This window comes from Trachurus japonicus, chromosome 6, assembly GCF_045865225.1.
Source record: "Trachurus japonicus isolate A0001 chromosome 6, Traja_1.0".
NCBI classification, from domain to species: domain Eukaryota; kingdom Metazoa; phylum Chordata; class Actinopteri; order Carangiformes; family Carangidae; genus Trachurus; species Trachurus japonicus.
Window position 1 is genome coordinate 5,391,131 of NC_140912.1, and position 70,558 is coordinate 5,461,688.

General features: G+C 40.9%; 7 protein-coding genes across 7 annotated transcripts in view; 2 read left to right on the forward strand and 5 right to left on the reverse strand.

Annotated features, from left to right (window-relative positions):
* The window catches only part of ric3b (RIC3 acetylcholine receptor chaperone b), a 5,929-nt gene extending 4,202 nt beyond the window's left edge, over positions 1-1,727 (reverse strand). Inside the window, exons 1-2 of the mRNA XM_085780557.1 lie at positions 1,468-1,727; positions 183-403 (exon numbers count right to left, since the gene is read on the reverse strand). Of these exons, the coding sequence (XP_085636683.1) occupies positions 183-403; positions 1,468-1,588 (342 nt within the window). The 5' untranslated portion in view covers positions 1,589-1,727. The remainder of the gene's footprint in view (positions 1-182; positions 404-1,467) is intronic.
* A 7,506-nt stretch (positions 1,728-9,233) lies between these two features.
* On the reverse strand, positions 9,234-14,139 carry LOC146985443 (rhombotin-1-like). Its single transcript, XM_085778430.1, has 4 exons — positions 13,694-14,139; positions 12,667-12,880; positions 9,666-9,791; positions 9,234-9,342 (listed from the first exon to the last, which is right to left on the reverse strand). Exons 1-4 carry the CDS (start codon positions 13,713-13,715, stop codon positions 9,237-9,239), a joined length of 468 nt encoding a protein of 155 aa, XP_085634556.1. The 5' UTR covers positions 13,716-14,139; the 3' UTR covers positions 9,234-9,236.
* Positions 14,140-27,132: 12,993 nt separating this feature from the next.
* Positions 27,133-37,465, reverse strand: LOC146985444 (ras-related and estrogen-regulated growth inhibitor-like protein A). The gene is made up of 5 exons (XM_085778431.1): positions 37,155-37,465; positions 33,274-33,330; positions 32,595-32,668; positions 28,633-28,781; positions 27,133-27,442 (listed from the first exon to the last, which is right to left on the reverse strand). The coding sequence occupies exons 1-5, from the start codon at positions 37,204-37,206 to the stop codon at positions 27,157-27,159; spliced, it is 618 nt and encodes a 205-aa protein (XP_085634557.1). The 5' UTR covers positions 37,207-37,465; the 3' UTR covers positions 27,133-27,156.
* A 10,562-nt stretch (positions 37,466-48,027) lies between these two features.
* Positions 48,028-54,030, reverse strand: LOC146985445 (uncharacterized). The gene is made up of 8 exons (XM_085780431.1): positions 54,025-54,030; positions 53,856-53,953; positions 53,260-53,440; positions 52,461-53,152; positions 51,929-52,052; positions 51,585-51,659; positions 50,151-50,303; positions 48,028-48,234 (listed from the first exon to the last, which is right to left on the reverse strand). Exons 1-8 carry the CDS (start codon positions 54,028-54,030, stop codon positions 48,031-48,033), a joined length of 1,533 nt encoding a protein of 510 aa, XP_085636557.1. The 3' UTR covers positions 48,028-48,030.
* A 2,134-nt stretch (positions 54,031-56,164) lies between these two features.
* On the forward strand, positions 56,165-60,698 carry rpl27a (ribosomal protein L27a). The gene is made up of 5 exons (XM_085780432.1): positions 56,165-56,218; positions 56,321-56,384; positions 56,487-56,562; positions 57,255-57,429; positions 60,525-60,698. The coding sequence occupies exons 1-5, from the start codon at positions 56,165-56,167 to the stop codon at positions 60,651-60,653; spliced, it is 498 nt and encodes a 165-aa protein (XP_085636558.1). The 3' UTR covers positions 60,654-60,698.
* Positions 60,699-61,458: 760 nt separating this feature from the next.
* akip1 (A kinase (PRKA) interacting protein 1) lies at positions 61,459-65,732 on the forward strand. The gene is made up of 5 exons (XM_085780558.1): positions 61,459-61,595; positions 62,953-63,142; positions 63,240-63,314; positions 63,411-63,530; positions 65,332-65,732. Exons 2-5 carry the CDS (start codon positions 62,984-62,986, stop codon positions 65,479-65,481), a joined length of 504 nt encoding a protein of 167 aa, XP_085636684.1. The 5' UTR covers positions 61,459-61,595; positions 62,953-62,983; the 3' UTR covers positions 65,482-65,732.
* A 2,003-nt stretch (positions 65,733-67,735) lies between these two features.
* The window catches only part of LOC146985448 (nuclear receptor-interacting protein 3-like), a 4,449-nt gene continuing 1,626 nt past the window's right edge, over positions 67,736-70,558 (reverse strand). The window contains exons 6-7 of the mRNA XM_085778446.1: positions 70,191-70,279; positions 67,736-68,311 (exon numbers count right to left, since the gene is read on the reverse strand). Coding sequence (XP_085634572.1) covers positions 68,281-68,311; positions 70,191-70,279 — 120 coding nt within the window. The 3' untranslated portion in view covers positions 67,736-68,280. The remainder of the gene's footprint in view (positions 68,312-70,190; positions 70,280-70,558) is intronic.

Here is a 70,558-nt window from a genome sequence, read left to right on the forward strand (position 1 = left end):
GATCAGACCAAACCCTGATAAGTATTAAGATAAATATATTTCCATATAATAGTTTCCATTTTCCATACTTTTCCAGACCTGGAAATGTATAAAATCAAATTCCAGACTTTTCCAGACATGCGTAGGAACCCTGTGACAACATCTCTACTCAACAAGTGTTGCATAGCTTCCTCCTGCGTCACCTTGAACAGGATGTAGAGGATGTAGAGTAAGATCCCGAAGCCGTACACAGGGATGATCTGCCCTGCCAGGTTGGATTTGCCTCCAGCTCCTGCCCCGGTTCCTGCTCCCTTTGCCTTGGCTACGGCCTCCACGTTGTGGGCTCTGGAGAAGCTGCTGCTCGCGGCCCTCTGGCCTCGGCCCTCGGGGGCCGCCTGACGGTGCATCATTGGAGGGAAACGACCTGAACCGGCAGACAGAGGCGAAGACGGATGAGGAGGAAACACAACTAACATCTGATCAATTTTTGACGTGCTTCAAAGGCTCATGCCTGAAAATAGGACATGACTGAGCGAATGAGCAGCATCACTGTTTCTGATGTACATGAATGGTTTCTGTCATTTGAGCAGGGAGCTGGGATACAGGGCTGAGACTGTAAAAAGGGAAGTCTGCAGCATCTGTTGAGCATGGGACCTGAAAGTGAACACACTGATTTTATAAACAGAACAGAAGTTGAGTATTTTACAAATTCTGAAGTGGTTTTTGGGTGGTTCGACTCAACATAAAAAGACATGCACAAAGATTTAAAACTCAAGTACAGGGATAAATTCTTATAGTTATCCTTCCAGTTTTTAAAACTGAAAGAGGGAGGGAAGAAAGAAACTAACTGTTTCTGTTCCAGTCTTGTTTCATTTCCCTGCAGAATGCATTTTAAGTCAACCTACAATAAAACCTACCAACTGGGTTTATAAATAAATAATGTCACAATTCAGAAACAGACCAGTTTGTGATTTTTTCATGCAAATCGCTGTCTGGTTCCAGCTTCTAACTTGTGATGATATGTAACATGTCGCTGTGTAAATGTAACATATTGTGGCTATGGCTGTTCAAACAAAAAAGGAGTCAGAGAGCACTTTGGGATTTTTGTTTGATCAATACCCAAAAGAAAAGAAATTAGGCCTACATAGCCTGCATACAACAACAGCATGTAGCCTACAACAACCTTTAAATGTTATTTCAAGATATTAATATAAGAACAAATGTAAAGAGTCTGAGTTGTACCCTATACTATCTCTATTTCATACGTATTTGAAACGGGAAAGAAAAATAAAGGTGTCACAGATTTACCGCTCTCTTCAGGGAGGAAAGTGGAACTGCAACAAGGAGAGCATTTTTCTAGAGGCGCAGAATAAACAGACATTACATCCGTCCTATCAGTAAATTAAACGCCTCCATCCTCTAACCTAAAACCCCTGGACTCGACCTGGAGGCGGTTCAGCGCCCAGGAGAAAGATAACGGTGACGCACCCTCCGGCCGCTCCGCAGCATCCTTCTTCCCCCGGGACAGCAGCAGCTTGGGCAGCAGCAGCGCGACGCACAGCACGAGACACGTCGCGAGGGTCACCTTCTGGAACGTGGACATCGCCATCACGACAGGTGCGCGTGTCCCCCCCTCCCTGACACCGGAGGACAGATGATTTGAGACGGGTCCGCGCTGAGGAGACGGAGGAGACGGGGCAGGTTGACGTCGTTCAGCTGGACTTCCTTGTGTGGACTGAAGGAACGGAAGTGGAGCGCGGCTGTACGCACCGCGCTGCACCGCTGGGCGGCGCCACGGCCCCGTCTGGAGGCTACTGCCTTATATACAGTCTATAGCTACTGCCCTACGAAGGCAAAGTGCAGTAGGTATCTGTAAAAATACCAAACTGAGAAAAACAGCTTTTTGTGTTTTTTATTGTCAGGTTTAAGCATCAAATTATGAATAACTACCAAGTCTATAATTGATTAGATAAAGGTGGACTGAACAGGGCCGTTGCTAGGAATCCTGGGCCCCCTGAAAGTATACTAAAGTGGGCCCCTGCCCCCTGACTTTTCCACTTTTTTTCATAGACTATATATCTATTATAATTTCTTATTTAGCCTACTTTGTTTTGATGCTAATGCAGCATTACTATGAGTATCAGTCAGGGTCTTATGCAGAATAATTCAGTCATACAAAGATTAGACTACTGGGGTTTTTGTGGGCCCTACTGGGCGCTGGGCCCCTAGAGTTATCATCACCTTTCTCCCCTATACACCGGCCCTGGGACTGAATTAAATGTATTTTGTAGTTTGTCTTTCTGACCAATTTTGAGCATTTTATATCATATTTTGTGACCAATATTGACAGTTTTATGGCAGATACTGCACTTTTGCCTTGGTTTTGGTGCAGATACTGCACTTTGGCTTGGTATTAGCTACAGATACGGCACTGTGCCTTGGTTTCACAGTGCTTTTTTGGATGGACAGCAAAATAAAAAGCCCAATAACTCTTAAATCTTAGCAGTACCAATATCAAATTCTACCAGATTGAAGAGAATATGCCACACTTTTGATTGGTCAAAATTATTATTATTTTTTTGTCTTGGTATTAGCTACAGATACTGCACTTTGCCTTGGTTTTACTCCAATGGAATTATAGAGTAAATTATAGGATGTAGGGAGTACAGTTCTTTGCAGATAGTACTGCACTTTGCCTTGGTTTCACAGTGCTTTTTTGGATGGACAGCAAAATAAAAAGCCCAATAACTAAAAATTTTAGCACTAGGCCTACCAATATCAAATTCTACCAGATTGAAGAGAATATGCCACACTTTTGATGGGTCCAATTTTTTTTTTTTTTTAAATGCAGATACTGCACTTTGCCTTTGTAGGAGGTCAAGAATACGACTTGGTGAGCGATCAAGGAGAACAATTAATTTACGTAAAATTATAAAGATTTTCTTTCACAATTATTTATTTTTCATGGCCTATATACTGTAGATGCATGCAACGCTTTGGGCAACATTACATATCCAATCATCATTTTCCACAGCCCTACAGCAGACATACAGGCCTCTGTTCAGATGTTCATGTGATAAAACTTTTTATCTCATGAAAAAAAGAAAGAAAAGAGAGGTTCTGCACATTTCTGTTTAAATACATTTATATCCACTATAACTATTAATACGACTAATTGATGTGCATAGTCTTGTATAACTGCTGAGCTGAGATAAGTAAACACATTAACCCAGACTGAATATGTTTTGCATTTGCCGTTCAAAGATTCATTTTTATTTGCAACAGTAAGTGGCATTTTTGATTTGCTGACGCTGTTTAGGTTTTTCCATATTAATCTTTATTCTGTGCATTTTTTCCTGATTATGTCCCACAGCATCCTATTTTCTCCACAGGAGTGATAAATATTTGACCTAAACTTTTACCTAAAGCAGTAATAAGTCCAATCAAGCCGCCACCATCTCATCTGAAATGGCAGCATGTGGTTAGGCAGGGGTTTTTTTGTGAAAGCAAAATAAGGACCAAATGTCTGTTTTATGTGCTGAAAGAGAATTAAACTTGATCCTATAGACGTGTGATGTGCTCATGCAGTTCATTAACACTAATGTTTTATCCAAGGAATTCTTTTTTTATTATTTTATGTCACACAAATTCCTCTCAAATGCAAAATGCAAATCATTAATCCATTTCATGGTTGACACTTTAGGATTGTGGGAGGGGACATGTTATCTTAGGAATTTGTGAGTATTGAACGTTCTTCATCGGACAGATTATTACTGATTTTCTCCCTCTGGTGTCATGCCCCTCCCTCGCTAATTGTCGTCTTGGCACATAAATAATGAGCAGCATGTAAACGGAAATTAAAATTCAGTTTAATCAGTTGAGAAAAAAACAACAACTTGAGATCAGAGAGTAAACAAAGCTATTTGGGGTTCAATCTGAAGTCCCACTCGGGCTTCCAGATTCAAGAGGCCAGGAGAGACAAACAGTTGATCTTCGTCAGTTGGTGAGTTGAACCAAACTGTATTTTCAAATATGTTTCAGTTTGTTTGGGACGTCCTTTATGCCAGATGGGAGGAGTTCACCACAAAAAGACAGTTCACCCACTGCCAGCATGATTTCACAATCACTGAGAACTTAGTACTTTTCTCTGATGGATGAATTGGTTGATGGTAGTGTGGCTCGACTGGCTCCACTCTGTCCGTCTCGTATTTCATTTTTTCGTTTAGTCAAACTGACTCTAGAAATTATTTGCAAACACTAGTTCACTCTATTTTGTTGAATGCAAAAAAAAGAGAGAGAGAGAGAGAAGTAAGGCCAAAGCATCACTGTCCTCTCCTTAGTTTCATTGCTCCACCTCGGTGGTCGATCTCTGGCATCATCTGATCAGAAACAGCAGTTTTCAAGATAGTTACTGTGCAGCTCCGGAGTGGAGAGTTCAAACATGAGCTGCTGGAAATGTGTCCACACATGGTTCAGTCTGACACAGGAAGCTGCTGTGAGTCCCACAGTCCAACTGGCTCACAGTCATCCTGCTCTGATCTGCAGACAGAGAGAGAGAGAGAGTAAAATGTGAAACCACTCCAGGTCTCTCTGTGTGGGTTCAGTGGAAACATATGATCAGATCATGTACACTTCCAGTAACTGTGGTGTGAAAACAGAAATGTATTTGTCGTATTGTAAATTGTGGTGTAGGAGGCTCCATTATGAATAAATGGTTGTGATTTGCTACAAGGATGGTGTCATTAAAAAATAACCATTTTCTCTTTTGAAAAAACACTTGATACAATGTTCGAAGACAAAGACAACACTCAATACTCAGAACACACCATGAGTGGTTATTCATAACAGGTCTTCTCTTTGTAGTTAAAGGGATAGTTCACCCAAAATTCAAATTTCACTCATTATCTACTCACCCTCATGTCGACTAAGGGCTGGGAGAAGTTTCAGAGTCCTCTGTACCTTCTCGGAGTTACGGGGGGGTCCGCGCAGCAGTATTTGTCCATATGACGGTTGCGAACGGAGCTCACTTTTTCTTCGTCCAAAAAAGACACACCAAAAAACATCCTAATACCTCCATGCTGCTCGTCTGTAATGTCTTGTATTGAAGCCCCGACATGAGAAATTGTTCCGAAAAAAAATAAATAAGTCTATATTTCAAGCTTGTTTGTAGCAGAAGCTCCCAGTGTCTCGGTTCACTGCTCTTCCTGTGTTGCACTGACCGACGGAACAATTTCTCATGCCGGGGCTTCAATACAAGAGAGACATTACAGACGAGCAGCATGGAGGTATTTGGATGTTTTTTTGTGTGTCTTTTTGAACAAAGAAAAGTGAGCACCATTCACAACCATTATATGGACAAATACTGCTGCGCGGACCCCCCCGTAACTCAGAGAAGGCACAGAGGACTCTGAAAATTCTCCCAGCCCTTAGTCGACATGAGGGTGAGTAGATAATGAGTGAAATTTGAATTTTGGGTGAACTATCCCTTTAAAGCCGGATGTTTTTCCTCTGAGCCTCACAGCTCCACTGCTGTCCTGAAATAGTTGTGAGTATGTAATAGAGTGATCCACACTGTTGTAGTGGGTGATATGCTCCTTCACTGTCATCATCACTCACCCATCACATACCATCCTGCTGCTGCTTTAAATACTAACTAAGTATTAATCTGCCACTGGAAATAGTCCTAGACCCTTATTCCTAAAATCTTTATCAAGATCTACATTATGATTATTGTTTTCCACTCAATTTATGTCTTGTGTTTTTTAATGGGCTAAATACTGGATATTGTTGCTGTAACAATATGCACAGCGAGTGAGAACATCACACCTAAGGACTTGAGCATTAGCCAGCTGGCTAACACTGGCTAACATCTACAGAAATGTTGGTTGATTGCCATTGTTCCTAAAAAAAATTGCATTTTGTTTTAGTTAGGGTTAGAATAACACCTCTTACATCTGAAGAAGAGCCTGCAGCTCGAAACATTATGAGATTTGAATACATTTTCTGCACTGGAGCCACATGATGTTGCAGACCTTTTTTCTTTTTCATAGAATAACACCTCTAACATCTTCTCGTAACAGGCCAAGATATGTATGTGAAAGGAAACCTCATTTCCCAAACTGTAATAATCTCCCAGAGGAATTGAACTCTTTATTTGGCCCAAAAGGCTTTAAATTCCCTGAGGTTTATGCATTGAATGCATTGTAGCACAGCATAAGGTAGAGAAGAATTAACTTTCTGTTTTGTAATGCCTTAAAAGCAAGAAACAAAAATGTCTAACCCATGAAGTTGGAGGAAAAAACACCAGAAACCCGTAAATGATTAGTTAAACATTATCTACTCAGCACCACTTTATCTATCAACCAATAAGCAAATTAGATTTCATTGTTATTTATCTCGTTCTTACCTCCATCAACACGTTTCCAGGAGGAACCCATTTGATTTTGAGCCAGATCCTGTTCATATTCATATTGGTAATAATGATTAAATTTTCTCTGAGGTCTGGTGTTTGACATGTATTTGATTGCCAGTCTAGTTTCATTCTGTGCCGTGCCTTTTAAATGTAGGGTTGCCTGTTGTATATAGGTACAGTTGTATTACCAGCAGGCAATATGAGTGTTTAATAGGAGACATTTCTGTTAAAAACTATTTATTTTTAGATGATGCTTCACTATTTTCACAATAAATACAAAAATCACTGCTATTGTGGTCATACACAATAGCAGTGATTCATCATTTAAAAACCTGCTTTTATCATCCAGATGTGAAGTAGTGGTATTAAGGTTGTGTTGGATGTGTAATCCAAGTATGGATGAGAACCAAGAAAACAACATTAATGTCAAGTCTTAAATTTACTCCCATTTGAATCCACTCCAAACAAACTATACATCCAACAAACACATGTATAAGGGAAACATCACCTCTTACCTCTGTTCATAATATTTTGTCCTATCGATCCCATCACAAGTACCAAGATTTTTATTTTGAAAAGAGAAATTGAAGAAGTATAAAGCTGTTTTACCATGAACTCTTAGTGTTGTACAGTTGTATTGTAATGATACGTTGGCCTCTTGGTGGCTTCAGGGAATGTTTTTGAACTGGACCAAACCCTGAAATCTTCATAGCTGTGGAGACTGTGGTATTTGCTGCACTTGCTTTCAACCTTACTCCAACAATCTGGTCTCACAGCGGACCACTGCGCCCACACCCATCAAGACGCTCAATGAAGGAAGAGCTCTGTTCCCACAGGATTTATTTGTCTGCCGTTTAAAGCTTTAAAAAGATTTGCTTGAACCTGCAGGGTCACATACTGCACCAGCTGCAAACTGTGATTTCAGCTAAACCATGTATCTGTATCTGCTGCATACATGTCACTGCAACATGTTGACAAGCTCAGCTTCCTCTGGACGGACAGGTCGCTCCCAAAAACACACATTGTTCAGTTCATATTCAGTAAACATGGCATTGCATTGGAACGACATATTGCCTGTTTTCTTAGTAGTGACATTGTCGTGCAGAGGTGGCTGAATCATTTACAGCTCTTTCCTGTAAATCCAGTTACTGCCAAAGTATTGAGACCCCGTGTAACAGTCTTCGCTTCCTTTAACAATGCTTTCACACATGTTGGTACAGTGATTAGCACTGTTGCCTCATAGCAACAAGGCATGTTTTGCATGTTTTCTCTGGGTCATCCAGCCTCCTCCCTCAGCCCAAACACATGCAGGCACAAAGGCAAAGTGCAGTATCTGCATTTAAAAAAAAGAAAGAAATCTGATATTGGTACCGCTAAAATTTCCAGAGTTATTGGGCTTTTTATTTTACTGTCCATCCAAAAAAGCACTGTGAAACCAAGTGCCATATCTGTAGCTAATACCAAGTCAAAGTGCAGTATCTGCACCAAAACCAAGGCAAAAGTGCAGTATCTGCCATAAAACTGTCAATATTGGTCACAGAATATGCCATAAAACACTAAAAATTGGTCAGAAAGACAAACTAAATACATTTAATTCAGTCCACCTTTATCTAATCAATTATAGACTTGGTAGTTATTCATAATTTGATGCTTAAACCTGACAATGAAAAACACAAAAAGCAGTTTTTCTCAGTTCTGCATTTTTACAGATACTGCATTTTGCCTTTGTAAGTGTCTCTAAATGGATCAAAGACGTCAAAGTCAGCGTGGTTGTTGTCTATATGCCATCCTGACTGTAGACTGGCGACCGGTCCAGGGTGAACCCCTCTTCACACACAGGTGGGACTGGGAGTTGAGCCTTTAGTTTTGATGTATCATTTCATGTTTGAATAGAAATCTCATGTGTCTGGAGAGAGATGCTCTCACACTGTGATTTAGTGTACGGCTGCATGACTTTACTGCTGTGAAACATTATGTTGTGGTTGACTTGACTAAGACCCACCAGTCTCATCAGATGCAGAACAGTAAAAGTTACTTGTTTGTTCATAATTCATGAAAATAATAATAATAAAAAAAACAATATTAGCATTTAGAATGTATGCTGCGATCCTCTGGACCACTGACCAGGGACCAGTGAGTCCGGAGTTAGAGTTGCACTAATTATTTTCTGTAAGACACAAACATCTGACATCAAACAGTTGTCTATTTACATATCCAGCAGACATGGAGCAGTATCATGAATGCGGAGGTTGTTTTTTTTCTTTTACCACCTGATGAATCTACATCCAAACATCCACTCTGTTTTTTATGTGCGTATGAAGCTGCTGAAACAGCTTTATGTTTTCAATAAAAGGCTGAAGGAGCACGGTTCAGTTAGTTTGGTTTGTTGAGATTAAGTGTAAATTATTAGACATTGATTGAGCGGTTATGTTGGGGACTTTAAGGACAGAGTTCAATTTATTGCAGTAATGAGGACACATCTGGCTCTCAGCCTGTTTAATACATGTGTCAGATATTCACAAGCCTGACACACACCATGAGTTCAATTATCAGACTTCAATCCATTTTCATAACCTGCCCTTAAACTGAACATATGTATGTGAATCCATAATAAATGTCATATAATGCAGTTTTTTTTTTCTTTTTAATACCGCAACATATCTTGGCATGGATTCTCTCATGTCAGCAGCCTCTGGTCTGAAGCCTCATGTCTACATATGGTCATACTTGGGATGAGCTTGTGAATCCACTTGTATACCTTCCAGATATCTCAGTGCATGGTTTAGTTCAAACTGTCAGACCAGCTGTCTGGGACTGTAATTTATCGTCATCAGAATATTACCTCTTATTGAGGCTGCCTCTCAGCGCTGCCATTAAGATGGCCTCCCTCATAGTCCAGCTGGCACAGGATCATGTTGTTCTTGAGGAAAAACTTGTCTCCCACGCAAAATCTGCAGAGGGGAATAAAAAATATGGAACTAGGTCTCAGTTCTTACTGGAGCTGAAGTGAATCATGAGGTCCCCGAGGAGCATTTCAGGCATATTTTCAGAACACATCCACCGCTATGATAATCAGAAATTAATCTTGCATGATTGCTGCTTGATTAACTACCCAAGATATATACAGAGTTGTTAACCCCTTGAGGTTTTAAACTGCACAGTGAATTTCATCACCTCTTGATTGCTGTGCATTGGTGATATGCTCATGATGACCAGTGAGCTACACAGCTCAACTGAATTTGATCTCCCCGGCTAATTGCTCCCCCAGTCTTACCTCTGGCGGCAGAGCTGACAGGCGAAGCAGTCTAAATGGTAGACGTTGTCTCTGGCTCTCATCACCATCTCAAAGGCAGGTATCATCTTACTGCAGGCTGCACAGTTCCCCGTCACCCCGAAGAGCCTGAGAGGCAGAGAGGGCGACAAGCAGACCTGTAGTCTGGACACACTCAGACGTATCAGCCAGCAAAAAATGAAACAAGGGAGCCTTAAAGAGGAACTATGCAGGATTTTTCCCGTGGCTATGCTACATTTTTACCTCGATTAAAAAGCTTCGGAGTAATTGTGAGAGTTAACTACATGACTTGTAACATTTCTACAAACAGTTTGTCTCAAAGGGCTTTACATCGCATCATAACAACATCCTATGCCCTTAGACCCTCACGTCCAGTGAGGAAAAACTCCCGGGAAAACCCTTTTAACGGGGAAAAAATGGAGAAACCTCAGAGTGAGCAACAGAGGAGGGATCCCTCACCCAGGACGGACAGACGTGCAATAGATGTTGTATATAGACAAGAAAACAGTTTATAACACAGAATATGGAAAACATAGAAATGTTAACATTTGTTCCTGCGCTCCATAACCTGCAATGTTTTGTTTATGACAGTTAAGATTACACAAAATGCATGCGTCGTAATATCCTATAAAATGTTATCCACCGCTCCATGGATTGCTTTTTAATTGGCTTTGTTAAAAACAAAGCCACATGACTGAGAGGAGGGTTAGCAAACAGCGAAAAAGAGACCAGACTTGCATAGTTCCTCTTTATGCGTTCAGTCGTTAGTAGTTAGAAAGTTGAGTAGTTATGTTGCTGTGAAAGCAGTTCCACTAAAAACACCAACTTTGCTCCTGCTATTAACAAGCAGAGCATTACAGTAGATATAAAATCTCTCCTGAACTGGACATGACTCAGGTCACTACTGCATTGTAGCAGGTGCTGAGAGTGGAGATTTACTGATATGAAAATGTCATTAATTATATGAAGATATCACTTTATCTTCAGAACCAGTTTAAGGACATTTTTCTGACTTCACAAAGTACAAAAGTCACTTTCTGCTGAAACTCTGAATTTATGCAACAGAAGTTGAACTTTGTCCTCAAACTACCTGCAAACCCCTTGTTATTTTTAATAGCCAGTGACTCGGTGCTGACCAGCTGCAGACCGCCTCACCTCTCATTCACCTCGAACAGAGCGAACAAACGGCTCCCTGAGAGCCTGACACACATGAAGGTAAGTGGCCGCAGCTGATTTCCATACTCCATTAGAGGCCAAATAGAAAAAGGAGGCTTTGGGAGGAACCACTCTGAAAAAACCAGGGGAGGAGAGAGGAAAAGCGTCTAGTATGTGTATGCCAGAGCCTCCAATGACAGATGAAAAACGTCATCAAACGGGTGACCAACACGGGAACAAAAGAGAGTCCTAATTAACAGAATGTTCTGATCTAACGAGCCTGAGTCCTGAACCGGCACCTGGTGGGTTTTTTCCTTCTCCTTAACAAGGCTGCGAAGCTCAATGCTAATTCTCTACTAATGGTCCAATTAAAAGAAATCACATGGTTTTAATCCCGCTCTTCAAAGGCTTTTGGTCTGCACCCTTGCAATGATGAGGAAAACAGGAGGCAATCTAGCCAATTTAACTGTCAAAAGGGGTTTTGGTCTCTTAAGTGCAGTGCAGCTAATGAGAGACTTAGCTCAAACCAAATCCAGCTGGATTGTACATGAGACTAACACATGAGTTTAGCAATGTGGCTGAGATATCAGGAGTTCTCCTGCTGACCTGACACCAGACCTCGTTATTCCAGGCAAGAAATTAAGGGTATATAACTCCCAGAGGAGCTATTTGAACCAGATTTAGGTCTGTGTAGAAGTGGTGCCATCAAGATTCATGGTCAAGAGTTGTTTAAGGTGGAATGCTGTTATATATATGTTCATTGTATCACAGCCACACACGGTGTAGTGACAAACACTCTCACCACAGGAATTTTCAGGAGATCTACAAACATTATTTTTTATCTGAGGGGCTCATGAAGATCGTTTGAAGTGTCATAAAAGTTACAAACTTTGCATGACAGATCCATACAACCATAAGCACACTTTATTATAGAGTCTCCATGATTAGGTAGTAGTTTGACATGTGGGAAATACTCTAATCATTATACTCACTAATTCATCTGATAGCACTAAATGTACTTCTGTTTAACATGAAGTCAGCTGTTCTGTTTGTCTCTCATGTTCTTTTCCTTGTTTACTGTCTGATGAATAAGTCCAATTGGTTTAAAGGTTCAATAAAAAAAGGGGAGCAGAGGAACAAGAGGAAGCTGAGCAGTCATAAACCACACACTGCTCTGTTGTGGCTTCGTTAAAGTCTTTTAACAGACACTTGAAACATGCAAAAAGGTCAACAGTCTGCTGATCCTGTTACTGTTCACTAAAGCTGGTTTTAGTCCAGACTGTGGGAGATCACTCTACACTGCTGCTGTTGTTATCAACTCTCCTGAGCCCATAGCCTTCAAAGTGGATCAGCTTTTTATAAATCAAATATTTGTTTTAATGCGTGGACCCATCAGCCAACAGCATGTCCCTCGCAGGGACCCAAACTGTTCAGACTCAGCTGACTCCAGTCAAATCTGACTTGAGTAAACAGCTAAACATGGCTCAACATGACTGGAGAGATTCTTCTCCTGTACGGTTTCTCCAAGTGTGGGGTGAACATATGAAAATAATGAATATAAATAGATACAAATGTGTTTATCATGGTAATTTTGTGGAGTTTGCATGCATTATCGTGTCTACATGTATCTGTTCCACAGGGCTGTCAATGGCAAGTTGAAATGTGTGCTCCAGCACCTTTTCATTATCACCTCAGCAGCTCTTTCACCTTTTACTTTCAACTACACACTCTGCCCTAGACCTCCAAGATGATCTGTTTTGAAGCTGCATGATGCAACTAATTAAACTCTATATCATCCTGTAACGCTCTGTGGAAGGATTCTGGTTACCTCAGATAGTCTCTGCGGCAGAGGATGAGGTTGGCACGGGTGTACAGCGTGGAGCCCATCCGGCCCAGGTGGCAGTCACAGCAGGCACACTTCAGACAGTCCTCGTGCCAGTACCTGTCCAGCGCCTGCAGCATGAAGCGGTCCCGGATCTTGCCGTTGCAGCCGGCGCAGCCTCTCGGCTTCTCTCTGGACTGGAGAGACACGAGAGACACACCTGGCAGGAGACAGACCAACAGGTTGACAGGAGATCGAAAACAGAGACAGAGAGAGATGGATTTCATTTGAAGACTGAGAAACATGTCAAAAAATAATCACTTAAATCAAATAATTTAAGAAGTAACATTCACGCAGTGCAGGAGATGCTAAAAAATAATAATAATAACTGTCACCGTCTCTACACCAGAAGTCTCTACAGTAAATGTCACTGAATTGTAACTACAAACAACCAGTTAGGTCACTTAGATATATCAGACAGTCCCCTGCAAGAATATACTGTGGGCAAACTCACTGTAACAATCATTGGGAAGACAACAAGGGTCGAAAGTTCCTTAAAGTTCCTCTGAGAATTTACTGGTGGTTTTCTGTACATCTCATCATTAATCTTGACTATAAAAACATTTGCAGACTAGCATCTGTTTTTTTCAATCCACTCTAACACCATCTTCTCAACCCTCAAAACCTCTCATGCTGGTTTATTTATGGCAATGAATACAGTACAATATATATATATATATATATATATATATATATATATACAGCCAGCAACCAATTTATCATGTACACCTGTGCAGTCTGTTGCAATTAATTAAATGGGACACTGCCAGAAATCCAATCATTCATTCTCAATGTAAAAATTCAAAGTCACCACAAACAATGACATCAGTATTAGTGCATACAGTTACATCAACACATGAGCATGAAAGTAGACTTAATGGCAGAGCAGCAGCATTAGATAGTTCAGGTGTACCTAACAAATTGACCACTGAGTGTATGTAATACTACTAGTTCAGATCATTACTGTACTCACTCTCCTCCTTGTCCAAAACCATCCCTCTGGAAACGACAACAATCCAACAGCAGGAGAGATGACAGCTTTTCTTTTCTCCTCGTGCCTCCAGGACACCACAACCACCACCACCACGAGGAGAGGTAATCAACACAGAGGGCTTTGACTCTGTGGAAATTACAAAGCCGGAGTCGTTCAAACTCCAGCTCCGCTCCTCATAGTCCCCGAAAGAAAAGCCACAAGAAACAGCGAGAGTCGCTTTCTGTGCGTAAAAATAGCCCCGAGGATGCAGGAGAGGAGAGGAGAGGAGAGGAGAGGAGAGCCGAGCCGCGGCCCCGACCGGGTATCACCTTGCCGGCAGGAGAGCCGTCCTCAAAACAAGAGTGGCTGTGGCTTTATCTTGGCTGATGTCAGTGCATAAGCATTTCTGTATCTACTCAGGCTGCGGCTGTTCCCCCTAAATGAGCTCCACTGCACAGACCGAGGCTCCACTCAGCTCCCCCCTCCCTCTCCTCTCCCTCTCCTCTCCCTCTCTCCCTCTGTCTCTCCCTCTCGACAAAAAACTCCCACAGTCAAATGGTTTTTTCAACGCTGCGTGCTAATTATATAAAGTCATTATGCTCAGATCTGATAGTAACCGCCCCCTCCCTCTCTCTGAATCAATTATTCAATAGACAGTCACACACCAGGACAGCTCGGGCCTGAGGTGTTTTAGAATGAGCTTATTCAACTCCAAGGACACCAATTATCTCCAGGGCGCCCTGTAGTCAAAGCTGTGGCTTTTCAGCACAGCAGATGCAGCGCCTTTTCCGTGTGTGTGTGTGTGTGTGTGTGTGTGTGTGTGTGTGTGTGTGTGTGTGTGTGTGTGTGTGTGTGTGTGTGTGTGTGTGTGTGTGACATATATTCAGTGTGTCCATCCCTTCATGTGTGTGTTTGTGTGCTTCATCTGTAAGAAACAGGTAATAACAGCTTAAATGAGGGTAAAGACTCTAAAGTGTTGCAGCATCACTTTGGAATAAAGCATCCAGCTTTTAAGCATAGCCTTTGTAATTTTAAAGCAGCATCCCATAATGTCCCAAAGGTCACTGACCTCAGGTCCTTCACAGAATTATAAGAATATTATTGGAATTAAAATAAATGTACTAAAAACGAGTTCGTTTAAAGAGCTTGAGCAATATTTTACAGGGAATTAAAGGTTTATAAAGTGGCTATGAATAAGACAGACTGAACAACAGAATGCTAGTGCTTCATTGAAGGGTTGTTTTAGGAAATATCATAACATTCCACAATGAAGTAACAGGGCAAGATAAGCACAGGTCACTGTAGGAATATTTAAGCCTTTAATTATGGGAATTTACAAACAATATACCGATAATAGACCATTGGAGACAAAGTCCTTGAGTGTTGAAGGAACACGAAGGATAACAACAAGATAACAATAAACACAACATCTTGTAGGAATATTGTGGTGATATACTGTATATGTGATAAAAAACATTGTAAATCTACGGTCTTCACTCGATTGGACCTGCCATATGTTGTTGGAATGCAATTTGGAATTTTTACCCCATAGGAATAATATTGGTTAAAAGAAATAATACATTAACAAAGGTAAAGGTCGTCTTTTTTGTCCACTCAAAAATCCAAAAGCCAAGGATGAAAATAAACAGACATTCCAGATAAAACCACTTAATAGTATATATAGTACAGCTACTGTATAGATCTATGAGCAACCACCACAGTTATAGTAACAGTAGCTGTACTTAATGAGCCTACCACACACTGTGAGGCCTCATGAGATTATAAAAGATATAACACTGTTGAAATCCAAATAGCTTTGGAGCTCACTGTTGACTCAGAGCTCATGTGAGTCACTGTACAGAAGATTTAGGAATAAAGACACCACAAAGTATGGGAAGGTCATTATTTAAAGTTAATATTGAGAACCTCAGAGACATTATGAGTCCCTATGGATAGATTATCGGAGAATCATAATGATTTTCATTGGGGTTTTCAAGGCCAGCACTGACCCCAGTCCATAAACAACATTGCAGCCTGCTTCTAAATAGATCATCCAGCCCTAAATCCTCCTCATTAGAAGTTGTGGCATAAACAACTGTTCTAACATGGCCCCTGGATCAGGTCACACTAATTAACCAGCACCATCGACCGACTATTCCCTCATTATCCGCCTTCTCATCTGATCGCATATAGACCGTCAAGACAGCTAACGATCAACAGACTAATTAATCAGCTGATTAGGTGCAAGTGAAGCTCCAGGTTCCCTCTTCATTTGTGAGACACATGGGAGCTAATTAGTTCAATTATTAATGTATCTAATTAAATAGTTTCTCTGGGTAATCATGGTTACAGTCTTGTCCTCCACGGGCTGCGGTGATAAATGGATCCTCTGTGCATTAGACCCCTCTTGTCCTCTATTTTGACATACATCAACTCCAATGCAACGTCTGGCCCGGTCTAAACATTACAGGCTATTCACAGGCCCAGACCCCATTAGACTAATTGCGCTAAAAGCAGTCCGTGGCCGACATTAAAGGTGAGCTGTGGTTAGAGCTCTAATTAGCAGTCTGTGAAAATAGGAAGCCTTTTTGGCCATCTGCTGCGGCTTGCCTTGCTGTCAGGTCCTCAGTGTGAAAAGGGCAGGGACAAATTTAGAAGATGCTTTGTGGAAGAGCTGTTTGTCAGACATAATGCCATGAGAGGCCGGGTCAGCAGGAGCATATTTTATACAGTAACAGCTGAAATTGTCAGAGGGAAGACGAGAAAACTGCTGCAATTTGCGACTGGTTACACGTGGTTTCGCATGTGAAACCACAACCAGCTGTTTCTTGTCAAAACACTGGTGTTTTGACTTGGAGACAGTTTTTCATCATTCACTTTACATTTCTATACTTCACATGTCTTCATTTGATTTTTCTCCCTTTCAAAATGCAAAATGTAGTTTCTTTAAACTGTTGAATGAGGTAAAAGTCAATAGACATGGATGTGAGACTACAATTGGAACATCATTAAGTATTTTCTGGAACTTCCTCTGTTGAGTGGCCACGGTTTTGGTCAGTGCACCACTTCAGTCCAGACTACAGACTGAAATATCTCAACAACTGCAAATATTGCCATGAAATTTTTACCTTTATTGATCGTCTCAAGAAATGAAACCTAGTGATTTCAGTGATCCCTTCCAGTACCACGATAAAGATTTGACCTTGTTCAATAATTTAATTTATGACCAGATGCTAAAGTAATAACCTTCCCATCAGCCTCAGCTGTACTAAAAGATAGTGACGTTTGCATCATCAGGTGCGACACTAACATAGTGTTAGTTCATGCTGTTGTTTACTCAAAGCACCACTGTTAATGCAGATTCTTGGTTTTACTTTGAATAAAACAACTCTTATACTTTTCTTTTCTTTTTTATTTTCTTTTAATATAGGGGTCAAAAGTTTTCCACTTCCTCATTAATTTGAGTTGAGACTGTTTTATCAACTGCTGTTTGTTTCCATGGTCAATAATGAAGTGTCAAGCTCAGATTTTCTATTATTTTCTCCATCAGTTAATTGACAGAAGACAATATATTACATAACACCGCAATTTAGCTTTTGCAGAGTTAGATAACGATCAAGCCAAATTAAAACATCACATTTCACTCACATAAATGTGTTTTCCCCAAGGACCAAGAGGCCCAGTGGAAGGGAGATAAACAAAGTCTGACATTCACAAACCTTTCATTTATGATGAATGGAAAGAAGCTTCAGAGGCAAAGTGCTTAACAAGACAAGTTCAACTGACACTGAGCTGCACCTGCACTCCCAGGAGGTTAAACCACCGAGGGGAGGGAGGTTTGTTCTAATCCCAGGACCGGGCGGGGAAAGCAAGTGACAACATAACATACAGCAGATCTGACACTCAGGCTGTTGTGAGGCATCTATGTCTGTTTGGTGCTCGTGATGCAAGTCTATTTAGGTATCAGAGACAGGTGAATATGGTACTGCTAGACCACTAAACCACCACAACCTTGAGCAAGGCACCAAGGCAACTTTCTTAAAACAGCGTGTGTGTGCATTAACACTTTTGCCTGGTGATAAAGTTGTACAGCAGATCACACAGACAGACAGTCTGTGTGATCAACTGTTCTACTGCTGAAGCTTTCAAGTGTGAATGTGTGAGTCAGAAGGATGCTGCTGGTTTACGTCATAGGTATCATTGGGTTGTATTGTGCTTCAGGACAAGCTGTGTGATTGTGGCTGCATTATGTGTTTTGCCTTTCCATTTAGGGAGATAAATTGTTGTTCACTCCTGGAACAGAAACATGCCTCCAAGGGCAGTAAACACACCGAGCTTAGGTGATCCTTGTCCATTTCAATGCAGATTTCCGGTGGTAAGTCATTCTTTAGCACAATGCAATGTCATATAGCTATTCAAAATGAAGACTGAAAGATATAGTATTTGTGCTCTGATGCTGTTTGTCCAAAACCTGTAAACCTGTGAAAGATGGCATGATTGCAAGGAAGACATTGTTCCATAAAGAGGCTTATTCAATTTTCCAATCCTTGACTTTACAAGTTTGTTCATTTCTTTAGGTTGTGAGCTATAAGACTGAAAAAGCAACCACAGCCACTAGTGACTGCTCTTCTCAGCAGCACAAGTTCTTTGATGGTCTTCCTCTGGATCTGCCCTCTGATGCCAACTTCCTTCAGGAGCCTTGCTGTGGAATCGTCCGGCAGCCCACCTCCACTGGGCTTCACACTCCAGCCCCGTTCTTCTGCTTCAGCTGCCAGGTTGGCATAGCGTATAGCTTTTTCCTTTCATATGCCTAATGCATGGCGTCTTCCCAAGGAACCGCCAGCTCAACGATGAAGACACGCCGCCGGCACGAGTTGGACCAGACGACAAGATATAGGCACAGGTTGATCACAACGATCTCTGAAGGGAAAGTGAGGTTTAGGTCGACACGCATTTCCCAGTTCCTGGCTGCTTTTGGTTATGACCCCTTATCCACATGTCAGACACCTTCTATCATACCTCATCTGTCTGTGTATACAGTAACTGGGTCATGGAGACTCAAGAAACTGTTCTGAAGTTCAAACCAGCATAGTAACATTAATGCATCATATCTTGGAAAGCACCGTTTTGGTTGATGTTCCTCTGCTACAAATGCAGTCTGTCACACTTGAAGGAGATTTCTTTGATCTGTCAGAGTAAAACTGCCAGAAAACTTTAAATACAGTTGTGCAAGCAGGAAGTGAAGCATAATGTACTGTAGTATGGCTCTTCACACCTTCTATACCCAAATGAGCCAAGCCTCTAAGGTTTCTATGAGGTAATGGTAAATGGTGAATGGATTGCACTTATTTAGCACTTTTCTGGTCGTATCGACCACTCAAAGCACTTTACACTACAATCCACATTCAGCCATTCAATTACACATGCATACAGCACATTTTCTATGCATACAGCGCTTTTCCATTACATACTGGGAGGCATGCATCATGGGTAATTCAGCCTTCAATAACTGTGCTCAAGGACACTTCAACATGCAGACTGGAGGAGCCAGGAATCAAACCACCGACCCATCAAATAGTGGACAATCCACTCTACCTCCTGAGCCACAACTATATGAGAATGTAAAATGTTTGAGTTTATGGTGAAATGTATAGTTTGCAACAATGCTGGCTCTTCTGTTGGGCAACAGATTCTCTGTGGCTGATATTTCCAAACATGTGAATCATATCAAAACCGAACGGCATTCACACAATCTCAGGCTCAGGAAGGATGGTGGGATTAAAAAGTGGTTGTTGAATTTATATCATGTTACTGTTCCACTTTACACTTCTCAACAGCCACTCTATGTCCTCTAACACATACACCTTTTGAATGTGATGACCACAATTTTTACACATGCTTACTCATGTTGAAAAAAATATATCACATTCGCTTGTTCCATTTTAGGTGTGTCACTGCATCAAAGTGAAAGAATCAACAGAATACATTATTAATAATAATAATATTCTGTTTTCTCTTATATTTATGCAGATAACAATGCCATGCAGCGCTGCATGGCATGTTATCGGTTTTATAACTGCTGCTAGTACTCTGTCCCCTCTTATATTGATGCAGGTTGCTATCTGTTTTCTTATTGTTGTAACTGCTGTTAATACTATGTTTTTTCATACATTTACGCAGGTAGCTTCCTATTGTTACCCTTTTGTATGGTATGTCTGTCCGTCTGTGAGGACTACGGATGGAAATTAGCTTTGAGCTAAATCCGGCATATTTACACAATGTGATTTGCGCGTCACAATGTGTGCATTGTCCTCGTCAAATAAACAATAAAATAAAATAAAAAAGTAGATATATTGTGTTGTGCTTTGTTCTTGTTCTTGTCCTTGTCTAAGGTTGTTTTAGTGTGAACTGCAGAACTGTAGATGGAAATTAGCGTTAGAGCTAAATCTGCCATATTTACATATTGTATGTCCATGAATATGCAGAGTCCCGTTACAAATAAACCAATAAAAATAAATAAATAAATAAAAACTCACACCCATGGACATATTACTGAACAGACCTACCAGCCACTGGCCTGGGGCCCAGGGCTTCACGGAGGTCCTGGCCCAGAGCCAGGTAACATTTGGTAACATTTCCATCAAACAACAACAAAAGGACTATAGTTTGGAGTTCAGTGTTTTGTGCTGCATCAGTGTCTTTATTGTCCTTTTAGCTGTTTGCGCCAATAAACAACTTTCTAAGAACAGCAAAGAGAGAATATAAACATATTTTAAAAAGCATTGGGGCGCAGAGTGGCGCAGTAGGTATATGTGTAGAGGCTACAGCCGGCCCCAGTTTGAATCCAGCATCAGGCGGCCCTTTCCTGCATGTCATTCCCCCTCTCTCTGCCTCCCCATTTCCTATCTCTCAACTGTACTATCTAATAAAGGAATAAAACTATACTTTCAACAAAAAAAGCATATGTCACTGAAAATAATAGTCAGAAGTGATTTAAATGATGCATTTACTTTGATTATGTTAGACTCAGAAGTTCCACTTGACACATCAGAGTATGCAGTGTGTGTATGTGTGTTGTACTTAGTGTGGCTGCTGTGATTAAAATATTAATAACCACATAGAGGTAGGACAACCCTCTGCAGTCAGGCCTCTCTGCAGGCGCCTGGTAGGTGGAGTCTGGTTGGCCGCCAGAGTCACCTCTGGATCTCTCGCGCTTCCTCTCCCTTTGGGCTTGTCGTTGTGTTAAGAATAAGAGTCGTTTTCTCTTTAGTTGAGTAAACTTAACTTATTTTTGTGTGGTCCTCCTTCCGTTGTCCAGCCTCGAGTCAGTCAGTTCTGACAAAGTGAGTATAAAATCAGAAAAATATTCAGGATAAACCTTTTATCTGTGTAGGTGGATGGTGTTTTCAACTTCTTCTTTTCCCACATCTGCAGCATTTAAGGAATAAGTCTTCATTCTTCTGATTCACTGTGTCAAGGCTCTGATCTAGCAGACGCCCTCACTGTGACATTCACTGCTTCATCAGATTCAACACATCCACGAAAAACATTCTTGTTTAGTCAAACTAGATGAACCAGATGTTGTGCATCAAACAATCTTCGATTTTTAATTAAAGGTCTTGTGACACCAGAATTATTTCAGAGATTGTTTCTCTTTTCTCAGAGGATGCATCTTGTTTTTCACAGCAAGAAACAAACTCATTCAGTATATTATTATGAATGTGTATGTCCAAGAGGCAGCATGTGAAGTGTGACCGACCGTCCCCTTGAGTCAGCCAAGTGAGTGTTCAGATCGACTTAAAATCTTGTTAGAGAGGCAAACTGTTTCAGTCAGGACAACTCCACCTGTTTCCTTTATTAACTTATCTGAATTGGAAACAAACTATCATAAACATTATTTCTACATTTTATGGAACTTACAGATTTTCAATCAGCACCAGACAAACTGCTCCCCCTCTAATGTGAATCCATGTCTGTGGAGGTTCAAGTTTTTCTGGAGTCATCCAATCCCCTGTCAGTCTGACTAAGCTGCCTAGTTTTAGATTGGAATGGGGATGTGCTCACCAGCTGTGAGATTAAGGGGAACTGATCGATGGCCTTTCTGATTGGCTCTCACGGTGTCCCAGCAGCATCCAATCCCCTCGGTTCGGATGGTTGTCCTCAGCCAAAACCAATTCTTCCAGCACACAGGGGCCAAATAAGATCACTGACCTGAAGCTATGAGGCCACACTTGTAGGTTGTGTCTCCCTCCGTCTGCTCTCCTCATTTCTCTGGGAAAATTGAGACAAAGAAAAGAAAAAGGGGGGGAGGAGATGAGTTTATCACACAATTTCACTTCCCTTGCTACTATTTAATTTGCATTTTCCTGACAAGTTTGTGCTAATTTAAGTTGCTAATTCCAGCAGTATAGGATTAACTGTCAGTTAAGGTCAATGGTGATGATGATGTCTTGTCTCCCAGTTTTCCTGTTCAGTCTCTGTAGGTGAAGCTCTTTTCTTTTCTTTTCTTTTCTTTTCTTTTCTTTTCTCTTATCTTCTGTTTTTTTTTTCTCTTTTTTTGTCAGCCAGCTGCTGCTGCTGCTGCTGCTGCTGCTGCTGCTGCTGCTGCTGCTGCTGCTGCTGCTGCTGCTGCTGCTGCTGGAAATGTAAAATGCATGACTTCCTGTGTGACACAGGGGCTTTATTTATTTATTTTATTTTTATAGAGGAGAGAATTATATAGAGAAATTGTATTCAGAATGAACCACAACAATAAAATCAGTTACCTGTTTTAAGTTTATAAAAACAGCCTGAGAACTCATCCTTAGATCTGTATTCATTCACAAACATTCATACTGGAAAGAGATCAAATCATACAACAGATCTAATATGATGAACATTGTTGGGATAGAAGCCTGTCTGAGTCTGTTGGGCGGCTTTGACCCATGGGGCCCAGTCACACTGAAACGGCCACTCTGTGGTCTTATCACCAGCTAGATATACAGTAGTTGGCCTCACCTCCGTGCACAGCAAAGTCTCTGGAACCACCATACTCCTGGAGAGTGGCTGGACTCGGGCGTCACAACACTCACAAGCAGTTCTCCTCGCTGAATGAGAAGGTTGCCTCCATGCAGCTGAGGGTCAGCACTAGACAGCAGTTCAAAATATCTGGCCTTCTAGGAGTCTGGGTGGTGTCCTTAAAGTCCCCCTCCCGCGACCCTTTTTGGTTATTTTAAAACATTCTCTGTGGTCTTTAAATTGTGATTATGAAGTTTTTAGCCAAAATCACAAAACCTGTGCCATTTCCCAGAGCTCTCCTTCTGCACAGCACCAGCAGCTCATTAGCAATGCACCTCTGGGGGGTGGGCGGAGACTGCGCTGCTCTGCACCAGCTGAGCCACCCCCTCGCACCTCCCCCCACTCACTGACAGCTGGACATTGTACAATTACCGATTCAGAACGTTTAGCGTAAAACTCCACACTGGGATTCGATCCCAGACTGGAACATAGTCCTTGCTCACGGTGCTGCTTTACCAGGTGAGCTATACGTGTTATACCTTTACAGCTACACCGAGCTGTCAAACCGTTCACCTCTGAGCCAGATGCAGAGCGGGGCGGGAGCTTGTAGCACTAGTGCCCTCCCCTGGAGCTGTGACACATCAACCCCAGTCTCCCTGAAACTGCCAGTTTGCGTCTGCCATTGGTTCACAGCAATTTGAAGGCAGAAAAACTCAGAAATGCAATTTTGCACTTCCTTTTCTGCTGATATGTCCTCTAACACGAGAAAAATGCCACAGGAACATGTGAAAAGCACGAAAAACACGACTTTCATGGGAGGGGGTCTTTAAGGGGAATCCACCTGGCTCAGGAAAACCGCTGTTGTTTCCAGGAGGTGTCGGCTGCAGAGAGTTACCAGGACATCTCCCACATCTTCACACAGCTCATCCAACAGGCGACGGAGCACCTGAAGTACCGAGCCAACAGCCGACGCTACAGCGGCTCCAAGAGAAACCTGGATGGCCGTGCTTGGGAGGAACGGCCTGCCTGATCAGAAAAAAGAGTGGTGTTTTGTTATTGGTCTTCTCTGCTAGGCATAGTTTGAGCAGAACAAACACCATGTTTGAACATAAGGTTGTTCATACTTCATAGCAGTGGCACAAACTCAGGTGTGGGAGGAGTTCAGGAGGCCACGGAGGAAGACTTTTGTTCAAAGAAGTTCAGGACCAATCAGGGACTCAGAAAAGGGGAGGCATGGCTCGACCCAGGCTGAATTCAGTTGAGAGTGAGAACAGCTGATACGGACTGGGGATGTCGTTGGGTGGTGAAGAAACACTCCTCCTGAACCTTTCCTGAAACACACTATCTGTGGAGGGGGCAGAGATGGAAGAGTCAGGGGAATTCTCTTCCCTAACACCGGTAGAGGTTGCTGAGGTGGTGAAGAAGCTCTACGGTGACATGCTACAAGAAGATGGAGGGTCTGGATATTGTACGGCTGTCTTGGCTGATATGTCTCTTCAATCTCACTGGAGGTCAGGAGCTGCCTGTGGAGTGGCTGTGAGATCTAGCAGGGATGCACTGGAGACAGTCTCTACTCCAACAAAGGAGAGATTCACTTTCTCTTTGTTTTACTTAGTCTATAGTCTAGATTTCTCTGATTTGTGTTTTGTTGTTCATTTCCAATTGTCTCCAGAATTGATTACTGTAGGCTAAGTGTGTAATAGATCAGGCCGCCGAAATTATTACAACAGAGTTTCAAAAGAGAGCATGATGTAAGCTTTAGATAACTGTGCTGCCATCTGGTGGAAACCTTAGGAACCTAGCTTTGTTTGGCTGACCAAAGAATTCACTGTTATAATGGTGCATTTCTCACTTCTCCTGCCTCCAAACCTGCTATTTTTAGCAGCTGCACACAGGAAATTCCTGCTCTCTGAAGGCTTCAGTGAAATTCCGCCTCTCACGGTCATCTAATTAGAGCTAAGCTCAAAATGAAAGAGTCAGCCTTCAGAGGAACTAAAATAAGCGTCTGATTAGGCAATGTTTAACTTTAATTTCCTCTGGAACAACCAGTGTTTTTACAGTATTTACAAAAGGAACATTCATCTACAAAGTGCTGACTACATGTTTTACCTACTTATTTTACACAATGTGTGGTACATTCTTTCTGTAGCATTATGGTGACATAACTGGATTCAAAAAGAACAACAGCACAGCGTTGAATGTGTTCATGTCCTTCATAGGTTTTTTCTGTTTTGTATTTTTCATTTTAAAGCTTTGGGTTCTCATCTGCTGCTGGAAAAAGATCAAATACAAGAATGATCACATCTAACATGACATCAGATGAAATGGTAACATACTTTATTGTATTACATTTTAAAGAAATCCTTTAACATGAACAGTAAGGAATGGAGAATGACTTCCATGCACATAACTTGATTAATTGTGGGGGGAAAAAAAGGTTTTTATCATCAATAAATCTGACATGTATACATATAAAACATTTACATTGATTAATATTTTAATGTGTCTAACGTTACAAAACTGTGTAAAGGCTGATCTTATTTCCCCTTTTATATGGAGTTTCTCCTCAGTGAATGTGAGGGTCTAGAGGATGTTTGTCACGTTTTTCAGGAATTGCAGGACCCAAACGCAGACTGACCGGAACAGGCATAAGAATAAAAAGGGCTTTATTCTACCGGACTGGACACGACACAGGAACACAGGAAACTCCCAACCACAAATGAACCGACATGAGACAAAGGGAAACACAGAGGTTATATACACGAGGAAACGAGACACAGGTGGTGCAATCAGACACAGGTGAGACACATGAGGTAATCAAACAGGCGGGAGAACACAGGAAGACAAGACAGGAACTTCAAAATAAAACAGGAACTAAAGAAAACAAGAGTCCAAAGTCCAAAACAAGCGGCAAGCTAGGGGAAATATTGAATCTGCCACTGTGGGGCTCAAAATGAGATGTTATATCACAGGGCCCCTTGGAGGTCAATCAAGCTGTAAGTACAATCAACAGGATTAATAGAGGCTCTGGCTTCCAATGAGTGGTATAATTACAAACAGTAAAACTGTCAGTATTTCTATACAATGTTCATTTAATACAACAGAAAACCATCCATTCAGCTGTGTAGCACTGAAGTGAGGACACACTGTGTGCACAAAGCAGTTTAACACTGACACAGCTGTCTTAAAGGCTGTTGACACATTCAGTCAGCGCGCTGCAGTCAGTCCACACTGTGAGCACAGTGATGAGGGAGATGCTTTGTGCATGGTCAACACACGTACCAGTATATATGTTAGTCTTAGGAAAGTTGCCCACAGCTGAAACATTTCATTGTCATCCACTCATCACTGGCTAATCAGTCCTGCAGACCTCCACGAACACATGAACTGTCTGATGAGTTTGTTTTATGAGAGAAACCACAGTGATGAACAGCCTCTTTCCATCTTTGTGGGGATGTAAAATCGAATAACAACACAAAGACAGAAATGAGAGAAAGTTCTAAACATGACCCATCCTCAGGGTCCTGTCCCCGTGGTTAGGAGCCTCTACCCAGTTCAGCAATAACCTCTGATCCTAAACAGGTCATCCCAACCCAAAGCTAGCCTCGCGTCAAGGCTCTTCAGAGTAGAGATGGGATTTATGGCTCTTTGAGGGGAGCCGGATCTTGGTGAGCCGTTCCTTTCGAAGAGCCGTTCAAAAAACTGGCTCATTTGACTGATTTTTTAAATATTTATTAAGTTTTAAGAAGCCAGCCTGGTGGTAACTCATTTTATCTTGGAAATAATGGGGTGAGATTTGGAACAAAATAATACAAAATTAGATATCCCACTAATATCTGAGTTTGCACGCCACTTACGTAGACAATGGAGCAGCTTCAATTGACTGTTCTGAACACACAGAGACGTAAAAAAAAAAGAACGGTTCCCAGCTGTGACTCGGTTCCCATCGTTCATGTTAACGAGCCGTTCAATAGAATCGGTTCGTTCGTGAACGTCACAACACTACTTCAGAGAGGCGAGGTGTCTGTTAACTCTGAATTTTTCTAATGGAATCGGAAATCACCAAATTCACCAAAGTAAAAGTGTTCACCAACATAAATCTTATAAAATAGACATTAACTTGTAATACAACAGAAGCTAAATGTTAACTTAATGGCTCTAGGACTTTCTTGTAAATTATATTCCTTAAATTAAAGAGTTTCACTACATTTTATTACCTTGGTGCTTTTATTTTGACGGAAAGGCCTGTCTCTCTCGCCCTGGAGTCAACGGCCCCAGACTAACCCAAAGCAGAAACCAAAGCAACAACCAGCACAACACTTGCCAAACATGTGTACAGTATCTGCCTCCAACCATGGATGTTGCTCACTGTGTGAACACAAGGTCGCTGTCAGGAAACTCTACAATTCCCTTTGATGTGGCTGCATAGACAACAACACAATCCCTGCACCCGATCATCATCATCATCACACTGACTTCCTCCTCTTGCCAAACACGTTGTTGATGAGTTTGGCCATAGACTTGGAGCCGCTGTAGCGTCGCCGGTCGGCTCGGTACTTCAGGTGCTCCATCACCTGTCGGATGAGCTGCGTGAAGAGGTTGGCGATGTCCTGGTAGCTCTCTGCGGCCGACACCTCCTGGAAACAGCAGCGGTTCTCCTGAGCCAGGCAGCGGCCCTCGTCTTCACGGACCTGCCGGGTGTGGCACAGGTCCTGCTTGTTGCCCACCAGACACACAGGAACCTCCGTGTCCCTGGAACACACACACACACACACATGGGGGGAGTGAATGTGAAGGACGTGGAGTGATTTTATCTCCACCCTCTAATATATTAACAATCATTATTATATTATTGTATGTATTACTTAGGATTAGGAAACACATTAAATAATGTAACCTATTAGTAAGCAGTTAATTAATGTTTACTACTCAAAGTTAGTTAATAAATTATTAAGTAATAATAAAAGTTGAATGATGTAATTAGTTATCATTATATATGCATTACTCAGAATTAATTAACTCATTAGTTTAAATATTAATGCTTAATAATGTACAAACTAACATTAATTAAGGGACCCTTATTGTAAAGTGTTACCAATAAATAACACAATATTCACTACACATAACAATAAAAAGTGATGTAGATGTAGGAATTTAGTAATGTAATTGCATCAGGTATGGATGACTTTTTATAAATATTCTTAGAACACTTTCTACAAGACTTTGATAGACCAGCTCCAAAATGTTCTTACTCACATAAAATGAGTTCAATTTCCTGATAAGATGCGAACACTGCATTGCCTTTTTAAAAATATACTCGGTGTTGAAAGTAAAACTCAAAGTACAATCAAAAAACATTCCTAAGTATTTCAACTCCTGCACTGTTTCAACCTGCTGATCATTAATCATTGCAGGTGGAGGATCTTCACCAATTCTCTGGTGACCTACAATAACCAGCTCCTTAGTCTTAACTGTACATGCACATAAACATAAGTGGGTCCAATATCTTCGGCCTTATCTTCATCAAATACTGATCACTGACCTGCGTTAAATACTTGTCAGTGAATAAATAAATCTCTCCTCTGTGTTATCAGGACATGACAGGCAGCTCGATGGATGTGTTGGGCCCATTTTGCAGCAGACCAGATTTTGATGCCTACAGGTTTGCTGTGAATCATTAATCAGTTGGTCAGAGCCAGTCAAGACTCCCAGCATTCTTCAAACTCCAAACTTCTCATCTTCAAAGACAGTAACCATGCTCTGGTTGGTTCTGTTTTCCTCCAGTGTTTACAGGTCCTAAATACTTCCTTTCAGTTTCACAAACTATGGGAGAAACAGTTCACACTCTGATCGTCTGTGTCTCAACTTTTTGAGGTTTTCCAGCTTCTGCCCACTCTTTCAACCACCTCATGACAAAACATCCTCAGTGTGTTGCTTCTGACCCTTTGCAGTTGTCTGTGCGTGTCTCCCGAATCTGCTGCAGGATGTTCTTGGCATTGATGAAAGAAGTGCGGTCACTGATGTTGTACACAACCACAAAGCCATCTCCCCAGTCCACCGGCTCCTCCAGTATACACCTGGCCTCCGAGCCCTGTCCACAACAACACGTGCTTTAGTTCTGGAATCACACTGACAAGGTTAAATATACAGTAGATAACAAATATGTGTTTTTTACTATTTTTAGGGTTAGGGTTAAGCAGGTAAAAAGTCATCAACAGGCTGCATTAGTTCTAATGAAGTGTAGTCAGAGGGACTGTTTCCTTCTACAAGCAGTGTCTTCTTGTGTTAATCTAACTTCTGCTCAACCCAACGTCACACACTTGCTTTGTCAAGCCCCGTTTACATGAGAGCTTTAATTCCGAATTAAAATCATTTAATTCTGAATTAAAGTTAATTCCGCTTTAAAAAGATCATGTAAACACTTAATTCCGAGTGAAAATATAATTCGGATTTAAACTTAATTCCGAATTAAGTGGGTGGTTTATTCCTATTTTAAATCGGAATTAATTAATTCCTCTATCATGTAAACGTTTATTCTTTTTAAAATTAATTCCTGTCGTTCTACGCATGCGTATTAACTGACTCGCCGCTCTCTGTGTGTGTCGCAGTGATAATTTAACCGTGAAAAGTAGGCTACAACACACACAACATAACATTACAGCCGCAGTGTTGTGAGTGAGTCATGTCGGGACCAGAGCGATTGCTGGTCTGGACAACCAGGCTTCATGAACCCGCCCCACAGACCCCGGTGCCCGGCCGCCGGTGGCTCACACACCGGGGAAGGCGATCCTGGCAATGAGGGTGTGTGAGCCCGGCGCCGCCACTGCTGGGGGAGGTCAGGCGGGGAAGGCGATCAGTGAGCTTCGCCTTCCCCGCCGTAGCAGTGGCGGCGGCGGGGGCGGCCAGGCTCACACACCCAGGGAAGGCCATCCTGGCAGTTAGGAGGAGAAACTTTCTGCTTCTAAGTTGTTGTTAAGTTTAGGAGCAGCGGAGTGGCTCGCGGCTGCAGCTCTGTTCACTTCACACACTGAGAATGGAGTTTGTTTTCTTCCGGTAGACGTAAATACGTAAACACGTGTACCCTCTGTCCAATCAGAACGCTTCCCGACCTCCAGACGTTGAGCAGAATTAAATAAAGGCGATTTAACGTGTTTTCCATGTAAACCCTAATTCGGAATTATTATGTCCATGTAAACTCGAAGGAAAATATTTTAATTCCGAACTATTTAATTCAGAATAATTAATTCCGCTTTAAAAACATCATGTAAACGTGGTATTCACTTGTGTCATTTTTGAATGTTCTCTCTCTGTTTCTCTCATACAGTATTTCCATTTGTTCCATTCCTCATCACCACCAGACTGAATTAAGTAGTGCGTTCCATGTGAATCAAGTAGACCACCACCAACTTGGACCTTGATTCCCATTAACATCCATTCACTAATTCATGAATAAAATTCTTCCACAAATTCAACCCCCCATCATCCACCACTGGCTTCTAGGGTCGTTGTGTAGGGGAGAAAGGTGATGATAATTCAGGGCCCACAAAAAACCCCAGTAGTCTAATCTTTGTATGACTGAATTATTCTGCATAAGACCCTGACTGATACTCATAGTAATGCTGCATTAGCATCAAAACAAAGTAAGCTAAATAAAAAATGATAATACATACATAGTCTAAGAGAAAAAAGTGGAAAAGTCAGGGGGCAGGAGCCCATTTTAGTATTCTTTCAGGGGGCCCAGAATTCCTAGCAACGGCCCTGCTTGCGTCTTTATTAAGGGTGAAATGTAATTTATTGTAACTGCAAAACTATCTCTGGGCTGTACTGTATGTTGTCAGCTCAAAGCACCAGTAGACTCCAAACTTGTTCCTTATTGGCTGATTCTTCAGACATGGTTGATAGTTGTGACAGAGTTAGTTAACAGACAGGAGCCTGACCATAGCTAAACACACCTTCTGAACTGTCTGTAGACAAACTGAGACATGCCACTGAGTCTAAGGCTTTCATTCATGACTTGTATTGCATACAGAGAGCTGTAAAGGTTCCCTCTTTGATATAATTACAGTGGTCAAAATAATAGAAACACCTGTTTGTAACTCAAAAAGTGCCGCTTTTAAAATGACCATAGGTTGAATCAACACAACATTGAATATGAGGATACTTGTAATACAACAGAAGCTGGGAGGATTTACTGCAGAACTGCAGTTTGTATTATGAGACTATTAGTTTTAGCATATTGAACTGAATGTATGTAGCTCTGGACTAGTTCTATATTCCTGTTCTTGTTACCTTGAACTGCGCCAGCGTCATTTTGATGTACAGATACTTCATTAATCCTAAATTTGCAACTGAGGTATCCAGAATTTAATTTACAATCGACAATACAACTGCAGTACAAAGGTAATTATAACTAATACAAATCAGATGAAGAATTATTGACACTTTACAATAAGGGTCCCTTAATTAACATTAGTTAGTACATTATTAAGCATTAATATATAAACTAATGTGTTAATTAATGCTGAGTAATGCATACATAATGATAACTAATTACATTATTCAACTTTTATTATTACTTAATAATTTATGAACTAACTTTGAGTAGAAATCATTAATTAACTGCTTACTACATTAATTAATGTGTTTCCTAATCCTAAGTAATACATAATAATGATTGTTAATATATCTGTAAACAGTTAATTCATGCTTAATAATGTACTAACTAACGTTAATTAAGGGGCCCTTATTGTAAAGGGTTACTGTTATTACTAATGGAACAGTATGTAATGAGCAGATGAGACTAAACTAACCACTGTAATGATGAAGTAGCAAATCTACATGGATGTGTAAGTTGAGGTTGTGCAGACAGAGGTAGAATGAGAAGCACCCATCTCTAAAGGTGAAACTAGGAACTAGGAAATACAGTATGTTTTGACCTTGATGACAAATAAACAGTGTGGCCAACAAGAGGCCCAAGGAAACGTCTGAGCCCTCAAACTGTGATGCCTCAGCACTGTAAAAATCCACTCATCCCTCTGTCTTTATTGACTCCATTCTTTCTTTATGCATTCCAGGTCAGGGGGTGAGGGTATCCACTCACTGTGTCTTATGAGGGGGTGAAGTTACAGTGAGTTTAACCAACAAAGACAATGACCGGCTCTTGTTCTGCTGAACCAAGGGGGTATTCCAATAAAATACTAACTCTGCAGTAAAAGGCCTCTTAGCTCTTTGGTCTTTGTTCAAGGAGAAGTGAGCAGGTTATGACTCTATTCTTCAAAGAGACAACCACGGGCATACATTGCCTCAGGATATTCTCATAAACCCTTTTGGATTCCCAACACACACATGCCGGCCCAGTGTAAATATCTGACCGTGGTTCAGTCAAGGTCACAGACTGCAGGTTCCTCTGCCAGTCTTCTGTTGTTGTTATGTGGAATTCTTATTGCTCCAAAACAAGAAATAATGATGTTTCCACTTTGGCTGAATGGATTCCAAAAATTCCACCTTAGCTTGGCTTTAAAAACTATTTCAGCCAGTGAACTGAAAAATAATACTTAAAAAAACATGGCCCTCGGAGTAGCAGGTTTCTCTCTCTGTATTTTCAGCAAAGCACACACATACAAAGACATACACACTGCATTCAAACAAACCTTATGAACTGCAATCAAACCCTCACTATGGAAAAACCAACACCTGCTCAAAGGTGAACATAACAGACAAGATATTTTGATATAACCTGCTCCTTCTTATCCATATCTTAAATGCATTTCCAGACTGAAATGCATCATGAACTCAAAACAGGAGAGTTTGGAGTCCTCCCTGCAGCTCTGCTCTTCTAATATAGTAAACTATGCAAAAGCATGGGTGGTTTGGCCATGTAAGATATGTTTGAGGTGTGCTGTACCTGAGAGCACGGATCAAAAACCTCCAGGTTCAGCTGCCTGCCATCGATGGACAACCTTTTATGGTATAAGGAATCTGTGATGAGGACAGACACAGTTAAATGTAAGCAACAACAAAAGACAAACAAAGATTTAGGGTTTTTTTTTTTTTAAGGAGTTAAAGTGAAATTATAGAGGGTATCGTTGCCTTTTAGAGAAAGTTAGACAAAGTTAGACATAGAAAAATAACATACTTCCCAAAATGACAGTTCCTTTAAAAATGGGGCCTGTTAACATCTTGTTTTCAGACTTCAGAGAATCTGGCCCATGATGGAAGATTAAAGAGTGCGCTCCCATTGGTCGGCAAATACAGATGCATGTGCACATTCCATCAGATGTGTCAGTATGTCAATAGACAGGCTGCTAATGTCATTCTCCTTTGATTACTGAAAGAGTTGTAGAGTTGTAAACACTCTTCACCATTAATGCTGTTTACAGTTTAAGTTTTTGCCAAACATAGCCAAAGACTTTTTTTTTTTTTTTTTTTTTTTTTACGGATGTCTACCTACCACAGGGCTACAATTTGTGCACACCAAGTGACTCAGCAGCCACATCCACGGTGTCTGTGGATGATTTGTGTTCTCCGGGACCAAGACCAAGTACTAACAAAGGCACCGTTTCATCGAATCTGGAAACACTTACTGGTGTTGGAGGCATATTCACCGATGAAGCGCCTGGTCAGGAACCGCACCAGGACAGCTGCAGGAAATAGATGAAATAAAACACAACAGAATGAGTCATGGCATCAATTCACTCTCATCCGTCACAGGTGGCAGTCGTGAGGGAATAACAGCCCAACACGATGCCAACAGTCTCTGAGGTGAAACTATAGCCTCACATGAAAGAGGCTTCATGGCTTGGCTGGAGGGTCTGTGTGCATATTTGGCGAGTTGAACAGTTACATTATGAGAGCAACATGTAACTGAGTGTCTGGGCCATCTTTAGTTCCATGGATATCAGTTTTAAATAAAAGCTGAAGTTTCAACCACTGTGGGACTGAGCGGTCACAGAGCTCCCTGGTTATTATGGCACATGCATGCTGGGAAATACAAAGCCTAAAGGCACAGTAGCACAGCTTCTGGAGCCACTGATTGGTACATAACACACTCCTATGTGGTCTTTTAACCTTCTCTTTACAAGGGCTTTTTGTAATTCTTCAGTTTCTTCTTGCTCCTTCTTCTTTTTCTTCTCCTGAAAAAAATGCTTTTTTGATGGCCTGAACATGTGTGAAAGCTAACCTAAACTCAGGAGGACACACATGTGTGACCTGGTGAAAATATACGTATGGTCTCATGTGAGCAGGACGATTCCCTCTGCTTTCATGTTGTTGTGAAAAAAAAGAGCGAAAAAGAACAGTCATTGGAGTTTTACAAACGTCTACTGCTCAGGCATACTTTCAACTAGAGACTTCATTTGAACTTTAAACAGTAGACAGAAGTCTTGTGTATTAGTGTATTATTCCACGTTTCAATAGGTCGTATAGTTTTTGATCAATCACTGATCAATGATCATGATCATTTTTGGAGAAATTATGAGATTATAATGGGTGTGTATTGCGTAGAATGTTCGCGTCAGAGTGGGTGACATCATCGCTTAGTGGGAGAAGTTGTCTGAAATCTTCTGAAACTTTTCTATTTCCACACTCCTCCCAGACACAATTTACACTCTACACACATGATTTTTTCCAAATTTGTAGACAAACTTGTTCTGTCTCTCCCGATGTGCTCAGAATATCTGAGAGATTTACAGAATTTGAATTGTAAGCCTCTAAGTGCGGCCACGTCTGTCTCTGCTCCTCATTGACTCTACTACAAAGATTTTCTGAGAGAAGCAGAACAGACCCCTGTTTTAAACTCGCACGTTTCTGCAAAATATTTACTATAGAAACACCAAAATCACACCAAAGTGCTTAGAAGTCCTTGTGACGCTCACGTCTGTGTTTTTTTCTGATAGGAGCTACCGTTTTGTCAGAGTAAGCCCAAATGTGAGACCAGTGCAGAGGCAGAAAATCACTCTTTTTCTCCACGTTTCTGTCTGCCTCAGCCTGGGGGGGCCCTATCGTCATTGGCAACCACCTCAAGTTGCCGTGGTAACCTCTGAGACTCAGGCCAGAGCTCGTTAAGATTCATAAACAATCCACCTGGAGCTCGTGAACATGTTTATGAACACCAGCACTGAGCACGGATATGGAGGAGCTGTACACAGGTGATTACAGCTCCTCCATATCAGTGCTCAGTGAAAGATGATTATGTGTCTGTCTGATCACAGAGCTGATCTTGACCATAAGATCATGGGTTTGATTCCCATGTTGACAGAGATGGCGACCCCGGCTGTATAGCTCCCGTGGCCCTATCAAAATTTCCCAGAGGAAATTTTCTAGTTTACCTTATTACCTTACCTTAACATTGATGAAGCTCCATAATAACACTTGTGTGGTTTCTTGTAACTGAGCAGAATATTTGGGGTTATTTGGGTGTTTTTTTTCTTCTGTGTTTTACTGTGAGAGAGAGAGACCACAGAAGGTAGAACAGTTACATTATTAGCTGAAGCTGAAAGTTTGCAGCTGCTTTTTCCTGGAGCAGTCAAACAATGAATTCAGCTCCAGAGAATAAAAAAAAACCCACAAACAGTGGGTGCAATGTACAGCTGTGTTAACGTGCTGCTGCAAGCACTCACAGGGATGTACACCCCTAAGGTGCACATCAGCCCAAGGGCCCATTCATCGCTACTAGCACCTTAAATTTCTGACTTGTTTTTATTCAGCCTTTCTGTCCAGATCGCAGCTAAAAGCTTCATAGGTAGGATTGTTAACGCTTCAATTGTCAGAACAGAAGCATAAAAAGCATAAAGGTATAGACCTTTGCATTGAAAGCAACAAGTGAGAACAATGAGAGAGGGAAACACAATAAATGTAAACTTGGACCTCCAGTGCATCCTGCAGAGAGTAAAGCATCTCCACGGTAACAGCTCCACTTCACTGTCCAAGTACGAGAATGAAGACGTCCCAATGTTTTGTGAAGTTGTGACACGGCACAGAGCTGATCAGTCATAACTGCCTCCACAAAGACTGGACAGCAGACAGGACGGTGTTTGGCTCATAGCATTAAGGGACAATCACATGAACTATTGAAAGTCTTAATAAGCTGATGGATTCTGGGGAGTTGTTTAGACCACACAGAAGAGTGGCACCAATCAAGTGTATGGGGGGAATTAAACCAAAGAAAAGAGCTTAATCTAGTTAATTGTAAACAAAAGCCCTGGTGGGCCGTTGCAGCTGCCCTACAGCGGAGCACTGACTGCTTGATTCAACCTCTGTATAGGCTGCCGTTTCCCCTCTCCAACCTGGAAATCAGTTGTGTGACAGATGACTTTTCATTTAAGTTTGTCTCCAGGCAGAAATAATATCATTATTTCAGTTAAACATCCACTAATGGAGCCAACAACTCATATATTTCTCCTGGTTATGTAACTTTTTTCAGGAGAGGTAGGTTCTCCTGAAAATATGGTGATAAATCAAGCTTTTATAAATGTTAAACAATTTGGTCCCAGAAGACGCTGTTCATTTTGACTCGTTTAAAGATTCAACATGTCACGATCTAAAGATGTAGCCTACCCATAATTGTCAACTTTCCTTCAAAGGAGTGGCAGGAGTCATTCAGTGGAACTTCACTCACCAGTAAAAATCTCTGTATCTTAAGGGAAACAGTGCCACCGTGTGCTGCTTCGTTATCACCTGATTATCACCTTTAACAGTTCCCTAACAACAACAGATGTCTCTGAATACTGTTCCTGATAGACACAGCAAGACATGTGAAGACTTCATCATGGGCAGAAGGCTGGGACTGGTTTTTTTCACTGTTTTACTGAAGCACACAATTCATTTATAAATCAAAATAATGATCAGAAGATACATGATATATGACCTCATTAAATTAAGATTTAAGTGAAACAACCAAACACTGATGAGTCGAGCTCACCTTTGCTCTATGATGCAGGGTCTTTCTCTAAAGGGTTCACATTTTTGTTTATATTATATTTCTCATTCTTTAAATCCTTAACCAAATAGAACTTCAATTCAAATTTCCAATATTTTCAGTCTGGTAGAGTCAGGTAGGGTGGTGGTGAGGTAGCAGAATCAGGTAATAGGTTTAAATTAATGCAGCTTTGAACTGTAGTGTCATTTGAATGTGGATGGAACCAGGTTACTGAGGTGTGACAGCTTCTAGTCTCAAAACCTAACAGCAGATTTGAACATGAGTTACTATAAGTTAAATTTTTCACATCAAACTTCTTTTTTTTAATTTAACAAAATTTGAAAATTTCATGCATTTTTTTTAGTGCTTCATGCCCCAAGACAACTATTGATTTATTATAGCTACATCAAAAAATACATTTACAGTAACATCAAAAGAGAAAGCCATGAATAGTTGTGTTAACCCGCATCAGAAGACAAAAAGACTGAGGACCCTCAGGTTTTTGTTTTAGTTTTTTTCTTTATATGTGATGAAGTAAGAGGCACTCACCTGACTTCCCTGCCCCCTGACTTCCCAGCAGTGCCAGCTTGATGTCGTTCATGCCTGTGCTCTGTCAGGTCCTCGGCTGGCTCTCTGTGTTGTGTCTGGTTGGCATCAACACTGTGAATGGAGCGCTCCTTACAGTCCGGGCTGGATGGGAACACAGGGCTGCCCCCCTCTCTCCTTCTTCAAAGGGACGTTTCACTTTTTAAAGCCAGAGGCAGAGCCGAGGAGGGGAAACAAACACCACCCTCTTCTCTCTCTCACTCCGTCTGTGTGCCAAGCACTGTTTTACTCTCTCTCACACCTCTCTCATCTCTGTTTTCTCTCTCTCTTGCCTGCACTGAATATAGCTTGTTCTCCCCTCATTTTCCCTTCAATCCCCATTTTCCCTTCAATCCATCCTTCTTTCTTTCCTCTCTTGTGCCTATATAGCTCTTTTTTCTTTCTTCCCCCTCCTACAGAGAGGTTACTTAAGGGTCATAGCTGACTAAACCTATTGTGCTGTTCCAGCTCCACCACTGTAAATGTGGCCTGTCTACCATTTATGGACATCAGGGTGGTTTTACATAGAGTTTTATCATGGACATCCACTCCTGCCAAGAAATGGTAAAAATAAATGATGAGATGTTTGTGAAAAGTTATTTGAAATCATAAAAAACAAACTCAAATTACTGCGTTATTTTCAACTTACCTCATCATTTCCTGAAAATATGTGATTAAAAAAAAAAAAAAAGCATTTCTCTGTGGACTGAGGCTTTAATACCTTTGCAATATTAATAAAGAACCTAATTTTAATATATATATATAACGGAGGTCCGTGGGTGTGCCACAGTCACGAGGGTACCAGTAAGGAGAAGTGACCGGTTGTGGCGGTTAGCGGTACTGGAAGTAAACTCACTCACCCATAAAAAACACGTGCTAACCCATTTGCCAAGTGGTTGTCGGCTTCTTGGCAAAACGGTTAGCATCGTCGTCTGCCATGCGGGAGACCGCAGGTTCGATCCTCGCCTAGGGCAAATCCGAACCAACAACATCGGTCACATATATACAGTATGGTGTGGTATTTTCCAGCTAGATATCAGCAATAATTAAGAAACTTTCAGTCTCTCTTTCAAGAAAGCTTTCAGGAAATTTGCTGGAAAACAGTGGGAATATTTTAATGAATTAGTTATTTTAATAAATCTCTGTCTTAATTACATTTAAGATAGGGAAAGATTACTGAACATTTCAACAGTCACAAAAAGCCCAGAGCAGCACACAAACTGAAATTCAAACATAATTTTTCCTGTGGTGAGTGATTTATTGACCTCTCTGTGATAAGATCTGAGAACATGACCTTGTTTGGATGTTTCATTAACTGTATAGTTACAGCTCAACAGGCTGAAAACATACAGAATACAGAAAAGTCAAGGCTTTAAGCATTGGCAATAAAAACACTGGTTAGAATCTCAGTCACTGACCTTACATGACACAATTTGGTTGTGTAATCCATCTCCCAGCACTGCACGAAATATGACACATACAGCCAGTAAATCATCCTGCACCCTGCTTCGCTTACCTCATTGTATATAATGAAATATTTTTAAAATCACATTTTTGTCCCCCATCAACTCCCTCACATTGCTTGTTCTTGGCATGTTGGGCCTGTTCCCAAAGTGGTTTGCATGACACCAGTCTGAAAGACGGCCTCAAATTTGACCTTCTACCTCAGGAAAAGCTCTGACGAACTGGACGCACTTGACTTGGTGTTAATTACAACACATATTTACATAGTTGCTTTATAATTCTAATGGCTGGATTGAAAACCTCAAAACTGGCCTGATCCCTTTAAAATGTTACAAATGTAAACAATGTTTTTGCAGTTTGGAAATATATTCAAAACACATGTTAGACAAAGCATAAAGAGATCTGTCAATCAGTTTTAGGGTGAAAAACCTTTCCAAATCTCCTTTTTTGGAGTTGGGAGAACTCTCTTGTTGACTTTAGGATCATAGATTTGGAACTGTTTAATGCTGAAACAAAACCAGCAATGATCGAAGCCTGACCACATTATTGCATGTACATCCAAATCCATTCATAATACATGGCACGCAGACATGGAGGTGCTTTTGAAATGTTTACTAAATACTGCTTTTTCCATGCAGATATGTTTAGGTATCATGTATCCTGCAAATCAGTTTGCATGCACCAAAATAAATGGTACCAGATAACTTTACATTTTGGGTGTTCAGCTAAAGACTGAAATCACCTAAATCTCGGAAATGTTGAAAACAAGAGGAATACTGCATATTAGCAAAATATGCTTGTCCCAATCATGCTTAATCCCAAACCATCAAAGAAAGAATTTTAATCACCCTTGAATGCTGAACTCTGACTTGATGACTTCAATCAGCTGTACTGTACTGTGGATCAGAAAAAAACTTTTTTCTATAAGTACATTTCATTATTAAAATGTCCAATCCTGCTGTAATCATGAAGAAGCAGGAAGCTGTGTTTTACTTCCAAGGTAAGGGCACAACAGTGGAAGAGTCATTCATCCATAGCAGCTTTTAATCAACCAGAGGGAGAAACTGTGTCTCCTGAGCTGATCAACACGTGGCTGCAGAGAAGCACTCACATGGGATGATGTCATGTGCCCATGAAGCTACACACACCAGAAAGACCTTATTCTCACTGGCTCCATTTGTGCACATACACAAAATCAACATCAAAGGGCACCACGGCACATCAGCAACATCATTACATAACGTCTGTGCACCGGGGATCTGTCTGGAAGCTTTCTGTTTATTCTGTGAAATGAGATTTTCTGTCATGTATGACATGGAAAACTTATGTTGGAGTGGAGCTTTCCATGTGGATGTTACCCAAACAGGAAGTGACTTCAGTACTAACTGGTGATTGAATGTCCTTGGAATTAGGCAAGAAGCCTAAATCTTTCCCTAGAGATATTGGAAAAGTTCATGATTGAGCATTAGTTAAGGGTCATGTCTGTAGTTTAGCAGCTAACATAATGAAAAAACAATGATAATACTTTAGTGTCTTGTTTATCTTTTAACTTATCCACAGCTTATGTTGCTATTAAGTTAGTAATGTTACCGAAGTAAATTTAAATGCTCAATGTGTGGAATAAAATGAAACTGACAAACTGAAGCATGATCAGCAATTAATTCAGTTTAGTGAATTTGCTTGGTTTATTGCAGCTTAGTTCAATTAAAGCAGCAAACTTAAAGCAGAAGTTAGCGATCCGGTTGTTTTGTCTAACTTCCTGTCAGCAGATGGAGTTAGCAGTCCCCGCCCTCGTCCGTACGTCACCACATTCACGTGCATTCCTTGGCTGTACACACAGAGAGGACCGCCCCTTTATGCCGTTCTCTCTCCTCATTGGATAAAGGTTGTAGGATACAAGGAAAGTTTTCTCCTCGGCTTACAGCAGAGCAGAGTGACTGACAGACCCGTGTTTCGGACCAAACACTCTATGTAAGTGATTGCTGTCGGAAGATATAACTATTTAAGACTTATATTAACACAAACATTCTGCTTACTTCTGCTTTAACTAAGGTAAAACGGATTATTACTTCATTTTCATCAAGCATGTGGCATCATGTTACCAAAAAAAGGATCAGTTACAGTAACATATTTCAACATGATACATTAAGTAATGAATAAGTAGTAACAGTAAAACATGCTACAAAATGGTACAAGATAACATGACAACTGGACTAACATTTACAGCTGATCAGCAACTAATCACCACCTCATCACCACTCATTCAACATTTTTTTTGTTTTTTTACTTTCATACAGAGACAGGGTGCTGTCCTTTCAATTGCACTGTGGGGGGAAAAAATTAAACAGCTGCAGATGATGGAAGAAGTGAATAATCGCAATTAGGCCTATTTATCTTTTTCAGTAGAGCCAAACAGTAAAAACCTTTGATCACATTACAGGAAATGATGAGAGGTAAGGAAAATGTGGCCCTGGTTTTGATGTCCTTCCACAGAAACAACACCACGGGCTGGAGATGGCAGCCATCAGTCATTCAGACAGAGGTCTCATTTGGTTTTTGTTCCCTGAAACTGAAGTTAATGTGACTTCATTGTTTAAAATTGCACCTTTGAACTCAGCTCACACTCATCCTCCGCCGTTCTGCACCTTTTGGTTCGGTTCTAGTCACTCACTCAGTTAAACATCTTGAACATGTTAGTGTACCAAACCATAGTCCTGTGTGTAACAGGCACAAGCTGGATTGATGAAGTGCAGAGGCAGCGGCTGTCTGACTCCATGACTTTTGGTGACACCCTTCATTCTTGTTCTTATGTTTGACCCCCGAGGCCCCCTCCTCTGCTTCGTTTTGTTCCCATTTTACCTCCAAATTTGGTCATCGCAGGAGATGTTTCAACATGTTTCCATAGCTGAGATGTTGAAATTATGATGTGAAATGACTGCTGACTGATGGTGTGTCCGTGGTCTTTGAGTATTTTCTATTTTGAGGTTTATGGCTTTAAAAGCGTCCAAATCTGTCTTTGGCACCAAAATATTCAGGAGTAAAAAATAAAGGATGGTGTGCAAACGTTATCCCCTTTCAGTGTTATATCCCAGAGCTTTTGCACAGAAAAACTGTAAAATACATCTTCACAAAGCCAACTTCTTTACCCCTACCAAGAGCCATTTTGATCATAAAACTTCAAAGGTGGCACATCCATTTCCAGGAGTGTGCAATAAACCTTCAGCTCTGCTCTCAACACTGTCCAAAGAAAACGACATGCACTTATCCCCCTCCCAGACACCATAATTCAAGAAAATAATGTTTTAATGGAACAACTTATCAAGATTGTAAGTGAGGAAATAAGACTGAATGACCCTAAATAACACAAAGCAGCAGCAAATCTTAGTGGGCAGTTTTTTGGAGAGGTGTTCATCTTAAACAGTGCTTCCTCTGAGATGAGTGCCCAATGACTAATGCACTCTCAGGTTCAGTCTAAACATTAGATGTAGGTCTTATCTTATCAAGAGGATGTTCTCTGGAGCTCGACAAACTGGCTTGTTCATTTTTTGGATGCATGCAGAGATTCACCCACCTTCAGTGAGGGGAGCTGCACGGGGGCTTTTCATGTTCTTAAATGAAACATCTGCACATTACAACAGAAAAAAAAACAGAAAGAGCAGACATGTGATTGAGGTTTACTGGGCTGAATAAAGTAGGTTTAAGAGACACAAGCAGGGCCTAAACCTCCTGATACAATTTCACAGCTAAATTCCCTCCATTTTATCTGACATTAGCCACAGGGCTGCTGCTCCTCTTGGCCCATCTACCTCTGAATGTCTTCATTCAATAGCTGAACAATGTTTGGATCCTTTTGAACATACACACAGATCAAAGACACTGTATCATGTTATGGTCAGACCAGAGTGGGGTTTGTGTTTGTAAGTGGTGTTGTCTGGCTGAAAGTGTTTTTTCAGAGTAAGAGCACACACAGACAGTAAACTCCAAAAAAATATACATTAGTCAAAACAGTAGTTTTTACATCCTTTTTTTTTTTTTTTTTAGAAAAAAATACATTCCACCGTCACATACTCGTACACTGTGTTTATAAAAGGAATATCATAATTTATATACTGTCATCTTTTGCATCTATTTTGACAATTTGTCGGGGCGGTGCGTGGTGCAGCGGTTAAGGCGGCCGCCCCATGTAGAGGCTACAGTCCTCAACGCAGGCGTCCCCGGTTCGAGTCCCGTGTGGGGCAGACCTTTCCTGCATGTCATTCCCCCTTTCCTGTCTATCTCACTGTGCTATCGAATAAAGGCCAAAAAAATATACAGTACTTTAAAAAAAAAAAAACAATTTGTCACCATTGAGTTGGCCAACCTTGTGTGGGTAACCAATACCATCATGCGAGCTAACACTGTTAATACTAAATACTCATAGCAGGTTTTTTCTTTACATTGTAACACACCAACTTTTGGGTGTGGCCACGCCCACTTTACATTATAGCTCCACCCACGTATCACCAAAACCCCGCCCATTTCCCGCTATAGGTCCGCCCACTTTTCGTTATAGCTCCACCCGTGGTTTGTGGTTATCGCATGTTGTCATTTACAGTTAGGCTACTCTTAGTAGATCACCCACAAAACGTATGCTAACCAAACACACAACTTTTTACCAGGGCACACGATTGGGAAGAAAATGGATGGATGGATGGATGGATGGATGGATGGATGGATGGATGGATGGACATATTGTTGACAATTTGTTGGTTAATTTGAGTGCACGCATTCAAAGTAACAGACTGTTGGATAAAATGTTCTTGTCTTTGTTTGAAATAAGACTCAACTTCTTTTTCTTCTTCTGCATGGCTCTGGCAGCTCTCCCAAGTTCCTAAGAGAAAGTGGTAAGATGGCAGGATGACAGGAGGTGGAGGAGGCTGCCGTTTCTTTGCCGTTTGATTTAATTATCTTCACTTCATTTCTAACCTAAAGTTTGCTGCATGTTTTGACAGTTATTTTGGTTGTGTTTATTTTTCCAAACCAAAATCTTTATTATGTTTTATTTCAATTTTTGAATGAATAGTTTGTTTCTGTCCCCCTTTTGTCTCTGTGTCTTTTTTCTCAGGATTTTTTTAAAATTGTAAATGAAAAATAATAATAATAATAATTTGTAAATAAATAAACTTTTTTTTCTCTTTTTTTTTGCTGTTTTCATCCTTGAGCCTCATTGCTTGGTCCTTGACAAGTTTAACAAGGTTAATGTGTTTTTTATGACTGGAATTATTTAGATTATCAGTGTGAGCACATTACCAAGCATTTTAGCTGTTCTGTTGTAGCATTATCAGCCGGTCAGTGGACATTTAGCAGCCACAGCTGCTGCTGAGCTTGATATTTGCCATGGAAGTCAATGTTATATTGTTTCAGCTCCTGCTATCTCTCTCCTCTTTGAAGTGACAGCCTGTTAGTGGTTTTTGAATGCAGACTAGAGCCTGATTTTCCATGCCAGGATTGTGACTAAAACTGTCTGAAATGTCCTGATATTGCCCGGCCCTAAGTTCAAATCTACTGGTCTTTATGTGAAGTATTGTGGTGCTGTAAAAACTGGAGCAAAAACTTTTATGATACAAATTTTGAAAAACATTTCTCACCACAACGTTAGTGTCAATGAAACATAATAGCCTATAGCATGATGGATAAGTGGGTGGGATTTCCCAGCATGCTCTGAGGTGATATGTCAGGGACAAATGAACAGTCAAATAGACTGTTATGTACAAAATGTCCTGATGCTAAAAAAAAAAAAAAGAAAGAAAAAAAAAACATTTTTAAGAGCTGAGAACTGGGAACAATCAGAGAATGTCAGCGACAACACACAGTGAGCAGACCACCATGAACAACAGCACAGACACAGGCTGCAGGGACTCAGGGAGATTTGTTTAGTGATTCCAGAGAAAATGTGAAAGAAAAGCAACATGTTTTCACTTATTAGTTCAGTGTGAGGGAATCACGTTTCCACAATGGTTTTATATTGATATGTGAAGGGTTTCTTGTTTTAATATATATCTTTCATGTTACTTAATTACTACAATGTAACTTGTTCTCTTTCTACAAGAACCTTTTCAGCAATACTCTGAAAAGTCTAAATATTAGTCGGACAAGACTAAAAAGTCTTGAGTCTTTCAAATTTTGATAAGTCCTCAGCTGTATCTATACACATACAAAAATAAATCAGTGAAAAGGGTTCTCATCATGAATGGGCCAGTCCTTCCAAAGAGTCAGTCCTGTGGAGCATTCCTAATGAATTAAAAGGCATTTTCAAGAAGACCTGGCAACCCACTCGCTCTTAGATCTCCAAAATGGTCTTTTACTGAGTATAAACCCTCTCTCGTTGTGGAACCTCAAATACCTGCAGTGGAAATAGAATATTTCTGAAATTAAATTAGATTGTAAACAGTCAAGTACAGTGCAGTAAAGGAACTAAAAACACATCAAATAAAAATGTGTAGATGCATGTTTCCATCTTTCTGGAAACATCTCCTAATGAAATTGTGCTCATAACATAACTCTGATACTTTATTGTCCAGATGGATAATCAAGTTCAGCAGCAGCAGCAGCAGCAGCAGCCTTGAACTGAAGCCAGGAAGAATTTAATTGTGCTCCAGTTAGTGTCAACCTGCTGTAATGGAGATACCAGTTTTTAAATATTTTCTTTATCTTCAGTATAATTAAATATGTATCTGATTCGATTAGATTGTGTTAAATTAATCAGTATATTTAATAGTTTTTATTAGAGGCTACATCCTCTTTGAACATGTGGCACTATGTCTTTCAGATTCTGACTTTTTTTTTGTGACTTTTTTGTTGTTTGTCATTGCATAGCTGCAAGCTGATCAATAAAGTTAATGCAGTTGGTCAATAGAGACGCTTCAAATATAAATTAAATGGACATGAGGACAACAGTTTATGAGGAGTGCTTATTCTGATGCAAGATAATAAACAGGCCAATAAATCCATTGTCTAATATAAAGACACTGCAGCTCAGGCACAGGAAACAACAAAACATAAAAGACCAAACCAGACTGTAGCTTCATCTTTATTTATGACCTCACTCCCTCACTGTACTTTATTCATTCATAATCAACACCTTCTGTCAGCAAAAGAACAAACCTTGATGACGGTCAGAGTGCTGAGGAGCCAGCAGGGAAAGGAAAAGACACCTTAGACCTTAGACACAAGCACGCCCCCTGGTGGGAGCGGTGGTGTAGAGAGGCATTTTTAACACCAAATATAACCATGATCTGTTCATTCAGTTTTAACTAATTTAACTCAGCTTTGCTTCAAGGACAATGGATTTATTTTCCTGCATAACAACTGTGACTTTTATTAATTGTTTTTTTTTATTTAATTTTGGGTGGGAAAAGTAAAACTAAAATTGTATTCAAGAGAATAGTTCTGATCACAGATCGGTTAATAAGGCCTATATCTCCTGTTAGTTGGCAGCTGTTTCCCAGTCTGAATATTAGTGGTATAGGCTGCTTTCTCTTCATGTTGTTGTCTCAGCATGTAGCTATGGAGACAAATGATGTTCCCTCGTGTATGAAGTAGCCTACAGCAGGTGGAGAGTTACAGGTGTATTATATGATTATATGATATGTGCTGTATTTGTATTTTATGTAAAGAAAATGGACATTTGTATGGACATTTTAACTTATAATCAAAAACAAAACTTCACAACTGCTCCTGCAACTTCTATAATTAGTTTTTATAAATAAATAATAATAATTGAAAAATTATTGAAGTACCTTTATCCCTGGATGGAGGGGGGCCCAGCTGGATCAGGACTCTGGGCCAGAACCTCAGTCGTCTTGGTTTGTCTTGCTGCTTATGTCCTGTTTTATTTTGAAGTAGTATTTGAAGTGTCTTGTCTTCCTGCCTCGTGTGTCTCTCCAGTGTTTTATTGCCACACCTGTGTCTCCTTCCTCCCTGGTGTATTTTACCTTGGTGTTTTTCCGTTGCCCTTTGTTGGTTGGTCTGCGTTTGTGCTCTGCATCCATCTTCAGTGTCTTCTGTGTTTGTGCTCATTGTTGCCTTTGTGGACCTGCCTGTGTTCTTTTGTGTTTCTGTGCTCTTTTCCTCTGCGTCTGTCTGCATTTGTGTCCAGTTCCTCCAAAAATGTAAAGTCCCCCTAAACCAAAAAATTTACTTTTTGAAATCATTAACATGTCAATGTAGTGTTTGGGTTCTGCTACAAGACATTTCAGCAGCAAAGTTGCTAATGCAGCCACAACTGAGCATTTTAGATTTGAAAAAGTTGGATTCAGTTTTTCAGCAAACAGTCGGGATTAATACGTCATAATCCCTAGCAACCAATCCCGTTGATTTTGTTTTGCATCTCATTTGTTGTTCACTGTGATGGTGACACTTGACTGAGCGTTATCATCGCCGCCTGCGGGAGACCAGCGTTCCAATCTCAGTGCAAACCTCGTGTTTTGACATCGCTCCTCCGTCCCCCCTGCCCCCGCTAATGCGCACCGCCGTTACTGAGCAACACTGTGGTGGTGGGCGGGCGCAAGTCATGATGCATTTGCATACTCATGAATATTCATAGAATCTGGATTTTTCAGTGAGGAAGAAATAGTAGATGTGTTTCTGGCCTCCTTGAGAGTTTTTTTAAACAACTTTTTTGTGGGAAAGCAATTTGAATCAAAAAATAGTCGTAGCAGAGCATTTTTACAATTTTTCAAAATTTTCTCTTTAGGGGGACTTTAACATCAGTATCATATGACGGTTTAAAGTCAAACAACCCAGTGAAGAAAAGACACAAAAACAACCACAAAGAGTGAAACGGCGACCACAACAGGATGCAAAATGATGCAAGGATGCAAAACAACGCAGAGTTTTCAATATTTTGTTCAACTATCCAACTATTATAAAAAAAGTTGGAGAGGTGTAGAGGTGTTTTACCTGACATATGACAGTGTCCAGGGATCCATATTGAGTCAGTAACAGTAAGCTCCTACCTGAAATAAAGCAGGCTTTAGAGTTCTGAAAGAGTTCAGCATTGTTCTTTGTATTCTTCTCTCTGATGGGATTGTTTTCCTATTCCTAGTTTTACTGATTACAACATCCTGGGCAAAATAAAATTGTATATCATTAATAGACAGGAGACCTGATTTCTCTGAATCACTGGAGAGATCGACCCAGAGTCTCATCTTGACACGAATCATTATCTTGGTGTGACTGGTCCGACTCACTGCCTGACTCTTTGTGAGTCAGTCGGCCACATGGCCAGTTCCAAAATGATTCAATGTTTCTACCTGTAAATGTGAGCTCACAGCTCCATATAAAATGCTTTTAAAATTACAAGGTAATTGTCAACATTTTCAAAAAAAACATTTAGTTATAGATAATATTTTTTCCCACTAAATACATGTCTCTTCTTCCTGTAGTGTTCCTTCCTCTTCCTGCTGAGCCACTGGAGGTGAGCTCTGTCCGCTCCATCCTGACTGCACAATGGGAATGTCTTCTCTGGAAAAATCTCTTTCAGTTTGCTCAAGAAAAACACCTGCAGGTTCTGACCAGCCTGAGCCACCTCTGAGTCCGGCTGCAAAGCAAAGAGAAGAACGTTTAAATAAACATTAAAGGCCATATATAGTTTAAAATAAGTTCAGTGTTAGTTTATGAGGAAAAAACACTCTCATAGTTATTTTAAGGTCCTATACATACTGGTAAGTACACCTTCTCAGTGGAAGAAGTATTATTTATTTTTATATTTTACTAAAGCTAAGCACTGATTAAAAATTATCAAATACAAAAGCATTATTATACAAACAGGCTTAAAGTACCAAAAGTGTTCACTGCTCAGTTTGTGAAAAGACCCATCTCAGAATAATGTATTTATCAATTATTGGACTATTTAGGGTTTTGATTTTTATGCCATTTATATATTTTAGGGCTGTTTTCGACTAAGGATTTTCATAGTCGAATCTGATTCGTCAGATTTTGCCATAGTCGACTGATTGTCGAACCTTTTTTTTTTTTTTTCTTTTTTTAGATAGCAGCAAATTTGCGACTTTTTCCGTTTCAAACAAAAGAGCTAAAACACCCCAAAAATATGGTAGGTGTAAAACAAATACCTTTATTTATTTTCCACACTTTGGATGATTTTTAGTAGCCATTGTGAGCCAGGGTATGCGTTTATGTTACGTTGCCCTGGACAACGCTCCTTTTGCTCGGACTGTGAGTCATCCCTCATCCCTCAACGTGGTGAAGGATAGCGGTGGTCGTGGACACAGAGAAACCAGGTAAAACATGTAGTTTCAAAACAAACTGAGGTCAGAAGGACTCGACAATCCGTACATTACGTTACTCAATCCTGTAACACACACAGTGTGACCGCAGCACCGGCAGAGAGACAGACAGGCTGCAGAGGGACGAGATTACAGCTGTGACTCCCGACACTTGTGGTGCGTTCAATACAACTCGGAAGTCGGAAAAAAACAAGTTCCTCTTCTGAAAAACTCTGACATGTCAAACTTTAGGATGTGTTAGGGACTAATTCATCTGTCTAACCATCAGAACTATTGACACTTGAAACGGTAAACACAGCTGATCCATCGAAAAAAAAATCACAGCTGGAGTTAATTTATTTTCCGTGACTGAAAGCAGGTTCTTGAATGTAACTCGGTCAAAGTCAGATGTATCCTCACAATGTTTTGCTGTTCTGTTAGGTCATGCATGATAAATGTTGACAAAGTTAGACTGTCAGACTTCCTTGATTTTAAACTTTGGCCCCTCGTCTTTTTGCCACTCCGTGAGTGTTCTGCAGTGACTTCTTTGACGGTCCTACTGCTCACCTCCGCTCATTTGAAAAAAAAAAAAAAAACCTCCGCTCATTTAATTGTGCAACTGCAGTGGGTGATTTATTAATACGTAGTAAGAAGCTAAGACTACCGTTTAAACGCACACATCATTTTGAACTCTTTATTAACAGAAAGTAGGCAGATTTTGTATCAAAATAGTCTTTTTATAACGAAAAAAGATATTCTATGTAACAATTTATGCTCAGCAGCCGTGGGCACCCCCATATAGTCAGAATGGTAGGGTCTTGGTTAGATTCGACTACGAGGTTCATAGTCGAATCAGACCCCTCCGAATCGAATCGTCGAATCGTCGACTTTTGGAGGTCAGCCCTAATATATTTATATCTTTATTTACCTAATTGTCTCTATTTACCTTTGAATTGAGTCAAGCATATTCAAAACCTTATGCTGTATGGAACTGGAACAAAAGTTTTTTAACAACAATGGATGAAACCTGAGCAGCAGATAGACCCAACCTGACTGTCAGACATGACACATAAACAAAGTAGAACATTGATATTGATGGGATATTATCTGGGCCCAGTTTGCTGCTTCATATGGAACTGATTCCCACAGGCTACGGTGCAGAAATAATTCACTTACGGCAGAAATTCAATTAAAATCTGCTCAGATTCCAACATCCCTATGAAAAACTTACGTAATTGAAGGTAGCACAGTTTTTGAACATCAGCAGCACGTCATCTACAAACTGCTCGGCGCTGAAGTAGTGCACGGTGTTGCTCTGGTCCAGTTTCCTGCGGATCACTGACAGGTCAATGGGCCTCTTGATGATCTGGTAGTAGTTTCTGGCCTGGAGCAGATTCACACACATTAGATCACTGTCAGGACTGTCAGGACTGTCAGGACGGTCAGGACTGTCAGGACAGCCTGCTGTCATTTTTACATCTTGACTTGTTATGAAAGTGAAGTAGAACAAGTTGCACACTAACGAAGCCAACGTTTCTTTAGGATGATGACATGCTCCAGTCACTGTGTCTCTGCCCAGCGTATGAGCTCACTGACTAATGTTTTTTAATAAAAAAGAAAAAGTGGTACAGCTATGTCACATTTACAGTTTTTTTACGACCGTAAGACCTGTTGTTCAGTATTTTTAACACTTTTTCAAAACTCTTCACACAGTTACCACAACATACAATCAACAGATTTTTTTGACACAAAATACATACATTTAACACATTTAAATTTAGTTTTAACTTCTTTTACACACAAGCTCAACTAAGACCAAAACAGTAGATGCTACATTTTCAATTGCTTTCACTGTTTGTCAAAACAGAATGTTTAAAGCCAAACCTGACGGCTGAAGTGAACAGCAGTTCACATTGTAGACTGAAACAAATTTAGGACCTATATTCTGTTTCATTGCTTCTGAAAAACAGTTGATTGCGCTCATGCAAATACATCAATCACAGATTCCCATCTAGATATACTGTAACATCTAGGAGCCACACTCAGGTCCTGAGGTTCTTTCAGTCACATGACCTATTTGGGATGATCTTGTGTAAAAATAAAAATAAAATAAAAAATTGGTTGGGGCATTTTCACACATCTGTGAATGACCAACAGTCTGCAGTAATTTTCAGTTGCTTTATTGTCGACATTTTGTCAATTATTCTTCTCTTTTTTCGTAAAGTGTTCTTTCTGCAAAGCTGCTCTGAGATAGGTCGTAACTTTTTGTAGTTTTTGCAAAAAAAGAAACAAAATACCTGCATTTATTAAACCCAACAGAGGCCAACAGTAGAGAGGTTCAAAGGAAACTACAGCACTAAAGTCAATTTAGGATCAATACAATATTGTGTTGAATGTAAACCAGCAGATTTGACACATGTGAAGTGATTCAGTTTGTGTTATTCCATCAGTTGTCAGTGTTTTTTATGACACTGTGCTGTGACTGACTAAATGTTTCTGTTGAAGACGACATGTGTCAGTGTTTTGGTAGATCTGGTGAATTGTGTTAGTGTGTTATTGTATTCTGGAAAAGTGTGTCTGTGTTTAGTTACACTGTGTGATTTTGAGCATGAAATTAACTGTTTTGGGAATTGTTCATAAGTGTCACTGCAGCTCCTCGACTCACCAAGGGACTGACGGGTTCATGGAACGGAGCACTGAGCAGGTGACAGAACAGCAGCAGGGTCAGCTTCTCACACCGCTGCAGCAGGAAACACACAAACACCAAACTCACCTTACATCATCTCATACATACATCACAGCCGTTACTAGACATATGAAGCACAGTCAACACAAATCACATAACCACATGCTTTGTTTCTTTACTTACATCGTTTCTGCAGTGATGAATTATAAAGTGGTTGAATTCCACCAATTCAGTTCAATAAATGTTGATCAGGAGAAAGAACAGTAAAAACTGAACACACAGCAACACAGCAACCAAAGCACTGACTCTATACAACAGCTCACCCTCTGGTCCTGACTGGACAGTGTGTATGGAGCCTTGGCTGCACCACAGGAGTGCACGTTCTCACAGTCGTAGGCCTCAACAGGGTCCAGGTCAGACCTGCACAGTGTGCACACCCATTCACCTCTGTATGACACACAGGCTTTCTGTTAGTTCACAGTTTGTATACTTTCATTTCATCACAGGGAGTGCAACATTTTTAAAGGGATAGTTCAACATTTTGGCAAATTGGCCCATTGCCATAATCGCTAGGAGGTTTGTTACCTTTAATTGTCAGTGCAAGCTGTTTTTAGAACGGCGGAGCAGAGCCACGAGCTGCTCAGAGCTACGCTACGGAGGCTCATGGGATTTCTTCATTTCCCTCATCAAACTCATGTCATTCCCCCTCTCTGCCTCCCCATTCCGTGTCTCTCTCTCCACTGTACTATCAATTAAAGGCAATAAAAAGCCCCCCAAAAATATATAGTACTTTATATATAAAAAAAAGTGATCATTATGTATGTATACAGGTAAAGGTGGGTATGTAACACTTACAGTGGGAAGCTGACGAGCTGAGGCACATGGCAGGCCAAGTGGTAAACTTTAGGGCAGCGGTCACAGCAGAGCAGATCCCCTCCGTTTAGACAAACAGGACAGAAGTCTTCACTCTCCACCTCCTGAGTCCTAGGTTCAGGTTCAGGTTCAGGTTCAGGTTCAGGTTCAGGTTCGGGTTCAGGTTCGAGTTCGAGTTCGGGTTCGAGTTCAGGTTCGGGTTCAGGCTGTTGATTGGACGAGTCATTCTCCATCTGTGAGCAGCACAGACCAGGTCTTTGATCGTCATATTCGTCAATCTGAACCACATCGGCTTCACACTGAGTTTCAGATTCATCTTGTAGGTCCAGGGGTCCTCGCTCCTGGTCTGCGTCTGCTTCTGGGTCCAGTTCGATCACCATGGTATGCTCCGGATCTGGATCCAAATAAAATGTCTCACAATATGTTTTCCCATCCGGGTCCCATTCATCGGAAGCAGAATCAAGCAGGATATAAGGCTGATCTAGATTAGACTGGCAGTCAAAGCCTGAGCCCGGCTCTGGTTCCTCAGAGGGGGGGCTGTCAGGACAGTACGGTTCAGTCCAGGATGTTGGTGTTGTTCCTGGTTGGCTTAGATCGGACGACTCTGCTGGTTTCGGCTCAGGTGAATCCTCTCTGATCTCTAAAATATCTGTCTCACTTTGACTGAGTCCATTCTGTCAGCAGAGATCAGGACACAGAGGTAAAGAAAAAGGTGAAACAATCATAAAAGACAACTCCTGTGTTTGTCCTCACTGGGAGGGAATATGTCAAACGTCTTTACCTGATGGTGATGATTTAAAGACGTATTGTTGAGCATCTCGGTTTGTGCTTGCCTCGGCAGTCGCACCAGAGACACCACAGGCTGCAGAGACGATAAGGACACAGCCTGGAAGTTCAGACGCTGCAGGTTCACCACAGGTATGCAGGAATTACCCAGGATCCTCTGGGCCTCTGGATGAACTCTGTGGAAATAAATGAAGGCTTGGCTGACTTGAACGCAGAGCAATAGTGCAACTGGCTCTCACACCAGATTTGTTTCTATGCATATTTGGGTGGATGACAACATTAATAAATCAAAAAGGCCCCAACAATTATTTGGTCAAAGACTGATGTTTATAATATTAGGTCCACAGGAGTTTGCTTGATGTAAAGTTCACCCTTTTTATGGAATGCAGGATATTTCCCTCAGGCCAAGAACTAGGATTCAGTCTGATAACGAGTGAACTTTGGAGAAGACATATTATAAATATGATATATACCTTGGACAGAGCTGTCCTCTGTGTTTCCACTCAGAAGAAAGCAAATACATTTATTTCCTAAAATGTTATTGCTAACAACATGTGTTGTGTTGTGTGAGCATGTTTTCATTTATTTTACCTGATTCTCTTCAGTAAAGCTGCAACACTTCTAGCAGGTAATCTTTGTAGTTCAGATGGCATTTTTCCATTGCATAAGTGGTTTGATACATTCTGTAGCTATCAAAAGAATATAGATTTAGTAGTCATCATACAACCAATCAAATGATGTATCAGTATCGACTCAGCACTGTCATTCATATCAGCTGCTGTCACTACCCTCTTAAAAGTATGAAAGCCTTTATTTTGATATTCTCTGTGTCTGTCTTACGTGTTCTGCTGGGAGACTTGACTCCTGTGCTGCAGATGCCTGGTCTAGACAAGTCCCAGATGATACGAGCTGTACTCTACACTTGGATACCCGTGGCAACGGGGCGGGCAACCTTTGGGGAAAGTTACCATGGTGTCTGTGGGGCAGGTCTGCCATCTCCAGGAGATCAGGCCTCTTGTGGTTACAAAAAAAATAGAAGAGAAAACACAGAAGAAGCAGCTGGTTTGGAATCTCCTGTGTGCTCAGTGTTTGACGGCAACATAAGCAAAACAAACAAGACGCAAAACAGGCAGCAGGAGGTTTATCTTTTCAAGAATAATTTGACCGCTCATTTGCCTTAAAAAATGACATTTCCACTAAACAAATTAATAATGATAATATGTGCAAAACATTGGACATTGTGTGCATAATCATAAGTAAAATATATGAAGATATTAACAACATGCTAGAATAAAAACTGCACCTTACCTGAGTGTGAATGTAAGCACTGGTAAAACAAGATGTCTTCTCCAGAAAGACAGCTGCATGTGTTTTCAGGTGGATGTGAGCTGAAGATGAGTGAGATAGCAACGTTCTCTGTGTCCAGTATCAAGGGTGATGCAAATGATTTGATTGGTGGAAAACAGATTCAGCCTCACCCCCTGACATTTCAGTGCTGCCCTAGGAGTCACTGTCAGTAACTGTGTCATATGTACTATGTTTCACAACAACATAATGCTGCTTTGATTTCAGAAGTCCCATTATAATGACACTTTACTAGAAGTCCTTCTACTGTATTATAGGGAAATGGGGTGGGGGGGCTACACCCAGGACAGGCTGCCAGTATCAAAGGGCTGACACATAACATAGGCGACGTATACAGTCAGCACTGTATGAGTAGTGTATAACACAGTGCATTACAGATAGAAGTGTTTATTCACATATTCCTCTTTTTGAGTTATGACGACTGGTGTATAAATGGATTATTGATGATAATAATGACAATATAGTAAAACACAGCCAATAGCCTATAAAATGAAATTGTTTTTTTAAACTTAATATGAATATGAATTACTTTATTATTATAGCCTAATAGGACAAGTTTTAATTGAAAAATACTGAAGACTAATACTTAAAGTAATTCAAACCGTTTTTTCAAATATCGAACACACAGGAAGACTCACTTAGTGTTTCTCCAATGATGTGTTTAAGTTAAAGTACCAATACCACAATATGAAGTGCTCAATTCCACTAAAGTGTCACCTAAATGTCTAATATCAAAAGTAAAAACGTTTTTGTTGTATGGTATGAAAGATATAGCCTAATTTCATATAGCCTACATCGCCCTTTGATGAATGACTTCTTAGTAATAATAATAAAAGAGAGAACATATGTGTTTGTTACTTTTTCCTTCTTCTCTTCTCGCTCGCCAGACCCTCCTCCCTCCAGAGAAGATCTACACTCCAGTCCAGTAGGCGGCAGTAATGTGCCTATGAGTCCACTTTGCACTTTGACGTGGAGAACCAAGTCTCGCACAAAACCGCGTGATTTCCAAATCCCGTTCCTCTTTCAACTAACCTCCCAAGATGGTAGGTCTAACCATGATTCCCTGAGCAGCGTAATATAATCAAATCTCACCCCATCCTTGGCCATTAGTACTAAAAACTACATTAATTTGACGATTTACTGTTCAGCCGTGTCTTACCAGTAACTAATAGCTGTTATTGGCGTAAATATTGACATTTTATGGACCTGTACGGTTTGAGTAAATCGGCCGCCGGGCTGCCGCAGTAAACCCGCTGTTAGTTGTACAAAAGACACCGTTTTCAACACGTAGTCAAACGCTCTGTAGTCTCTGAGAGTCTGCCACAAGAAGCGGTTTAAAATGCAAAGTTATCCAGGACATTTGGGTTGAAGGGTTTTCTGCTTTAGCCGGTAACTTCAGGTGAATTAGCATTAGCTTAACTGGATGCTAGGCAGCATGTAAATAGCCGGAGATATTGGATTGACCGGTTGAGCTCACCGCAGGGAGGAAACGAACTGGTTGTCTGTTTAGTAGGTAAAAATGCAGACAGTCGAAGATGACAGACTGGCTGGCTGGCTGCTGTAGTAGATTTGTTAAAATTGCCCTACTCGTATGTAGCTAGTGGATTAGCTTCGGAGGCTAAACTGAGATTGGGAGCGAATAGCCTCGAAACTCACTAACGTTATTGTCTTCCTTTACCTCCTCCTGACAGCCTACAAAGCAGACCAAGACCAGGAAGCTCCGAGGACATGTCAGCCACGGACATGGTCGCATCGGTGAGTACAACTGTAACAATATGCCGGTGCCCCAAGCGCCAACAACTGCAGTGTTGAAGTTAAAATGTTTCCCACAATAAACGAGCTTGTCCATCCCAACAGGTAAGCACAGAAAGCATCCTGGAGGTCGTGGTAATGCTGGTGGTATGCATCACCACAGAATCAACTTCGACAAATAGTAAGTAGTGCTGTTTAATCACATATGCAAACTGGTCACACTGGTCACTTTTTGGCTACAGTCACTTTTTTTTAATGTCAACCAGGATAGAAGAAGTGAATCAAGAGTTAGTAGTTTGTAGGTCTGTTAGTGTTCTGACAGAGGTTGGTGTGGCCTTGGAGCAAAGAGAAGCACAACGTTTCCTTTCACCTTTGCCCATTGAAAAGAAACATGTCTGATGAATCGTCCTCCTGTTTACGATTGATTTTGTCTTCACAATGACTTCAACTTGGTCTTTGTTAGATTGATCAAGGTTGTTCTCATGTCATGTCTCAGATAGTCATGGAAAGAGAATCAGTTTAAAATATCATAGCAAGAGGATGAGCAAGTAGTTGGTGACATGGACATCTGTATTGGTGCTACTCACTTAGCAGTTGATCTGGGCATTGTTTTCTGTAGCTGTACTCATGCTATTGACAGTCGATGGCTTCTTGTAGTGACTAGAGTTTCATCTTTACACTAATCATCATCTTGGGACTTTGTCCACTGTTACTATATAACAAACTGTAGTATAGTAATGCCATGAAAGGTAATTATAAAGACAATTTAGGCATATCGTACACAAACATTGCCAATATGTTTTTAGCATAATGCCCAGTGGGTGTCCCACTAGGACCGCAGTCCTAACCCCCTGTCTCTGTGTTTGTCCTCAGCCATCCCGGGTACTTCGGTAAGGTGGGTATGAGACATTACCACCTGAAGAGGAACACGACCCACTGCCCCACCATCAACCTGGACAAGCTGTGGACACTGGTCAGCGAGCAGACCAGGCTCAACTACGGCAAGAAGCCAGAAGGCCCCGCCCCCATCATTGATGCTGTGCGCGCTGTAAGTGTTGACGGATATTTTTGTAATTGTCAATTGAAAATCTGAATGTCATGTACATAAGGACAACAAGCTGGTGCAATGACCTGCACTGGTCCTTTGTGAAGAGACTTGATCTTCAGTTATATTATAAATATACACCACATATGGTAGAAGTACAGCTGAGTCAGATATGATGTCTTTATGTCTTACCAAGTCTAGTTTTTCGAAGAAGGGCTGTGTTGGGCAGGTACCTTTAAGGTTGTAGCATCAGGTGTGCTTTTTCAGTGTGTGATTTTCAGCTGTTGGACAAAAACAGTTGTAGAAACAAGTCCAGACAATGGGGTTTAGTTGTAGCCCATTTGAGCCATTTACCTAACTGTCACCCCAAGTGACTGTAACTGGCATCTCAGACGGTCACTGTGGGGTTGCCAGATTTGCTCAGAGCAGCGTCTTAAGTTAATTAATAAAATGCTTGGAAGATGAACGCTAAATTGGATAAAACGACTTTATGGTTGTTGAAGTAGAATGTAAACATCTCCCTGGTATAGTCTTTGAACATATGTGGTACTTCTCCCTGAAGGCTTTTCAGTGTTGGTGGTACTGAAAGGGTTGTGAACATTTCTCAGTTAATCATTTTTAGATTTTAAATTTTCTTTATTGATGAGTTTTTACAGCCCTCGTTTTGATCTGTGTAGACATTAGTTGTACTAAAATGATTGCTGAAATGTCAGAATTTACAACTCCAAACAGGTTAAGTTGCAGGTATCCCAAGAGATGTGAGGGGGTGTGTGATACTGACAAAAATCTGAAGTCCGAGTCTGGTTTTTGGCCAGGACCTGGTCTAATGTGGTGTAGATGCAGTGTAATTTCCCCTTTTTTGTCTTTTTCACAAATAGAATAAAGGTTTAACAATTCAGAAACAATTTTAAAGCTCTTTATCCTATTTGGAAAAGTGTTAGTTTTACTACTTTAAAAACACATTTATAACGATAAAGGACAGCGGATTCACCGATGGGACTGGAAGCTGTGGCTTCACTCTGCCATAGTTTGAGGGGTTTTTATTTTTTGCAGTTAGCTTAGCTGGTCAGTTGTGGTCGACCACTGAGTCCCGATCTTTTTTCATATTCTGTGCGTTGGTGAATTCACAAATAGTTAGAGTGGTTGTAACTAGGGCTGCCACGATTAGTCGACTAGTCACGACTACGTCGACTATTAAAATCGTCGACAACTAATTTAATAGTCGATGCGTCGTATTTTTTTTTTTTTTTTTTAATTTTGTTTTTCTCTCAAAACTGCTGGGGCACCTTCCACACACGCACCCACCGCTGCAGCCGCCCACCACACATACACACGTGCACTCACTCACTCAAGGTGAGTTTACAGGTGGTCTCTCTCTTTTCTCTCTCTACCGGTCTTGTCCCTCATCAAGCGGCACCGGTGTAGCCCCCCCGCCCGCCGCCGCCGCCGCCGCCACCACCGCTCCTCTCCCTCTCTCTCTCTCTCTCTCTCTCTCTCTCTGTGTCATTTTAAATGAGAAGCGCTACTAGCAGCGGTACCGCCGCTCCACCGTTTTAAATCACGGACTGAAAAACAGCCGTTCGTCATTTAAAAATAAAACCGCGGACTTTGAGACTCGTGTTGGAGAACTACAACGTTACCGCGTCTGGTCACAGCGTCCTGGTCACGTAATGAGCGTCCATCTTAACGAGCAAGTCTTCTCTCCCGGCGTAAAACTACGTCAATATTTTCCGGTAGCTTCTCATCACAGTCCACACCTTGCAGAGTTTGAGCTGCACCTCAGTTTCACTTGTTTTCATTTGACAGAGTTTCACACAGAACTTTCTGGTGGAGTCTTTATATGTTTCTCCTTCTGTGACAGTAAAAAGTGAACATTTACATTTTTTCAGACAAGACGATTGTCTTATAAACTATTCGATGTTTTTAACAGAACGACTCCTATTATTTACAATGAGCACAAGTTATATTTGAATGACAAGCCTACCAAAACTTTATTATTGTGAACAATTCCTTAGTTTCAGGTGTCCACCTCATTTTAATTTAAATGTAGCTATGTTTAATGCCAGAGACAAATGAAAGAAAGACAAAAAACCTTTAAGTATTTATTTTGGTGTTGTTTAGGCCAGTGCCTTATCCTTATTTTACTCAGCTGTTTGCACTTTATGCTACAGTTAAAGCTGCATATTTCATTAAAAGTTTAATGAACTACCATCTTAATTGTCTTTATTTTTAGTTAGCATATACCTTAAACACTTCAAGCTGAAAGCTAATGATGGTATATAAGAGCAGCTGCATGCTGGTGCGATAATCTGTATGTTTTACATTCAATTTACGTATGATCCGATTAGTCGACTAATCGAAAAAAATAGTCGGTGACTAGTCGACTATCAAAATAATCGTTTGTGGCAGCCCTAGTTGTAACTGCAGCTGCTTCTCAACATACTTGGGGTTAGGGTCTTTTTGAAGCCATACAACCTTCAAACAATTGATGGAACATAGATTTTAAGGCTGTTACCGTTTGTTTCCTGGTGCTTTTTGCTGCTGGACAAAATGACACAGGAGAAAGACTCAGTGCAGTAACTCTTGTGTGAAGCAGCCAGCTGTCTGTTTTGTTCAGAGACTAAGATTCGTGGTGTTGTCACTGAAAATCTGGATGGGTCTACTTTTTCTCCACACAGAAAAATCCACAGGAATCAAGAAGATAATTGATGCCATCAGTGTTGATGTTCATTCTATCCTCCTGAGATGCATTAGGTCTGAAATGACATGCAAATACAAGCAGGAGATGACAATGAAGGTTGTACTGGATTTGTAAAAGGCCCTACAATTAACTTCAGGGTTGATGTTAAGGTTGTGGCCTTTGTTTTCCTGTGCTGCCAATTCAAGTCTTTTGAGCAACTAGTTTTTTATGATGCAAATGATGTAACACATTTTGTCAAGTGTTGAATGTTTGGTGCACTGTTATCTTGACCAGACACATTAAGACAGTTGACCTCTGACAGAGAGCACGCTGAACTGTGAATAACTGCCCATTGTATCTCAAATGCCTGTACCTTTACACATCTCCAGGACTCATCTCATCGTATTTCTTCTTTCAGGGTTACTACAAAGTTCTGGGCAAAGGCAAGCTGCCCAAGCAGCCTGTGATCGTCAAGGCCAAGTTCTTCAGCCGACGGGCCGAGGAGAAGATCAAGGCAGTGGGAGGAGCCTGCGTGTTGATGGCATAAAGCTCCTGTCAGTTTTTTGCTAAAATAAAAGATTATAAATGGAAACCACATTTGTCCTGTCTGATTTTACTGTATATGTGCTGCAAAAAGCCGATCATTACAAAATCTCTTCAGTTTCCTGTTTTGGAAACGCTCACAAGTATGCACTGGATGAGAGCATCGGCCTGTAAGCTCTATCACACACACACACAGAGGAGGTAGGACCAGTCCCAGCCGGTCAGATGCGTACATGAACTGATGAAGCCTCTTGGATGAGAGGTGAAGCGTCTTCCTAGACAAATAACCAAGTCCAGTTGCATTCGATTTAAAATTTTCTTGATAACTATGACCTAGACAAATGATAATATTCACAGGCTTATCATTGTAGATGATTTATAAGTTTTATTAAGTTTGAATTTGTTCAGTCAGAAGCTAAGTGTAATTTCTGATGAGGTGATAGAGCAGCACTGATGTTGGAGGAAACCTCCAACAAGGTGAATCTGAGGGAAGTCCTGGTAGCAGTGTATGGCAGAGGGGATGTAATTATTATATACATTATTTGGTATTACATGTCTAATGGAATATGTCAATCAGCAGTATTGTTCCAGTCTCAATGCCGAGTATAATGAGAACCTATTGAAACACGTATTGCTATTATTAGATAGCTGTAGATTAATAATGATTGAGTAGCTGTAGATTAATGGTTGAGTAGTCCAGGTAATAAACCTTTTGGCTGAGGCGTTACACAGCCTGGTGACGGTGTTTTGAGTCCTTCAGTTTTCACATGATTATGAACCAATCCTTCCTGGGGGAGGACATGTGTCCTGTCTGGAGGGGGCGGGGTTTAGCATTTAGCATGCAGGGTTTGACTTCCTGTCAATTCAAACGAGCACGACCACGGCTGGGTGTCGGTGAACTAAACTTTGGCTACAGTGCTGTTAACCAGGAGTCTCCATGTTGAAGGTGAGTGAGTGAAGAGACGCAGGTTTGTTGTAAACCTCCATGTAAACCTCCAGTGTTCCCGTGTCTGTCTGTACGAGCGGGTTTGAACGCAGCGAACAGGTAAACAAGTAAATAATCTCTCCATTCCGTGTGTTGACCATAGACTGTAAGGTGTTGACGCAGCACAGCGCACTGGAACCTACAGTCTATGACTGGAACACTGGAAGTTAGTGTAGAACGTGACGTGTGTGCTTTGAATTATGACGTGTTGGGGTTTTAGTTGAGCTCGTGAAACGGACAGCAGACTGAAAGGAAGAAAGAAACGAGTAGCTCCAGAGAAAGTGATGAATTAGCCGCTTTCTCCTGTAGCGGTGGAGTAAGGAGTTAATCCTGACGCATGCGCCGTTCCCCCGGACTGTGCTGCGTTCACTGGCCCTGTTGGCTTGTTGACGTTTAAAGGTTCTTATTTTCAGTAAGGCATCACAATTAGAGAAGATCTCAATTACCTAAATTGCTTCTAATGAGATCTTTGTGAATCAAACTTAAACGAAAATTGATAAACCAATCAGATGAAAAGCAGTAAAATAATCCCCTGCATGTTTTAAAAAATGTTTGATCATTTGTGTTATCTTTGTTTTTACTGCAGTTGCATAGATACATGCACATATTTAAAGCAGAAGTAAGCTATATTTTTGTGTTAATATAAGTCTTAAATAGTTCTATCTTCCGACAGCAATCACTTACATAGAGTGTTTGGACCGAAACACGGGTCTGTCAGTCACTCTGCTCTGAGCCGAGGAGAAAACTTTTCTCGTATCCTACAAGTTTTATCCAATGAGGAGAGAGAACGGCATAAAGGGCTGTGTGTACAGCCAAGGGATGCGTGTGAATGTGGTGACGTAGGGACGAGGACCAATAGATCCATGACGGGGGCTGCTAACTCCATCGGCTGACGAGAGGTTATGGTGCGTTCAAGGCAACCCGTAACTCGTGTTTTTCCGACCTGTGAAGTCGTACCAGTTCGATCTGGTACAAGTTCACGGGTCGGAAGTTACGAGTGGCTGTTATAGTGACTTTCACAGGTAAAACAGTTGCAACAAGAAGGAAAAACACGAGTGGGTTGCCTGGAACGCTACAAAGTCCTAAGTCGTGACTTGAAGCTGTAACTTACGGTTTCAAAAGCCTGCCTGGAACGCAGCATTAGCCAAAACGACCGGATCGCTTACTTCTGCTTTAATTCACTACACTGAAATTGTGGGATGTTGATCAAATATCAAATTGCAGATAGTTAGTTTGTATTTCTGTCCAGTCCACTGAGCTTTGGGTAAAGGAAAAGAAACGGTCTAATTGAGTGGCCTCTGCTTGTTGGTTCTCTCAGGTGACGTTTAGGTGACCTCCTCCACCTGTTGATGGCGAGCCAAGCCTGGCTGGACGCGTCTCTGCAGCGCTCTGCCAGCCTGGGCCTGGAGGTGCTGCAGCGGGCCTCCAGACGGACCGTGGACTGGACCAGCACTGCTGAATACCAGACCGCCACTACTGCAGCTGAAGACACACACATTCCTGTCAAGGTCCCTGCATGTTTTTTGTATATTATGAACACTTTAGAAAGATTGTACCATGACTGGGTTTCACATTGACTCACTTTTTATTTTTTTATTTCTTTAGAAATCCCACAGAGAGCTTAATGATGCCTTTGCAACCATTGCAGACTTGATGACACAGATGACCTATCACTGCAAGGTCAGTTATTTTTTGAGGTTTTATGGTCTTTGCCTACTGTGTGTTCTCTCAGTCAGAGACTTGGAAAACTAAAATGTAAATGTGTCTGTGCTGCAGAGGTTTTACGAGTCAGGCTGTTGCAGTAAGCTGACTGAAAAGGAGAGGAACCACGTGTGCAGGTTCCACAGTAGACCAGCTGCTGGTAGAGGGAGAGCAGCACCGCCATCCAAGAAACATGTAAGAGCTCATATGACAGAAACTGCAAATAATAAACTGCTGCATTTACCTTTAGTCAGCAAGGCAGGCTGACACTAAGCATTATGGGTATGACATGGGGTTGATTGATGAGACATCAATTTCTGAATGTTAGTCTATCATTTGAACCATCATCTCCAGTAGGAAACTCCTTTAAAGGGATAGTTCAACATTTTGGCAAATTTGCCCATTGCCATAATCAACTATAGTCATAGCAGTAGGTTCGTTACCTTTAATTGTCGGTGCAAGCTGTTTTTCGATCGGCAGGGCAGAGATACAAGCTGCTCAACACTACAGAGGCATCACCCCCATCAAACCCATCAAATACACAATCCACACATACACACAACGACTCCAAAATGCTCTCGAGGACAAGGTGGGACCTGAACATTCGCCACGCTACGAAATGATAACGTATAATTATGTAATATTGCGACACATGAAGCAAATATTAGGAACTACTTGCACTTTTGAAGTCACTCTGCCTAGCAGCTGTGTCTGGAATCTAGTTCTGGCTACGCATTTGCCTCGAAAACAACTCCGTCTCATAATGTTACATTAGCATTTCATGAGCAGATCACAACTTGTCCACAAAAGCGTTTTGGAGTTGTTGGATTGTGTATTTGATGAGTTCGATGAGGGAAAGCTGGAAATACCATATGCCTCCATAGCGTTAGCTGAGCAGCTCGTATCTCTGCCCTGCCAATCGAAAAACATCTTGCACCGACAATGAAAGGTAATGGACCTAATGCTATGACTATAGGGATTATGGCAATGGGGGAATTTTCCAAAATGTTGAAATATCCCTTTACTCCAGGGTTGGTTTTAAAAACACTGTTAATTAAGCACCTCTAAATATGTGTGTTTTGTGTGAAGTTTGGATATGGGTGTGGCCAAAAAGTTTGATTCTGAGTCTATGGAAGGACACTGAAAATACCACAGCTGACTACACATCATTAATGCTTCTAAAGCCTCTTTCTCAGTCATAGCATTAAAGGACAATTCCGGGCAAATTCAACTCAGGGCTGTATTTTCCTAACATTTTAGGTCTAAAAGAATGAATCTGAAGATTTTCAGTTTAATTGCTCCTGTTTTGCAGTAGTTGTGTGACTGTCCCCGCATCGCCACGGCAGCGATGAATGGGAGCCGATTGAAGTTCCGCTGCTTAGGCTGTTTACATCCCTCAAAGCAACAAGAGTTGATATTGATAGAGTTGATAGAGCGCGTCAATTTGGGTCTCACACGAGACTCCGGGAGACTTTGAATTAGATCTAGTTTTATAAACATGTCGGCTTGCTTTAAGTAAATAAACTTCTCGGTGCATGTTTGAGTAGCCATCTGCGGCTGTCTGTGGAAAAAAATGCGGCTTTGAGGGATGTAAACAGCCTAAGCAGCGGAACTTGCATCCACTCCCATTCATCGCTGCCGTGGCGATGCGGGGACAGACACAACTACCGCAAAACAGGAGCAATTAAACTGAAAATCTTCAGATTCCTTCTTTTAGACCTAAAATAGTATTAGGAAAATACAGCCCCGAGTTGAAATTGTCCGGAATTGTCCTTTAACAATGATTGTCACAACCACCTATACACAGAGTAAATAACCCCAAATCTAGTAGAAAACCTTTTTTTTTCTTTTTTTATTATGGGACTGCACATGCATCATAATCAGCATTTAGAAGTCATTAGAGAAACTTCATGATGAATCTACATCAGCTCCTGGAATCCTGTTACATTGGAATCAAAAGTTGTGAAGTATTCAATAAAAGTCTTGTTGTCTTCAGGGTCGTGTGTCGGCAGCAGGTGAAGACTTCTACATCGAGGTTTCCCCCGGGTCGTACTCCATCACTGCCAGCATGCAGGACTCCCAGCAGCAGACTCAGCTGGTCAGTGTCAAAGCTGGAGAGAGCGTCAAGCTCACCTTTAACCTTTAACCTCTGACCTACCGCTTCACCTCCAATAACAGAACTGACCCATGCTACTGCTGTGTCTGTGTGCTTTATTGCCTGCTTTACACTGGGTTTACATTTGATTTTGTTTATTAAATGTTTTATTAAATTGCTGCACAATGATAAGCCATATTTTAATGCTACTTGAATATTGTACTGAAATTAGATCATGTAATGCACTTAAGTTTGTCTATCTGTACTAATGCCACATCAGTGTTTTCAAATAAAGTTTTTTTTTTTTTAATCAATATTGCGTTTTTTGCTTTAACACTTTTATAGACACATAGCTAAGTTTCGTTGTATGTACACTGACTTTGTATGTAGACAGCAGCTGTGTTGTTCTTGGTGAAAGACAGCATTACAGTTATCATTATCATAACTTTATTGTCATGGTTTATTCACTTTGGTTTTCAGTGTCATCACTTAATTTAATAGTTAAGAGACAGGAAAATATATACATATTTTGTGTAATTAACGTGCATGTTGACTTGAATTTAATATCAGGTTGGTCTAGGAATGATAGATTACTTTTTTTTCCATAAATTTTTGGATTTACAGTACTTTCATCATAACATCATGACATGATTAAACACATGACAAAGAAAAGAAGATGTGCAGATGCAGGACTGAACTGGATGAGAGAGAGCATGAATGTCGTCAGCCCTGGTGCTCCAAATCTGGCTGCCATGATTACCTCCGTCACCATGGAGAGAAGCACAGTCACATCATGAAGGCAGGGAGTCAGGGACCATCATGTTTGAATGATTAATTGCTGCTGGTTTGGTATAAAATTGTAATACAAAGGTAAAGTAGCTAAAATTTGACTTTTGAACATAACTCTGGTATATTGACACATTTTATTCAGAAATGTGCTCAGACATGAAGAGTTTTTCCACCTCACAGGAAATACAGTTATTGGGCTCATGCTCTGCCTCTGCCCCTGCAAACACCTCAGTGACCAAAAGGAATTTGCTCTGAATTTTAAGTAATATGCAGCAGAGGCTCAGGACATGGATTTATTTATTTGTGTTGTCCACAGCTGCCAAAGACCACAGCTTCATCTCACTGTTGCTGCTGGTTTCCATGGAAAAAGTTCTTCATGGCCACTTGAGGTGTGGTTCACCTGCCAATCAGCTGACCAGACTACATTACCAAACACTATTGTTATGTTACAGTTGTTGTTACTCCCTGAAAGCTGCTTCCATTCCCCTATTGCAGTGGTTCCCAACCTTTTTTGGCTCATGACCCCATTTTAACATCACATCACTGCATTTTATTTGAACTTGATTTATATTCAAGAAAGTGAAAGTATAGAATACAGTTGTTTAAAGCAGAAGTAAGTGATATATTTGTGTTAATATAAGTCTTAAATAGTTATATCTTCCGACAGCAATCACTTATATAGAGTGTTTGGTCTGAAACACGGGTCTGTCAGTCCCTCTGCTCTGCTCTGCTCTGAGCCGAGGAGAAAACATTTATCGTATCCTACAGTTTTTATCCAATGAGGAGAGAGAACGGCATGCAGGGCTGTGTGTGCAGCCAAGGAACGCCGTGAATGTGGCGACATAGGGACGAGGACTGTTAGGGTGCGTTCAAGGAAACTCGTATTTTTCCGACCGTGAAGTGGTACCAGTTCGATCTGGTACGAGTTCACCGGTCGGAAGTTACGAGTGGCCGTTATAGTGACTTTCACCGGTAAAACAGGTCGGAAAAACACGAGTGGGTTGCCTGGAACGCTACAAAGTCGTAAGTTGTGACTTGAAGCTGTAATTTACGATTTCAAAAGCCTGCCTGGAACGCAGCATTAGCGAAAACGACCGGACCACTTACTTCTGCTTTAAGATTGTATGTGGTGTTTTAAATCATAATTTAAAAAAGAATAATAATTAGTTAAAAAATATTTTCATCAGTAATTTTTTTTTTAATCAATTACTAGACATTTCATGCGACCTCATTTGAATTCCAGGCGACCCCACGTGGGGTCCCGACCCAGAGGTTGAGAAACATTGCCCTATTGAACCAGCAGCAAGGAGAAATGACACTGATCCCTGCTGGTGAATTGGTGACCCTCTTCTGTTTTCTATCTGATTTTCACACTCAATTATGTCACACTACCTTTAGCTGGCCCAGTTTTATAATTGGCTGCAGCACAGGGGCAAGTTATGTAAGATTTTGTGCTAAATTTCCTTGGTGGAAAATTGTGCAAAAAATACAGACGACAACTTTTACTTCACATCATCTGGGATTTTATTTGATATCCAGTGTTGCACTTTGCTACAGTCACATGATAACACATGACAAGAGTCACTATTGTTAAGAAAACATTAAAAGGCAGTGACGTCGATGCAAATACATGTCTCAAAATACAACATTATAAAATACAGTAGATAAACTGTTGGTCTTTCTGTAGTAGACTGTGCTGATCTTATCAGAACCAACTTCCAACCTTTGTTCTCCAAGACTGACTCAGATATAAACTTGGGTACAAGAGGAATTTGTCGGATATAAGAGCTTTAAATCACAAATCTATCAGAATCTACAACAATGACTATTGTAGTGACAGCTAATGTAAGACCACACTCTAGGCTACAAGGATGATGTTCACTGCCAGTGCTACATGAGGAACTTTCTGTGCTAACTGCTTCCTTTACGTTGAAATAAGTGATGTCAGTGTGGATTACCTGACCCATGAATGCAGCAAACAAGCAGGTAATCAGAAGTTCCCCAATGAAGAGTAAACAAATGTGTCTATTGCTTAGTTACTGTGTGTTGGCGGTGGGAGGATCAGTATCCCAGGTCTCTGAAGTCTGAGGAGCTGTTGTAGAAAAAGGTGTGAAGAGGACAGTGTTAGATTCTTTGGTAAATCACAACAACAAAAGCAACAAAACAGTCTTGGTGTCTATGAACAGTTTTCACTGTCATCTTGTTGAAGGTCATCTAGATATCACCAACTATGTGATCACTTGTGATCAGTGGGGCCATTAGTTCGAAGTATCTTTTATTTATAGGTCTCACATTGTATTAAAGGGATAGTTCAACATTTTGGTAAATTCGCCCATTGCCATAATGCCTATAGTCTTAGGGGTAGGGTCATTACCTTTAATTGTTGGTGCAAAAAAAAAAAAACATGTGTAAACGTGAAACATATGAGCTGAAAAATGAAACAATGTGTCATTTTTGCACTGGTATGTGTAAAGTGAATGAATGAGAACAACAGTTCTCTGGTTGAACTACTTGAAGGATAAAAGCAAAGACGGTTTATATTCTGTACAAGTTCAAGAACCATTCCTATGTCGTTCACCTTTATTTTAGGCGCCTTAAATTTCGGCTGGTAAAAAAAAAGTGAATTTCAGGCCCTGTTCACCAGTCTATGAAATAATCATGTAACGTTATGAGACAGAGTTGTTTTTGAGCCAAATGCATAGCTGGACCATACATTCCAGACATGGCTGCTGGGTGGAGTGATTTCAAAAGTATTTCAGAGTGTCATGTGTTGTAATTTTACTGTACGTAATTATAGCCTACATGATTATTTCATGTGCGGGTCACAACTTTTCCACAAGAGCGTTTTAAAGTTGTTGGATTGTCTATTTGATGAGTTTTGAGGGAAAGGGGACCTGTACTGTTCACCTCCATTATGTTCGCTAAGCAGTCTCTGCCCCTCAGATCTCAAAACAACATGCACCGACAATTAAAGGTAACTGCCCTATGATTATAGGGATATGGCAATGGGCGAATTTGCCAAAATGTTGAATTATCCCTTTAAGGTAGATGTCCATTGGTTTTTGATTGTTTTGGTCCTTAAAACCACAAATGTGTCTTTTTATGGATTAACACTTCAGATAAAACACAGGAGATGATTAATTGCCACACAAATAATTGGGATTAACGATTTGATTTCTTTTTCTGATCCTTTTATGCCACTTTTATAGTATAAACCTGTGGTTTAATAATACACATACACCTTGTGAAGACGAAGAAGAGCCATTTATTGGCATTAAAGCAGATATCATCGGCACGGCCGTTTCGGCTAATGCTGTGTTCAAGGCAGGCTTTTGAAACCGTAAGTTACAGCTTCAAGTCACAACTACGACTTGGTAGCGTTCCAGGTAACCCGTAGCTCGTGTTTTTACCGTCCTGTTGTCTGTGAAAGTTCCCTATAACGGCCACTCGTAACTTCCGACCCGTGAACTCGTACCAGATCGAACTGGTATGACTTCACAGGAAGGAAAAACACAAAGTACGAGTTTCCTTGAACGCACCATGAGTTAGCAGCCCCCGCCCTTGTCAGGCATCAATTGGTCCTCGTGCTACGTCACCACATTCACGCGCATCCCTTGGCTGCACACACAGCCCTTCATGCCGTTCTCTCCCCTCATTGGATAACACTTGTATCCCACAAGGAAAATTTTCTCCTCGGGTTACAGCAGAGCAGAGTGACGGAGAGACTCGTGTTTAGGCTGAAATACTTCATGTAAGTGATTGCTGACGGAAAATAGGACTATTTAGGACTTATATTAACAAAAACATTCCACTGATATCTGCTTTAAACATTGGAATATAAACTGTATCTCTGTTTGTCTTTGGAAGAAAAATATTTTTGCAGTGTTTCGGTCACTGTTCATTACCAACATATAGAGGAAATAGATGGTGTTTTGTGTAATGATAATATGTAGTTTGTGTCTTCATCTTACCTTTCATTGAATGACTTCTTCACAAACTGAACTTGTTCCCTCACACTTGTCCCAAACACCAGCATCTGTTTCTCAGTGTCAATTACACACTGCAGGAAAGACAGGACACACACATCACAGATTTAGGACCTGAGACGTTTCTTCTTAGGGCAAATGAATCTATAATAATTTCTGATGGCCAAAAAAATCTTAAAAACTCAAGAAACTTTGTACACCACTTTGGCAGCGATGCACGGCTGTGTTAACATGCTGCTGCAAGCACTTCCTAAGGTATACAGCCCCTGAGGTGCATGCCCTCAAGGGGGTGTTCATCGCTGTTTGCAGCTTTAATTACAGATAAATTACAACTTGGCATTTTCTTTGGAAAA

Bases quoted from the DNA above. Each gene is read 5' to 3' on its own strand.
- LOC146985443 (XM_085778430.1), bottom strand. From the start codon at position 13,715: ATGGTTTTGGACAAGGAGGAGA. The intron at 9,792-12,666 runs GTAACCAGAATC...TCTGCCTCTCAG, and splicing joins TGCCGCAGAGACTATCTGAG to GCTCTTCGGGGTGACGGGGA. The intron at 9,343-9,665 runs GTAAGACTGGGG...TCCCCTCTGCAG, and splicing joins TGTCAGCTCTGCCGCCAGAG to ATTTTGCGTGGGAGACAAGT.
- LOC146985445 (XM_085780431.1), bottom strand. The intron at 50,304-51,584 runs GTGAGTCGAGGA...AATCTGCTCCAG, and splicing joins ATGAACCCGTCAGTCCCTTG to GCCAGAAACTACTACCAGAT. The intron at 48,235-50,150 runs GTAAGTTTTTCA...TTTGCTTTGCAG, and splicing joins ACTGTGCTACCTTCAATTAC to CCGGACTCAGAGGTGGCTCA.
- LOC146985444 (XM_085778431.1), bottom strand. From the start codon at position 37,206: ATGAACGACATCAAGCTGGCACTGCTGGGAAGTCAGGGGGCAGGGAAG. The intron at 28,782-32,594 runs GTACAGCACACC...TGTTGTGGACAG, and splicing joins TTTTTGATCCGTGCTCTCAG to GGCTCGGAGGCCAGGTGTAT. The intron at 27,443-28,632 runs GTCAGAAGCAAC...TGTGTGTTCCAG, and splicing joins CGCACAGACAACTGCAAAGG to GGACACGGAGGTTCCTGTGT.
- rpl27a (XM_085780432.1), top strand. From the start codon at position 56,165: ATGACAGACTGGCTGGCTGGCTGCTGTAGTAGATTTGTTAAAATTGCC. The intron at 56,219-56,320 runs GTATGTAGCTAG...TCCTCCTGACAG, and splicing joins TTGTTAAAATTGCCCTACTC to CCTACAAAGCAGACCAAGAC. The intron at 57,430-60,524 runs GTAAGTGTTGAC...TTCTTCTTTCAG, and splicing joins TCATTGATGCTGTGCGCGCT to GGTTACTACAAAGTTCTGGG.
- akip1 (XM_085780558.1), top strand. From the start codon at position 62,984: ATGGCGAGCCAAGCCTGGCTGGACGCGTCTCTGCAGCGCTCTGCCAGC. The intron at 63,315-63,410 runs GTCAGTTATTTT...TCTGTGCTGCAG, and splicing joins AGATGACCTATCACTGCAAG to AGGTTTTACGAGTCAGGCTG. The intron at 63,531-65,331 runs GTAAGAGCTCAT...TGTTGTCTTCAG, and splicing joins CACCGCCATCCAAGAAACAT to GGTCGTGTGTCGGCAGCAGG.